The sequence below is a fragment of the Triticum urartu genome, chromosome 4, assembly GCF_003073215.2.
Source record: "Triticum urartu cultivar G1812 chromosome 4, Tu2.1, whole genome shotgun sequence".
Classification (NCBI taxonomy): Eukaryota; Viridiplantae; Streptophyta; class Magnoliopsida; order Poales; family Poaceae; genus Triticum; species Triticum urartu.
Genome location: NC_053025.1, coordinates 335000175 through 335072263, shown reverse-complemented (window position 1 = coordinate 335072263; position 72089 = coordinate 335000175).

The window sequence follows — 72089 nt, the reverse complement described above, 5'->3', positions numbered from 1 at the left end:
CCCTGGTCACGGCTCATCCCCGGCGAAGCCCGAGACGGCGGAGGGGCTCGGAATTTGCCCACGGTTGACCAAATCGGCCGTGGTTTGGTCCTACGCATAGCTGGGGCTCGCGCACATCTGGTAGGGCATGCGGGAGGAGCTGGGGTGGAGTGAACTCGCGGGAGTTGAGCTCGTGGCGGCGGCCGGCGTTCGGCGCTAGCGGGTTAGGCGCTACGGCGCACCTCGGGACGAGCGAGTGTGTGCGTTCGGCTCCTAGGAGCGTGCTGGTCATGAAGACAAGCTCAGACGCGAGCTTTGCTAGCTCTGTCTACGGCGGCGAGCTTCGGAGCTCATAGGGGCGGCAGCTATAGGATGCTAGGGACGACGGGGCAAGGGGGAATCGAGTCAGCGGCTCACCGCGGAGCTGCAGGGATGGTTAGCGGGCTCGGGGGCGTCCGGTAGCTCTCAAATCGACGGCGAGAATCCATGGTGGCTGGCGATGCTGGCGACGTTGTGGCGCGTCCGTACCTCCATGGCTCGGTGGAGAGGATGAGGAAGTCGAGGCGAAGCTCGTGGGCATGTCGGAGAAGCAAGGGGGAGGCGGTGGGTGCGGTAGCAGCGAGCGGCGGCGACTAGCTCTGCTCGGTGGGGGAGAGAGGGAGCTAGAGGAGGGGGAGAAGGCGCAGGAGAGAGTGAGAGGTTCGAGAGGGAGTGCGTGGCATCGCGGAGGGAGTCCAGGGCGACGAGGGGGCAGCCATGCAGGCAGCTGCCGGCATGGCACGCCGCGACGCCGTCGCTGTCTTCTCCTCTGCCTTCTGGCAGGAGGAAGAAGACGCCCCTGCCCTCGGTGGGCCGGCCAGGTGGCTGGGCTGCCAGGTGGGCTGGGCCTGCAGGTAACACAGGTAGTCTCTCTCTCTCTCTCTCTCTCTCTCTTATTTCTGTTTTTTTCTATTTTCTGCTGTTGTTTTTGATTTAGTAAAAATACTAAACCACTTGGTAAAATCCTGGAAATAATTTTAGGCACCTTTGAAATATCTCCCAACGGCCCTCAAGTACTTTCAGGATTATTTGGACAATTAAAAATATTTATAAGATTTAAATGTCCAAATTCAAATACTTATGGATTAATTCAAAAATCCAAAGTCCTAGAAAAATGTGCACAATTTTTGGCAGAGGTTCTAGACCAATCCAAAGATGACGAACATTTTTGGGAAGGCATTTTGGGTTCATTGAAAATATTTTTATTTGAACCTAGTTGAATTCTTTCTGATGCTAGGATTTGGTCAATCCCTATTTCAACTTAAATAGAATTTAAACATGATGCAACAAGATGCAAAACACCAGGCAGTACCATAAGCTAGGGATGTGACAGCTCACCCCCACTAAACAAGAATCTCGTCCCGAGATTCAAGACGTGAGGTAAGAAGACAGAGGGGATACAAAGCTAGCATGATCTTCATGATCCAAGTGCCCTCATCGAAGATGTTCATTCGTTCTACCACATGATCTTGACGTCTTGGCCTTCGAGATCTTTGTCCAACACGACACAAAGGAGAAAGGGAAACTCTAGAAGGATCGATCTTCTCGAAGATCGAACAACCTAGGATCAACTCACAGAATGAGATGTAGGAGTATCTCTTGAGCTAAGACACGAGACACTCATCGAGTTGATAGGAAGTAGAAGGTGGTGACTCGATTTGGTAGGAAACAATTCCACGCTTAAATAGATGGTGAGGGGGTTTCAAGGTAGCGAGGAGTTAAGTTGCCCATGATACCATAACGAGACATCTTAGGGGAGATGACTCATAGAGTTATTCCCTTAAGTGGCAAAAGGAATTACCTTTGATATGGAGATCATTGAAACTCTCTATACCAGCCTAAGGCAATTCACCAACAATCGTTTGGTGAAGTTCAGAGGAATGGCATACCCGAACTAGAATGGATGATGTGGACTACCTTATAGAAGACAACGCAATGGATGATTTTTGCTTATCATCGGAAATGCATGGGACTCATGGTAAGTCCAATTTTGAAGATGATATTGGACAACAACTACCGAGAAGGACAGCTCACGGGGAATTTGCACAATGGCGGTGGAAGCTGGGAACAAAATGCAACTGTTGGGAATGTTCCAACCATCATATCTGCCTAAGATTTAGATCCGATTGGTGATAGGATACTTCAGACTCAGTATGTCTGAAAAGAAAGTTTGCAACACAAGTCGATGAGATGGCATTGCAAGCTCCAAAACATGAGCTGGTTCTGCTACAAACCTATGAACACGCTGTCCAAGACAAGCATGATCACATAGTAGTCTTACAGTAAAACACTACCAGGTTCAGATGGGGAACCATCATTGAAATAACGAGGTCTTGTGCATGTCCGTCTGGGCCCTTCGGGAATAGCATTTAAACTTCTTATCCTTGAACAAATCAATCAGTGGCTTCGTGTGCTAGGGATACATATAGAATGAAGGTTGCAAGTCTCCAAGCCGTAGAATACTTCGCACATGTGCATGACCGACTTGCGATGATTCCAGAGGAGGCAAAACTAACTTTCTCGAATTCACGGCGGCAACTTTCACCAAATGCACGTGAATCAAAGGTAGTCATTTCTTTCATCCAAACATATGCTTCATGAACGAAACATGAAGAAATGCTTACACAAGTTTCCAACACTAGCTTGATGTTTGACATGAGCCATGGAGAAGATAAGATGATGCTGATGGGCTCAACAACAAATCATAAAGATTTCCATGAAGATGGAATTCCACAACTATGTGAACAAAGCAATAGCATTGGTCAGAACAAATGATATAATGGTGTATGCTCGAGGATCAACCACGAGTAAGACAACACTACAACATCATTGGTTCTGATTTGATTTGGTGATAACCCATACTCAAATCAAAGTTTGATACAACAATAGGTCCAACAACTGATCACAGGGACCAATCGATGAAGATATCATCTATCTTCAACACACGCAAATATATCCCTTGAGATGAACTAAGCTGGCAAGCTTTTATCTTCGAACTCTCCAAGTTATTGTTTAGCTGAACCAACTAGCTCAGGGGGTAATCGACACAGATTCTTGGAGAATGGCTGGTTTGCAAGAAACCAACTTGATCACGAACTCCACATAGCGGTCAGGTGACAACCTGGTAATACTTCCGAGAACATATTTGGAAAATCACGAACCACCGACATGATACTAAGCTCGAGATCAATCTTGATTTTCAAGGCAAGACGATATGATCAAATAAGCAAGGATTGACACTATCCTAACTCATTGATCAAAAAGTGCACCGGAAATAAGGACTAGGTAGCACGATAAACCTTAGGGTGATGATCCAGTAATCAGCACACTAAGAATGATATTAATGTCCATTAACTACCAAGCAAAGGTTTGCTAGGAGTATTGATTTCACACATCACAATTCACTTGTCAGTATTCCGGTTGCGACATCACGACACCGAGGAATGAATAATGATGGCGAGAAGTATCACTACGTCCAGATTTCATAAGGGAAGGTGCTATTCTCATGACATTCCTGACATAAAGTGGATAATACTTAAGGGTAGAATAGACAAATAGCTTGATTGCACTTGATCTGCGAAATACAACTGCTTTGACCCAATCCTAGAAATGGATGATGGACTGGAGTTTGTTTCTCCTAGTAATTCTGAAATAGAACGGCTCGACGGACCACAAGAATAATAGGCACCGATGAACGAATGCTCACATACTCTTGACTATCAATTGATAGATGAAGGTCAAAATATAATGGAAGGGGAACAACTCAAAGGAACATATAACTTCCTGAGTTGTGGATGCATAGATTAGTATGTCAAACGAGTTCAACATATTTCTTCCGGATAACCCATGCAGAAAGGTAGGGTTGGCAGAGTCACAACATAGAATGGAGAACTCATCAGGAGCACTCTGTCGTGACCTTTTGGTTCAAAAGAACTCCTGCCAAGAATGGTTCATGATAATTGGAAGAAGGATGTACCACGAACCTCGAGGACTATCGCAAAGGTTACTAATATCCTAAAGGAACTAGCAACACTATCAACATGAGGTAAGTAGGGTGAATCTCGGGTTCAAGAACCCATGAATAGAATACCTACTACTACATGGCATCACGGGATGCTTTCGAGAATAATGGCCAGAATCACACACTGGGGATACAAAACATGGCTAAATTACTAGGTGACTCCCTAAAACACCTAGGGTCATAATAATAGCTCCAACATATATGTCGAGGAGTAGAGTACCTCAACAGACCGTTAGTGTGCTTAATCTGGCCCAAAAGGACATCGGAAACGGAAAGAAGGGATTTGCAAATGCATCAGACTAGTTAGAGACCTGGGATGACTCGGACAACAATACAGCTGTAAATGCTCAAAAGATTTGAGACATCCTTCAAAATGGTGGCATAACCACTCAACAACACAATATCAAGGTTCTGATTCAACTGACAACATACTAAAAGTAGTAGAAACTGTATTGAGGCTTGTAACAACAATCATATAAGCTACTACGGATTAGTAGCATGTGAACCTGATAGAAGGAGAGAGCCTAGTCTTTAACCCACGTAGAATGAGAAGAGGATGACTCAGATCAGAAGGCATAAGGTAAAGGAGTAAAAACAGCCTTATGTTCCCTTCCACAATCAATTCCCTTACATAACTAAAGCATTTCTAGACTCGACTTCGACCAGTTGGCTTGATAATCCTATGGGCAGTCAGGCTCTGATACCAAAGCTGTCAGGACCCCGATTCCAAGTCACATCGATCTAGCCGGTAACACCTCATATCACTTTGCGGCCTCACACACGGTATTCCCACGGGTGTCGCCTTACCATGGCCCGGGACAGTTTGCGCCTTTTGGCTCACGTATATGATAGTGTCGCTAGCATCCATATGATAGTGAACCCGGGTCGGCATGGCTAGTCATGAACCCAAAGCGGCACTAACCTATGGGGACAGGCATACATGAAGCACATTGAGCATGTCGGTCAGCAGCGTGTGAATCCGGGCTGTAGCACAGGGCTAATAGGACTCCGGGAACCCGGGCTGTAGCACGCTAGGCAGGACTATGGATGTCACCGCACGACATTTCCCGAAGGGACAGACACAGGAATGAAGTGAAACACATGCCGGCCAGTCAAGTGTCCTGAGCAGTAGTGCTGGGCTAACAGGACTCTGGTGAACCGGGCTCTAGCGGACTAATATGGCTCATGGAAGCACTAGACTACATTTCCCCATAAGAGAGGCTGCCAAGGATAAACAACTAGATTGTCGGATCCCACACATACCAAGCATTTCAATCATACACACAATATGCTCGATATGTGTAAATACAACATGGCATCACAACATAACTCTACAACTGAAGTATTTATTCATGTAACATCCCAAATTTTCAATTTGGAATGTTATACATTAGACCATCATTGCATATCATAATTTATTTGCTTTTGGTTTTGATCCTAGAAATTGCACGCAACTCAAGGACCCACGGAGAGAGTTGGGGATTTCGTTATTTTCATATTTGAGTTTTCTCAAATTTTGCGAATAGGATCATTTGATTTTAATTATTTTATCATCAATTATTTCTATTACAAAAATATGAGAGAGGGAATAAAATGACTTTCCCAAAATAAAGAAATATTGAGGATTTAATAATAAAATCAAATAAAATTTTATTTCGGAGTTTTTCGGTATTTTATTTTGAATTTAGGAAAAATGTGTGTTTTTCGAAATTGGATTTAGGCCCCACATAAATGTTCATCTTGTGCGGCTTGATTTTAGAAGCCCGGGAAAATTTATTTCGGGATTTTTGGAGTCCGTTTAGTATTTGTTTTATTTGTTTTTCTGTGCGGAATAATTTAAAAAAAACGCGAACCGACTTTGGGCCGTACCCGAGCGGGACTCCGCCCGGGGGCAGCCTTTATAAGCCGCCTGACCCGAGCCGCCAGCCCACCGCGCCCGAAACCCTAATCAGCCGCCACCGCCGCTGCCGCCGGACCCGCCGCCCGAGGTCATCCTCGTTTTCGCCGCCCTTTTTTTTAAAAGGAGAGAAAACAGTCACGGTTTTTATTTTAGTTTTAGTTTTGGTTTTTTAAATAGATCGGTTTTTCCGATTTATTTATTTAGCGAGCGTTCGTCAGTTCGTTCGTTCTAGCGAACGTTCGTCATTTTTCTTTTTCTTGGATTAAATCCGTGATTTTTCCGATCACGATTCCTCATCCGATTTTTGTTTTAGTATAACTTTTCGCTCGTTTATCGCAATCAGGCGATTCAAGCGCCTGGATTTTCGTCTCGAAACCATCTATCTGTTTTACCAACTTAAACAAGTTTTTGCCACTATAAAACTTGCCCTAGATCCAGAATAGTAAACGAAGCTTGTTTCTTTTGCCGTTTGACTTTCGTTGCTTCGTTGGATTTGATTCTTTTTGCAAACCGGAGTTCTTAAGTTGAACCTTCTGGTTAGATCTCTTATTTGAGTTTTACCCGTGCATTAGATGAATACTTATTGTATGCTTGTTTGTTTGTCTGCGATAGAATACCCGGAGTGCACCGCATGTTACTTCGAATCTCTAGGTTTCGCGGATCATCAGCAAGGCAAGTAACACTTTGATCATACCTCCTACTACCCAGTTTTATTGCATTAGATCAATCCTCAAACATTGCATGATTAGGATCTAATTAAATTGTGGGATGGGAAGTAGTTGAGGTAGTACCTATTACCTGTTATATTATCAAACCTTTGGGAGTTACTTCTACGTTTGCTTACTATTGCCATGCTATGCTAGTAGACGTGGAATTGGGTGAGTGATATCCATGACAGATGTGAGTTTGTTAATTAATGGTTTATCTAAGGTGGCAACTTAAACACACATCTGGGTGGATTGAGGTACCTGGGTATTCCAGGATTGCCTGTTTTTCTTTATGGACCGCCACCCAGGCCCAAAGGGATCATGAGATTTTTCATACTAGAAACTTCCGTGTGCAGCCACAAGCTATTATGGGCTCTAGCATAGTTGATTAAGTCGTGCGAAATCTTACAGGGCAGATTAGCAGATGTAGGGGAAAGTAGGTGTAATGGTCTATCCATCGTAAGGTGCTAGCGCTTCTGAAAGACTATGTCTCGGTCATCCGTCTTCTCAAACACCATGTAGTGCGAGAAACCAAACGGAGGCGATCGAGTCTTGTGGGGAAAAGTGCGCAAACCTCTGCAGAGTGTATGAACTAATCATGGTTAGCCGTGTCCCCGGTTATGGACATCTTGAGTATCTAGTACTTGGATTATCATGTGAATCTCAACATGTTACTCTAAATTAATTTTGTTGGGTTTTGTTTAATGATGATGCTTAATTGGGATTGAGGATGCTGTCAACCATTCTCAATGTTTAACAACCACCATGATAGTTAAATAAAATTTATTCCTTTGTAGTAGGGAAAAATTGGATTTACGCAAAACTGTAACCATAGAGCTTTCCACCAGCCAAATATGCATATAGTATAGCTGTTTCATTCCACTTTGCCAGCATATTCCATGTGCTGACCCGTTTCGGGCTGCAACGTTAATGTTGCAGACTTTTCAGACGATGATTAAGGAGGTTTAGGTCGTGGTTCTATACTCAGTGATGCCGTTGGAGTTGATGGACTCACTTATCTTCCAAGCCTTCCGCTGTTATCGTCATTAGATGGCCTTAAGCCATATTTATTGTAATAAGTTCTCTATTGAGACACTCGATGTAATAAGTGTGTGATTGCTACTTTGTTATAAATCCTCCAGGGATGACACCTGAGCACAGAGATCAGACCGTTTGAGGTCTGGTCGCTACAGAGATGGTATCAGAGCACACGCTGACTGTAGGACACGACCACTAAGCTAAAGACCTAGATCACTATTCACTCTCTTCTCTTCTGACCTCTCATCTTTTCTACTCTTTAGGCTAGCAGATGAAAGGAACAAGTTCACGCAACCGGATGAAGATACACCCTTTGGATGTCACTTGAAGGAAGTCACTAGATACCTAAACATAGGAGTACCAAGCTTCACCGGAACCTACAACGCCACTTTACCTGAAAGAGCGTTGGATGATTCAAGTTCAAGTTCCAGGAAGGACGTTCATGCCAGTCACTGAGCTCATAGAGTTTTCTTTTGATGCACCAACTTGGAGTCTAGGAAAGAGCATGGCAGCTCACATCGCCATGGGACGCATTGGAGAAGTCTACCGCAATGATCTCAAGGATACTATGTACCAGATTTGTGGGCGCCGAGATGAGCACTGGGAGATGATCAGCACCAGAAAGGATAGATCAATTGCAGCTTTTATCTAGGAATTAAACCAGCACATTCGACGACAGGAGAACTAGATGTGCGCCGACATGATAGATCTGAAGAAGGCAAGGACAAGAATCAAGGAACTGGAGGAAGAACTCAAGGCTACACGAGAAGATTATGAAGAATAAATTGAAGTATTGGTGGAGAAGAATGATGATCTGATCAAGAAGATCGGAATATTTATGGGAGGCCCTACACCAGTAGATGAAGATGAAGAACTGAAGGAGATTCGCCCGGAAGACTACATCATCATCGACGACACCGACTCGGATCCAGATGACAGCGATGATGACTATGTTGATGAAGCCGGAGCAGATATCATGGAGTTTGCAACCGAGGAATATTTCTAGTAGACCACCTCATCAGTAGTAGTAGTCCACCATGTAAATACAATAGTCTGAGCACTTTTGCGATAGTTAGATCGATTGGATGCCCTTGTTTGATTGAATGAAGTGAATTGTTTGCTTTTGCCTCATGTGCATATGGGTAGTGTTTTCTCTTTAGACCCCCTCTATTCTTAAATCTCATCTTTTCTAAACCCTCAGATGCCTCCAAGACATGACCCCGGATTTACCTTTCCACTGGAGCTCACCCAGTTGATCCAGCAGCAGAACACATTGATGCAGTTGCTAGTCCAGAATCAGAATCAGGGGAACAACAACAACAACCCACCACCACCACCACCTGTTGATCACTTAGCCCGTTTTCTTAGGCTGAATCCGCCGGTGTTTTCCAGTAGCACCGAGCCGATAGTAGCAGATGATTGGCTCCGCAAGACAGCTAGAGAGTTGACCACAGCAGGATGCACAGATGCGAGAAGGTGAAGTTTGCCGCACATCAGCTTGAAGGACCCGCAGCATCATGGTGGGAGAATTTCACAGCCACTTTCCCTGTCGACACTGTCACTTGGGACCAGTTTCAGCAGGCTTTTTGAACTGCCCATGTTTCAGCAGGAGCTATGGCCATGAAGAAGCATGAGTTTCGCAACTTGCGCCAAGGAGGACGAACAGTTGGCCAGTATGTGGAGGACTTTAGTAAATTAGCACGTTATGCCCCAGATGACGTTGCTACGGATGCTGCTAAGCAGGAGAAGTTTCTGGAAGGACTGAATGATGAGTTGAGCATGCAGTTGATGGTAGCAACCTTCAACAACTACCAGGAGTTGGTAGACCATGCTCTTATGATTGAAGGCAAGCAGCAGCAAATTGCAAGAGGAAGTATGGACAACGGAAGTACAATTCTGGAGCTCAGCAGAAGCCACGTTTTACCCCTAGATCGGGAGGACATTTTCAGCATACCCATGGAGGAGGTAGCTCGCACAATCACAACGGCACCAAGAATGGTAATGGAGGAAGCAACGGCCAGAACCGTACCAACCCATCAACCCCATCCAAGAAGGACCTGAGCCAAGTTACTTGCTTTAAGTGCCAGAAGACCGGACATTATGCCAATGAATGTCCTGAAGGCTAGAATGGCAATGGAGGCTCTGGGAAGAAGCCGAACCCTTTCAACAGGGGACAGGTGAACCACGTTAACGTGGAGGAGGTTGAAGAGCAACCGGATGCAGTAATCGGTAAGTTTTTGGTTAAGTCATTTACTGCACTCGTTCTTTTTGATACTGGTGCACCGCATTCATACATATCAAGGGGATTTGTGGATAAGTATAACTTGCCCACTAAGGTTCTTAGAACACCCATGCTAGTAAGCTCACCAGGAGCGGAGTATATGGCCAGTCAAGGATGTTTTCAAGTGCCATTGAGTATAGGTAGGCATGTGTTTCCCTCGGATTTAATCATTTTGGAATCACAAGGATTGGATGTAATTCTGGGTATGGATTGGCTGTCGATGTATGGAGGAAACATCGATTGCGCCAGTAAGACAATTTTTCTTACCACCCCAGAAGGGATAAGGATCAAGTATGTATCCCGACATGTGCCAAAAGGGACTCAAGTAAATTGTTTAACAGGAGTTGTGTAGGAGGAAGTACCAGTGGTAAGGGATTTCCCTGAAGTATTTCCATAAGAGTTGCCAGGCATGCCACCGGATAGAGATATTGAGTTTTTGATTGAGCTATTGCCAGGCACAGGGCCAATATCAAAGAGACCATATAGGATGCCTGCAAAGGATTTGGTGGAGATTAAGAAGAAGATTAGGGAGTTATTGGATAAGGGATATATTCGCCCAAGTTCTTCGCCTTGGGGATCGCCAGTACTTCTAGTGGAGAAGAAGGATGGATCGTTAAGGATGGTTGTTGATTATCGAGGATCGAATGAAGTAACCATCAAGAACAAGTACCCACTACCAATGATCAACGATCCGTTTGATCGATTGCAAGGAGCTAAGGTATTTTCCAAGATCGATCTGCAATCAGGATACCACCAGTTGAAGATTCGAGAACAGGATATACCTAAGACAGCTTTTATCACCAGGTATGGGCTGTACGAGTATACTGTTATGTCATTTGGTCTGACTAACGCACCTGCCTATTTTATGAACATGATGAAAAAAGTGTTTATGGAGTTCTTGGATAAGTTCGTCGTGGTGTTCATTGATGATATTCTGGTTTACTCGAAAAGTGAAGAGGAGCATAAGGAACATTTGCGATTGGTACTTGAGAAGCTCAGAGAACATCAGTTGTATGCCAAGTTCAGCAAATGTGAGGTTTGGTTGAAGGAAGTAGGATTCCTCGGACACGTTATATCCGGAGAAGGTATAGCAGTAGATCCCACTAAGGTTGACACTATGACAAATTGGGAAGCGCCAACAACAGTTGGAGAGATCCAGAGTTTTCTTGGACTCACAGGATACTACCAGAGATTTATTGAGAATTTCTCAAAGATTGCGAAGCCTATGACTGAGTTATTAAAGAAGGACACCAAGTTCAAATGGACTGAGGAATGTGAGGCTAGTTTCCAGGAGTTGAAGAAACACTTGGTTACTTCACCAGTGTTGATTTTGCCAGACCAGACCAAGGACTATGAGGTGTATTGCGACGCTTCACGTCGAGGACTTGGAGCAGTGCTTATGCAGGAAGGGAGAGTTGTTTCATATGCCTCAAGAAAACTGAAGCCTGACGAGTTGAATTATGCTACGCATGATTTGGAGTTAGCAGCCGTAGTGCATGCACTGAAAACATGGAGACATTTCCTCATTGGAAATCATTGTGAGGTGTACACGGATCACAAGAGTTTGAAGTACATTTTCACGCAGAAGGAGTTGAACCTCAGACAAAGGAGATGGTTGGAGCTCATCAAGGATTATGATATGAGATTGCATTACCATCCCGGAAAGGCTAATGTAGTAGCTGACGCATTAAGTCGCAAAAGCCATGTCAATACACTAATGACGGGAGAAATACCAAGGGAGTTAGCCGAAAATCTTCGTGAACTTATGTTTGGAAATAGTTCCGAGAGGCTATGTAGCAGCATTGGAGATTCAGTCAATTTTGATGGATAGAATCAGAGAAGCTCAGAAGACTGACAAGGATATTGCCTCTATAAAGGAGAAAATGAGCGAAGGAAAGGCTAAAGGATTTCGTGAGGATGAGCACAACACCCTATGGTTTGAAGACCGTGTTTATGTGCCCAATGACCCGGAGATCAGGAAGTTGATTCTGCAAGAGGCACACGATTCACCATATTCGATTCACCCAGGAAATACCAAGATGTATTTGGATTTGAAGGATATTTTCTGGTGGACCGGAATGAAGAAAGATATTGCGGAGTATGTAGCAGTTTGTGATGTATGTCAGAGAGTAAAGGCAGAGCATCAGAAGCCAGCAGGATTGCTACAGCCATTGCCGATACCCGAATGGAAGTGGGATAAGTTAGGCATGGATTTTATCACGAGATTACCCAGGACTCGTTCAGGCTATGACTCGATTTGCGTTGTAGTTGATCGGTTGACGAAAGTAGCTCATTTCATCCCAGTAAAGACCACTTACACCAGTGCTAAGTTGGCAAAGATTTACATGACCAGGATTGTATGCTTACATGGAGTTCCGAGGAGTATAGTATCAGATAGAGGAACCCAGTTTACCTCAAAGTTCTGGAATCACTTGCACGAAACCTTGGGTACCAGGCTAGAGTTCAGCACAGCTTTTCATCCACAGACAGATGGATAGACCGAGAGAGTCAGTCAGATTTTGGAGGACATGCTGAGAGCTTGTGCGCTAGATTATGGATCTAGTTGGGACGAGAATTTGCCGTATGCAGAGTTCTCTTACAACAACAGTTATCAATCCAGTTTAAAGATGGCCCCTTTCGAAGCCTTGTACGGAAGGAGGTGCAGGACACCCTTGTCGTGGGATGAAGTTGGAGACCGCCAGTTGTTTGGACCTGATTTGATTAAGGAGTCTGAACAGAAGGTGAAATTGATTCGCGATAGGCTCAAGATAGCCCAGTCCAGACAGAAGAGTTATGCAGATTCTAAACGCAAGGAGACAGTTTACGAAGTTGGAGATAGAGCTTATCTTCGAGTATCTCCACTTCGGGGAACAAAGCGCTTTGGTGTTAAAGGAAAGTTAGCGCCACGATTTGTAGGACCATACCGAGTATTGGAACGTATGGGAGAAGTGGCCTACAAGTTGGAATTGCCTGAAGGATTGTCAGGAGTTCATGATGTGTTCCACGTTTCTCAGTTGAAGAAGTGCCACGCGGAGATGGCTGACATACCTTTGAGAGACACCGTGCCATTGGAAGCAATTCAGTTGGATAACGATTTGACCTATGAGGAGAAACCAGTTAAGATTCTAGAGTATGCTAGTCGAGTCACCCGCAGCAAGGTTATCAAGTTTTGCAAGGTTCAATGGAGCCACCACATGGAGGATGAAGCCACCTAGGAGCGAGAGGAAGATTTGCCCAAGGACCACCCTCACCTATTTTCTAGCCAACCCGAATCTCGAAGGCGAGATTCATCTTAAGGGGGGTAGGTTTGTAACATCCCAAATTTTCAATTTGGAATGTTAGACATTAGACCATCATTGCATATCAGAATTTATTTGCTTTTGGTTTTGATCCTAGAAATTCCACGTAACTCAAGGACCCACGGAGAGAGTTGGGGATTTCGTTATTTTCATATTTGAGTTTTCTCAAATTTTGCAAGTAGGATCATTTGATTTTAATTATTTTATCATCAATTATTTCTATTACAAAAATATGAGAGAGGGAATAAAATGACTTTCCCAAAATAAAGAAATATTGAGGATTTAATAATAAAATCAAATAAGATTTTATTTCGGAGTTTTTCGTTATTTTATTTGAATTTAGGAAAAAATGTGCGTTTTTCAAAATTGCATTTAGGCCCCAAATAAATGTTCACCTTGTGCGGCTTGATTTTAGAAGCCCGGGAAAATTTATTTCGGGATTTTTGGAGTCCGTTTAGTATTTCTTTTATTTGTTTTTCTGCACGGAATAATTTAAAAAAAACGCGAACCGACTTTGGGCCGTACACGAGCGGGACTCCGCGCGGGGGCAGCCTTTATAAGCCGCCCGACCCGAGCCGCCAGCCCACCGCGCCCGAAACCCTAATCAGCCGCCGTCGCCGCAGAAGCCGTTGCCGCCGGACCCGCCGCCCGAGGTCAACCTCGTTTTCGCCGCCCGTTTTTTAAAAGGAGAGAAAAAAAGTCACGGTTTTTATTTTATTTTTAGTTTCAGTTTTTTTAAATAGATCGGTTTTTCTGATTTATTTATTTAGCAATCGTTCATCCGTTCGTTCGTTCTAGCGAACGTTCGTCATTTTTCTTTTTCTCGGATTAAATCCGTGATTTTTCTAATCGTGATTCCTGATCCGATTTTCGTTTTAGTATAACTTTTCGCTCGTTTATCGGAATCAGGCGATTCAAGCGCCTGGAGTTTCATCTCGAAACCCTCTATCCGTTTAACGAACTTAAACAAGTTTTTGACACTGTAAAAATTGCCCTAGATCCAGAATAGTAAACGAAGCTTGTTTCTTTTGCCGTTTGACTCTCGTTGCTTCGTTGGATTTGATTCTTTTTGCAAACCGGTGTTCTTAAGTTGAACCTTCTGGTTAGATCTCTTATTTGAGTTTTACCCATGCATTAGATGAATACTTATTGTATGCTTGTTTGTTTGTCTGCGATAGAATACCCGGAGTGCACCGCATGTTACTTCGAATCTCTAGGTTTCGCGGATCATCAGCAAGGCAAGTAACACTTTGATCATACCTCCTACTACCCAGTTTTATTGCATTAGATCAATCCTCAAACATTGCATGATTAGGATCTAATTAAATTGTGGGATGGGAAGTAGTTGAGGTAGTACCTATTACCTGTTATATTATCAAACCTTTGGGAGTTACTTCTTACGTTTGCTTACTATTGCCATGCTATGCTAGTAGACGTGGATTGGGTGAGTGATATCCATGACAGATGTGAGTTTGTTAATTAATGGTTTATCTAAGGTGGCAACTTAAACACACATCTGGGTGGATTGAGGTACCTGGGTATTCCAGGATTGCCTGTTTTTCTTTATGGACCGCCACCCAGGCCCAAAGGGATCATGAGATTTTTCATACTAGAAACTTCCGTGTGCAGCCACAAGCTATTATGGGCTCTAGCATAGTTGATTAAGTCGTGCGAAATCTTACAGGGCAGATTAGCAGATGTAGGGGAAAGTAGGTGTAACGGTCTATCCATCGTAAGGTGCTAGCGCTTCTGAAAGACTATGTCTCGGTCATCCGTCTTCTCAAACACCATGTAGTGCGAGAAACCAAACGGAGGCGATCGAGTCTTGTTGTGAAAAGTGCGCAAACCTCTGCAGAGTGTATGAACTAATCATGGTTAGCCATGTCCCCGGTTATGGATAGCTTGAGTATCTAGTACTTGGATTATCATGTGAATCTCAACATGTTACTCTAAATTAATTTTGTTGGGTTTTGTTTAATGATGATGCTTAATTGGGATTGATGATGCTGTCAACCATTCTCAATGTTTAACAACCACCATGATAGCTAAATAAAATTTATTCCTTTGTTGTAGGGGGAAATTGGCTTTACGCAAAACTGTAACCATAGAGCTTTCCACCAGCCAAATATGCATATAGTATAGTTGTTTCATTCCATTACTCTCTATGTGTTACTTTGCCAGCATATTCCATGTGCTGACCCGTTTCGGGCTGCAACGTTAATGTTGCAGACTTTTCAGATGACGATTAAGGAGTTTTAGGTCGTGGTTCTATACTCAGTGATGCCGTTGGAGTTGATGGACTCACTTATCTTCCAAGCCTTCCGCTGTTATCGTTATTAGATGGCCTTAAGCCATATTTATTGTAATAAGTTCTCTATTGAGACACTCGATGTAATAAGTGTGTGATTGCTACTCTGTTATAAATCCTCCGAGTACTGTGTGGTGTCAGCATTACTGATCCAGGGATGACACCTGAGCCCAGAGATCAGACCATTTGAGGTCTGGTCGCTACAATTCATTAGGCTCCGAGGAGACAAGTATTACGAACATGGGTCTCATGACCCAACATACAGAGCATACAAGAAACAAGCACATGCGAAAGCTTAACTTGTGTGAGTACAGACAACTACAAATGAAGAAGGCTGAGAAGCCTACCTATCTACAAGACCCTGCCGAGGGCACAAGATCGTAGCTGAGGTAACAAGCTAAACGTCGAAGTCCATGCGAAACTACTAGCGAGACTGACGTCTCTCTGCAAAACATAAATTAAGCAAACGTGAGTACAAATGTACTCAGCAAGAGTTACATCAGAACTAACTACGTATGCATCGGTATCAACAAGGGGGGTGGTGGAGTTTAACTGTAGCAAGCCAGCTTTGACTCAGTGGCTAACCTGAACTACGACTGCAAGCAACTCTTTTGAGGTGGCGCACACGAGTCTGGGCCCTTCGGGAATAGCATTTAAACTTCTTATCCTTGAACAAATCAATCAGTGGCTTCGTGTGCTAGGGATACATATAGAATGAAGGTTGCAAGTCTCCAAGCCATAGAATACTTCACACATGTGCATGACAGACTTGGGATGATTCTAGAGGAAGCAAAACTAACTTTCTCAAATTCACGGCGGCAACTTTCACCAAATGCACGTGAATCAAAGGTAGTCATTTCTTTCATCCAAACATATGCTTCATGAATGAAACACGAAGAAATGCTTACCCAAGTTTCCAACACTAGCTTGATGTTCGACATGAGCCATGGAGAAGATAAGATGATGCTGATGGGCTCAACAACAAATCATAAAGATTTCCATGAAGATGGAATTCCACAACTATGTGAACAAAGCAATAGCATTGGTCAGAACAAATGATATAATGGTGTATGCTCGAGGATCAACCACGAGTAAGACAACACTACGACATCATTGGTTCTGCTTTGATTTGGTGATAACACATACTCAAATCAAAGTTTGATACGACAATAGGTCCAACAACTGATCACAGGGACCAATCGATGAAGATATCATATATCTTCAACACACGCAAATATATCCCTTGAGATGAACTAATCTGGCAAGCTTTTATCTTCCAACTCTCCAAGTTATTGTTTAGCTTAACCAACTAGCTCAGGGGGTAACCGACACAGATTCTTGGAGAATGGCTGGTTTGCAAGAAACCAACTTGATCACGAACTCCACATAGCGGTCAGGTGACAACCTGGTAATACTTCCGAGAAGATATTCGGAAAATCACGAACCACCGACATGATACTAAGCTCGAGATCAATCTTGCTTTTCAAGGCAAGACGATATGATCAAATAAGCAAGGATTGACACTATCCTAACTCATTGATCAAAAAGTGCACCGGAAATAAGGACTAGGTAGCACGATAAACCTTAGGGTGATGATTCAATAATCAGCACACTAAGAATGATATTAATGTCCATTAACTACCAAGCAACGGGTTGCTAGGAGTATTGATTTCACACATCATGATTCACTTGCGGTATTCCGGTTGCGACAGCACGACACCAAGGAATCAATAATGATGGCGAGAAGTATCACTACATCAAGAATTCATAAGGGAAGGTGCAATTCTCATGACATTCCTCACATAAAGTGGATAATACTTCAGGGTAGAACATACCAATAGCTTGATTGCATTTGATCTGCGAAATACAACTGCTTTGACCCAATCCTAGAAATGGATGAGGTACTGGAGTTTGTTTCTCCTAGTCATTCTGAAATAGAACGGCTCGACGGACCACAAGAATAATAGGCACCGATGAACGAATGCTCACATACTCTTGACTATCAATTGATAGATGAAGGTCAGAATATAACAGAAGGGGGACAACTCAAAGGAACATATAACTTCCTGAGTTGTGGATGCATAGATTAGTATGTCGAACGAGTTCAACATATTTCTTCCAGATAACCCATGCAGAAAGGTAGGGTTGGCAGAGTCACAACATAGAATGGAGAACTCATCAGGAGCATTCTGTTGTGACCTTTTGGTTCAAAAGAACTCCTGCCAAGAATGGTTCATGATAATTGGAAGAAGGATGTACCACGAACCTCGAGGACTATCGCAAAGGTTACTAATATCCTAAAGGAACTAGCAACACTATCAACATGAGGTAAGTAGGGTGAATCTCGGGTTCAAGAACCCATGAATAGAATACCTACTACTACATGGCATCACGGGATGCTTTCGAGAATAATGGCCAGAATCACACACTGGGGATACAAAACATGGCTAAATTACTAGGTGACTCCCTAAAACACCTAGGGTCATAATAATAGCTCCAACATATATGTCGAGGAGTAGAGTACCTCAACAGACCGTCAGTGTGCTTAATCTGGCCCAAAAGGACATCAGAAACGGAAAGAAGGGATTTGCAAATGCATCAGACTAGTTAGAGACCTGGGATGACTCGCACAGCATAACGGCTGTGAATGCTCAAAAGATTTGAGACATGCTGCAAAATGGTGGCATAACCACTCAACAACACAATATCAAGGTTCTGATTCAACTGACAACATACTAAAAGTAGTAGAAACTGTACTGAGGTTTGTAACAACAATCCTATAAGCTACTATGGATTAGTAGCACGTGAACCTGAGAGAAGGAGAGACCCTAGTCCTTAACCCACGTAGAATGAGAAGAGGATGACTCAGATTAGAGGGCATAAGGTAAAGGAGTAAAAAGAGCCTTACATTCCCTTCCACAATCAATTCCCTTACATAACTAAAGCATTTCTAGACTCGACTTCGACCAGTTGGCTTGATAATCCTACGGGCAGTCAGGCTCTGATAACAAAGCTGTCAGGACCCCGATTCCAAGTCACATCGATCTAGCCGGTAACACCTCATATCACTTTGCGGCCTCACGCATGGTATTCCCACGGGTGTCGCCTTACCATGGCCCGGGACCGTTTGCACCTTTTGGCTGACGTATATGATAGTGTCGCTAGCATCCATATGACAGAGAACCCGGGCTGACATGGCTAGTCATGAACCCAAAGCGGCACTGACCTATGGGGACAGGCATACATGAATCACATCGAGCATGTCGGTCAGCAGCGTGTGAATCCGGGCTGTAGCACTGGGCTAACAGGACTTCGGGAACCTGGGCTGTAGCAGGCTAGGCAGGACTCCGGATGTCACAGCGCGACATTTCACCGAAGGGAGAGTCACAGGAACAAAGTGAAACACATGCCGGCCAGTCAAGTGTCCTGAGCAATAGTGCTGGGCTAACAGGACTCCGGTGAACCAGGCTGTAGCGGACTACTATGGCTCATGGAAGCACTAGACTACATTTCCCCATAAGAGAGGCTGCCAAGGATAAACAACTAGATTGTCGGATCCCACACATACCAAGCATTTCAATCATACACACAATATGCTCGATATGTGTAAATACAACATGGCATCACAACATAACTCTACAACTCAAGTATTTATTCATTAGGCTCCGAAGAGCCAAGTATTACAAACATGGGTCTCATGACCCAACATATAGAGCAAACAAGCAACAAGCACATGCGAAAGCTTAACTGGTCTGAGTACGGACAACTACAAATGAAGAAGGCTGAGAAGCCTGACTATCTACAAGACCCTGCCGAGGGCACAAGATCGTAGCTGAGGTAACAAGCTAAACGTCGAAGTCCACATGGAACTACTAGCGAGACTGACATCTCTCTGCAAAACATAAATTAAGAAAACGTGAGTATAAATGTACTCAGCAAGACTTACATCAGAACTAACTACATATGCATCGGTATCAACAAGGGGGGTGGTGGAGTTTAACTGCAGCAAGCCAGCTTTGACTCAGTGGCTAACCTGAACTACGACTGCAAGCAACTCTTTTGAGGTGGCGCACACGATTCCACATATTCACCATATCAATACACCACTATGGATCCGCTCTCGTCTCCCTATGAGAACACCATCCATAGCACTCACGCTTATCTTGCGCATTTTAGAGTATCAACTTTCACTTGTCTATGAACTGTATAGGCAACCAAGCAGTCCTTTACCGCGGACACGGCTATTCGAATAGATGATGTTAACCCTGCAGGGGTGTACTTCTTCATACACGCTCTCACCACTTACCGTCGTTTACACGACATGTACTCGGCAACCTTCAAGCGGAAGCCCAACGAGTGTGTCGGCCACGGCCTACCTAAACACTCAAGTCTCTAGTCCAGGTTTATCACCTATCCAGGTTCCATCCGCAGGGAGTTTGGCCGAGGTTTCCACATACGGCCCCAAACGACGTGTACAGGGTTCTGAGACACCAAGCGGGCGCCCGGCATGCCCGGCCACGGTGTATCTACCGCAACATAGCCCACCCCTAGGGTCAGCACTATGCACGGCCGCCAACACAGATCCTATAAACACCAGAAACTAGTTGTAACTCCTGGAAAGAAGCTGAGAGGGTCCATTGGTTTCGGGCCCAATGCATGGTAGTAGCTGGTTCTTAAATCACACATACAGATCTCAGTTCTTAAGGACGGCCTCAAGGAAACAACCCACCGCGTACTCCCACATGGCCGCTCATCGATACCTTTACCAAATCGTGTTCAACACACTTAGCTCACACACAGTAGGACATGCTCATCGCCATTCCAATTCATCCCCGATGAATCACACCTGACTCAACTCTAAGAAGTAGCAGGCACGACAAGCAAGCATGAATGAGTAGGCACATCAGGGCTCAAACAACTCCTACTCATGCTAGTGGGTTTCATCTATTTACTGTGGCAATGACAGGTCATGCAGAGAAAAGGGGTTCAGCTACCGCAGCATGTAACAGTTGAAACGATGTTGTCCTAATGCAGTAAAATAGAACAGGAGCGAGAGAGTGGGATTGTATCGGAATGAACAAGGGGGTTTTTCTTGCCTGGCACTTCTGAAGATAATATAGTTCTTCATCGGTGTCATCGAATTCGTCGCTGGATCAACGTCTACTGAGAGGGGACAAACACCGGCAACTGAGAAAGAACACAATCAACACATGACGATATGCAACAATATGATGCATGCTATGACATGTCAATACGAATGTGTTTTGGGCTAATGCAAGCTAGAACATATTGAAATGATTCCATTTGAACCAAAGATTCAAATGCAAACCCATTTTATGAAGTCATATTAGTGCATTAAGTTGTTTCACCTAAACAGCAATGTTAAAGTGTTCTAACATGCATGAAACTAGTACATATGGAAAGATTGGATTTTTCTGATCATTTTTCATATATAATTTATCTTACTTGGAGTTATAGATAATTTTCTATGATTTTTAGAAGTTTTGGGCATTTTCTGGAATTTCCTGAATAAACTTAAATCCAGAAAATGATTTATAGCGTCAGCATGACGACTGCACGACGTCAGCATGTCAACAACGCCAGTCCAGGTCAAACCTGACGGCTGGGACCCACACGTCAGTGGTTAATTAAACTAACTAAATAAATTAACACTAACCTAGGTTAATTAGCAGGGCTGGCCCCACGCGTTAGTGACCCAGGGTGGTCAAACCCTGGTCAGACGGGGTCAAACCCCCGGGTCAACTCGTCGGAGTTGACCCGCGGCTCGTCGCCGGCGAAGCCCGAGATGGCGGAGGGGCTCGGGATTTGCCCACGGTTGACCAAATCGGCCGTGGTTTGGTCCTACACGTAGCTGGGACTCGCGCGCATCTGGTAGGGCATGCGGGAGGATCTGGGGTGGAGTGAGCTCGCCGGCGTTGAGCTCGTGGAGGCAGCCGGCGTTCGGCGTTAGCAGGTTAGGCGCTACGGCGCACCTCAGGACGAGCGAGTGTGTGCGTTCGGCTCCTGGGAGCGTGCTGATCACGAAGACAAGCTCAGACTTGAGCTTTGCTAGCTCTGTCTACGGCGGCGATGAGGCCTGATGGTGGCGAGCTTTGGAGCTCATGGGGACGGCAGCTACAGGCTGCTAGGGATGACGGGGCAAGGGGGAATCGAGTCAACGGCTCACCGCGGAGCTACAGGGATGGTTAGCGGGCTCGGGGGTGTCCGGTAGCTCTCGAATCGACGGCGAGAATCCACGGTGGCCGGCGATGGAAACGACGATGCTGGCAACGTTGTGGCGCGTCCGTAGCTCCATGGCTTGGAGGAGAGGATGAGGAAGTCGAGGCAAAGCTCGTGGGCATGTTGGAGAAGCAAGGGGGAGGCGGTGGGTGCGGTAGCAGCGAGCGGCGGCGACTAGCTCTGCTCGGTGGGGGAGAGAGGGAGCTAGAGGAGGGGGAGAAGGCGCAGGAGAGAGTGAGAGGTTCGAGAGGGAGTGCGTGGCATCGCGGAGGGAGTCCAGGGCGACGAGGGGGCAGCCATGCAGGCAGCTGCCGGCATGGCACGCCGCGACGCCGTCGCTGTCTTCTCCTCTGCCTTCTGGCAGGAGGAAGAAGACGCCCCTGCCCTCGGTGGGCCGGCCAGGTGGGCTGGGCCTGCAGGTAACACAGGTAGTCTCTCTCTTTTTGACGCCCCAAGACCGGAGCTTCAGATGCCTTCCAGGGTTTCCGGGTTTCGTCGTGTGTTTTGTTTGGTTCTTTGCATTCATCATTGCATCATGTGCATTGCATCATGTCATCATGCCATCATGTCATTTCTTTTCTTAACTCAACTAAATAAATGGCATGGACCTTTGATCCATTTAAACCGAGGGAATTCACCTGGTGACTTCTCTTTATAACATACCCTCCCGATAGTAGGGAGCTATATTAAATATTCCATTTGTTGGAATTCACCGGAACACACTTGCAAATATAACCCCATGCCTTCTCTGCTTCGAGTTGATCTCCAAACCTTGCCCAATATTTCTTTTCCCTTTTACCGGGGCTCCTCCAAAAATCTGAACATTTTTGGACCTTACTTTTACCAAGTCCCAGTTCAAACCCATTTGAATTAAATTCAAATGAGTTTGAATTTATATCTTTCAATCTTGTCATTAGTATTTTTATTGGGTCAAACTCATTTTTGTGAGTCCAGGAAAACTATCCGCATGTCCAACTTCGTCCCCTATCCTCTCTTTCTTTTCTTCCTTATCTCTGTTTTTTCTCTTTTCAGTGGGAGAGAGGGTGCCCAACAGGCCATTTACGCCCAGCTGCACCTCAGGCCAGCCGCAGCCCACTTGGGCCTCCCTAGGCCCACCCCAGCACTGGCCTCTAAGGCCCAGCCGCCCCACCAGCTCCATAACCCTAGCTACCCCGATCCCCTCCACTCGATCCCCATCTCTCCCTCTCGTTCCTGTACGCCGCCGCTCAATGCACGCATCGTGCCAGGAAGACTGGCTCGATCCCCCTCCTCTTTCTTCGATCTCCCAGCACCGCCAACCTCCTCCTTCCGATCTCCTTCCTCCTCTCGTTCGACCCCACACGCAGGAGCCCGCGTCGGCCTCTCCTTCCCCTGCGACCTGCACTGCGCCTCTGCTGTCGATGCCCTTGCCCGGATCCTCGTTGCCTCCCCGCCATGGCGCCCGCGCCGGTGACCTCGCAGGTTGTTGCCTCACACCATGTTCATCTTCCCAGAGTCCCAGCACCCAATGCCCTCCAAGCCGCCGTCATGACGACCTCCACCAGCGGCCTCTCCTTCGCCCCGCTGCATCCTCTGCACGCCGCGCCCGATTCCCTCGTCTTTCTCCTCCGGCCGCCGCAGGTTTCCTCGTTGCCTCCTCCCTCCAGCGCTGCCTTGCTGCTCCCTCCCGTGCACAAGCCCCTCCTCTGCCATGGCCTTCCTCCTCCTGTGTCTGCAGCGATGCTGTGCTGCTGCAGCTACTCTTCCTACGCGCCGCCTCCTTCGCTGAGCCCCGTGGCGTGGCCCTTCTGCGGCAACTAGCGCCCCTCCATGGATGACCTCCACCACAGTTGCAACACCCAGAGCAAGACGACCACAACCCTGCGGCTTTCAGATGTAATTGGTTTGCTTTGGCCTTTGCATATCACTGTTGAACCGAGGAGACTAGGACCGCCAAGTCCAACGACAAACCCCGAAGATTTTTGGACGCGCCAAGTTCCTCTCGAAAGTACATCTACATGATGACCCGCCAAGTACCGTCGACCTCGAAGGCCTTGGACTCACCAAGTTCCCACGACGACAAGTGTGACCCTTCAGATGCGCCAAGTTCGTCTACACAAAAACGCCAAGTACCACTCATGTCGGCAAGACCCGCAAGTCGGACCTCGAACGATAGACGTCTCGTGGACCGTGTACAACTATCGTCGCGCCGAAGATGTTGGAGTCATCAAGTACCTCTCCGAACGAACGTGAACGATTACCGGCGCAAGAACGGGACCGGAAAGTCCGAAGACCCCGAGTACCACGACTACCCTCGAGGACATTGGTTCCATCAAGTTCGACTACAACATGTGTACGACTACCACCGCCAAGATCACGAGTACCTCTACCGTCATCATGTACCCCTACTTCCACTACCGAACGTTCCCGAGAACGTCTACTTCCCCTACACCGCTTTGAACTTGAACCCCTCCGATAACGCACACTTCGAAGGTATAACCCCGAGACGACCGTGCTAGAACGTTTGCATGTGTTGTATGAGATGCACCCGTCGTCTGCACTGTGTCCGAGTTGTCACTTGCTCGGTCCTCCTCTTTTGCCGTCGTCGACCCATGGGAACCCGGAATCCGGGATCACCCCACCATCTTTTGCACGCATCTGCACACTTCTCCTTTGCATCGGTATCTCAATCGAGTTACCGGAACCGGAATGTTGCAGTGGCACCGTTTTCGTTATCGTTGCCGTGGCACCCCTTTTCTTTCCACCACGGTGTCAAATGCTCCTTAATATGATCTTATCAACATTCTCATAAATATGGCTTAAAACTTGAACATGTCATCTGCATCATGTTAACAACATTAAGATGGTTTAAATTGTGTTTGCTTTAATTTGCTAAATGCATATGGGGATTCACCAGATTCGTTATTTGTTATATCTGGCCCCATTTAAATTGTTTAGATGGTGTAGTTTTGTTATGCCTCACCTCTTGCCATGTTAACCAACATTTATATTGGTGGATACATAACCGAGAGAGAACTAAATAATGGATGTTGTGTTCCATCCATATGCAACCCGTTGCATATTGAGCTCCACTTAATTTTAGTTTTGGTTGTTGCCCTTTGCCATGCCATGCATATTTAAAACTGGACATGCATCATACTTGATTGTGCATCATGCCATGATTATGTGTTGGTTGTTTACTATGTTGTGTGCTCCTTTCCGGTGTTGCTTCTTCGGGTTAGTTCCGATAACGTCGTGTTGTGAGGATTCGTTCGACTTCGTCCATTTGTCTCCTTCATGGACTCGTTCTTCTTCCTTGCGGGATCTCAGGCAAGATGACCATACCCTCGAGATCACTTCTATCTTTGCTTGCTAGTTGCTCGCTCTTTTGCTATGCCTATGCTGCGATGCCTACCACTTGCTTATCACGCCTCCCATGTTGTTGAACCTAGCCTCTAACCCACCTTGTCCTAGCAAACCATTGATTGGCTATGTTACCGCTTTGCTCAGCCCCTTTTATAGCGTTGTTAGTTGCAGGTGGAGATTGAAGTTTGTTCCTTGTTGGAACGTGGAGATGTTGTTCCTTGTTGGGATATCACAATATATCGTATTTAATTAATGCATATATATACTTGGTAAAGGGTGGAAGGCTCGGCCTTATGCCTGGTGTTTTGTTCCACTCTTGCCGCCCTAGTTTCCGTCATGTCGGTGTTATGTTCCCGGATTTTGCGTTCCTTACGCGGTTGGGTTATAATGGGAACCCCTTGACAGTTCGCCTTGAATAAAACTCCTCCAGCAAGGCCCAACATTGGTTTTACCATTCGCCTCCTAGCCTTTTCTTTCCCTTGGGTTCTGCAGACTCAAGGGTCATCTTTATTTTAACCCCCCCGGGCCAGTGCTCCTCTGAGTGTTGGTCCAACTAAGCGATGTCCGAGGCTACCAGGGGCAACTCTGGGCTGGCTTACCCGACGTGTTGCTCATCCGGTGTGCCCTGAGAACGAGATATGTGCAGCTCCTATCGGGATTTGTCGGCACATCTGGGTGGCTTTGCTGGACTTGTTTTATGAATGTCGAAATGTCATGTAACCGGGATTCCGAGTTTGATCGGGTCTTCCCGCTAGAAGGAATATGCTTCGTTGACCGCGAGAGCTTGTCATGGGCTAAGTTGGGACTCCCCTGCAGGGATTTGAACTTTCAAAAGCCGTTCCCGCGGTTATGGGCAGATGGGAATTTGTTAATGTCCGTTTGTAGATAACTTGAACCTTAACTTAATTAAAATGAATCAATAGTGTGAGTTACCGTGATGGTCTCTTGTCGGCGGAGTCCGGGAAGTGAACATGGTGTTCGAGTAATGCTTGCGCAGGTTGTCCTCTAGTTTCTCACTCGCGCTTTGCCTCATCTTCTCGCTCTCTTTTGCGAACAGGATAGCCACCATATATGCTAGTCGCTTGCTGCAGCTCCACATATTTTACCTTGCCTTACCTATAAGCTTAAATAGTCTTGATCGCGAGGGTGCGAGATTGCTGAGTCCCTGTGGCTCACAGATTACTTCCAAACCAGATGCAGGGCCTGATGATTCCGTTCCAGGTGACGCGCTTGAGCTCAAGTGGGAGTTCGACGAGGACTCTCAACGATACTATGTTTCTTTCCCTAATGATCAGAAGTGGTGCCCAGTTGGGGTGATCGGGACCGTGTCGCATGTTGGGTTATCTTTTATTTTGGCGCCATAGTCGGGCCATGAGTGTTTGAATGTTGTAATGCTATTTATGTACTTTGTTGATGTGGCGAGTGTAAGCCAACTATGTATCTCCCCTTTTATTATCTATATTACATGGGATGTTGTGATGATTGCCTAACTTGCGACATTGCTTTCAATGCGGTTATGTCTCTAAGTCGTGCCTCGACATGTGGGAGCTATAGCCGCATCGAGGGCGTTACACTCTCTCTTATTTCTGTTTTTTCTATTTTCTGCGTTGTTTTTGATTTAGTAAAAATACTAAACCACTTGGTAAAATCCTGGAAATAATTTTAGGCACCTTTGAAATATCTCCCAACGGCCCTCAAGTTCTTACAGGATTACTTGAACAATTAAAAATATTTATAAGATTTAAATGTCCAAATTCAAATACTTATGGATTAATTCAAAAATCCAAAGTGTCCTAGAAAAATGTGCACCATTTTTGGCAGAGGTTCTAGACCAATCCAAAGATGATGAACATTTTTTGGGAAGGCATTTTGGGTTCATTGAAAATATTTTTATTTGAACCTAGTTGAATTCTTTCTGATGCTAGGGTTTGGTCAAGCCCTGTTTCAACTTAAATAGAATTTATACATGATGCAACAAGATGCAAAACACCAGGTAGTACCATAAGCTAGGGATGTGACATATATACAAATTTCCCATTTATTCCTAATTTTCCAGAATTGTTGGAGTTATGGAAGTATGGAAAAAGTACAGATTACAACAGACTGTTATGTTTTTTGAAAGATTCTGTTGTCATTTCATTGTGTGCTTATTTTGATAAATCTATGGATTGTATCGGGGGGTATAAGCCATGGTAAAGTTAGAATACATTAGTTATAACGCAATAGTAAAATATGAATGGGTTTTCAACTGTACTTAAAGTGGTGATTTCCTTATTTATACAAACGGATCTCACAAAGGTTTTGTTAAGTTTTGTGTGATTGAAGTTCTTAAGTTTTGGGTGCGATCACGATGGATGAGGGAATAAGGAGTGAAAAGAGCCTAATCTTGGGGATGCCCATGGCACACCAAGGTAATATTCAAGGAGTACCAAGCAACTAAGCTTGGGGATGCCCCGGAAGGCATCCCCTCTTTCTTCTAACGACCATTAGTAATTTTACTTCGAGCTATATTTTTATTCATCACATATCATGAGTTTTGCTTGGAGTGTCTTGTATTATATGAATATTTTCTTGGTTTGCTTTTTAGTTTGTTACAATCATGCTTCCTGGACACACCTATTTGAGAGAGCAATAATGATGCTATAATTTGTTAGAATTGCTCTATGTGCTTCACTTAAATTTTTTGAGCTATGGAATTGCTCTAGTACTTCAATTATATCTTTTTGAGCATGGTGGTGGTTTAATTTTTGATGAAATACTCCCATGCTTCACTTAGGTCATTTTGGGAGTTAGTAAATTTTGAATAAATATGATCTCATGCTTCACTTAGATTATTTTGAGAGTTAGTAAAACTTTGAAGAAAAACTCTCATGCTTCACTTAGATTATTTTGAGAGTTAGGAAAATTTTGAATAAATATGCTCTCATGCTTCACCTAAATTATTTTGGGAGATGAAATTTTTTAAGAAATATTTATGCACTCGTGCTTCACTTAAATTTCTTTGAGAGCTTGTTATTAGCAATGGTAATTTGCTTAAAATGTGAAATTGGTCCCAAAGTGATAGATATTCAATAGGGATAATAAAAACTTTCATGAAGATCAATGGATATTATAAACTTGATTCCTTGCAATAGTTTTGTGATATGGAGATAGTAATATGTGAGTCATGTTGGTGAGTAATTATGCTTTAGTAAGAATATTGTTGTCGTGGGAAACCATGACCACCTATGGGACCGGAGGGCCCCATGCTGGTTCGGTAGGGGGACGTCGCGTTGCACAAAGAGCAGATGAGCGTGGGGCTGCACGACAGAGATCACACAGGCAATTTTACCCAGGTTCAGGCAACCGTGAGGCGTAAAACCATACTCCTGCTTTGGTGGATTGATGGTGGAAGAATGGTGGTGGAGCATAGTACACTTGCCTGGCAGGGGCGGTAGTACACTATGCGCATATGGGTGTGTGAGTTATCCAACCTTCTAACCCTTTCTACGGTTGTCATGGGCCTCCTTTTATAGATTAAGGGGTTACCACAATGGAAAAGTAGTCATTATGTGATGATAAGATAGCAAACAGTGCTATCATACCTAACTCTGTAGGATGTTAGGGTGCATTAAATGCACCGCTTAACGTCACGTCATTGGGTGCCCGACAAGCCTTGCCGGGCTATCTCGCGAGCTCCACACCTGCTCACCTGGCACGTCCTAGGACGGGTGTCATCTGTAGGCATATCCTATAGAAAGAGGCCGCCATGTGGCAAATGATTGCCACTTAGTCACCTTGCGGCTTGACACCGCACTGATTGATGACGTGGGTCGTGGCGGAGTGGTTGGGTGAGGTGGTTTTGCCTTCGCGAGTCCCATCAGGCCCTGCCAGGACATCTCGGACATCTTCTTCCGGGGTGGCCTCGTCCTTGTCGAGCTCGCCTGCCCGGCAAGGAAGGCTTTTCTCCTGGTGATACCTTGTCCTTCTGGCTTGATCTTGGTCCTCTTGATCTGCATGTTGGTCCTTCGATGATCTCGATCTCTTGTACTATGACTTGTGTTGGTTTCTCAATCTGGTTCCCGTGCCTGTGCATAGTCACAGCAACAGACCCAGGGTTTGCCCCGAACGCGCTGCCGAGCGTTGGCGGGGTAGGGCCTAATTAGTGCACATGTGGAGGTGCTGGAGAGGCTGGCCTCTTGAGGTCTTCTTTGCTTCTTCATTTATCTTGGGTCCAGGCCAGTTTTTGGTTTCCCCGCGTGTCGTGTAAAGCCAATAGTGGTGGGGGCGCCCTAGTAATGGCCCGTGAATGACTTTAAAACACGAGGTAGAAACTGCCAATTCACTCTTCCCACCATGCCCTTATCCTTAGTCACTTATGCGACATGCATCGCGCGGGGTAGGTAACGGAGGCGCGTGGCGTGGGAGAGCATCAAGGCGAGGGCTTGGTCTTCTTGAATTGACAGAGGAGGATGATGGCCACTTTTTGAGGGAGCGGCTCCCCTCCCCGGCCTACCTATAAAAGGAGGGACGGATAGAAGGCGGAGTCATTCATCCTTGCACCCCCCTCTTATTTCTGCTTCTTGTTGGTTATGTCAAAGGGAAGAGCCTAGGGCCAGCCTCCGGGCTCTTGGTTGAGGCTGGTGTCGTGAAATGTTGGTGTTGTTTCTCAGGGAGTGAGCCTAGTCCTTGCTATGGTGAATCTCTTGGCATCTTCGGGGCTCGCCAAGGAGGCAGAGCTGGAAATCATTAGTAATCCCAGCACCACCCCTCCCGGAGGTCTTGGGCTTGATGGCGACGAGAGGTGCACCTTCCTGCTCGCCAAGGTGGGGAGCGGTGCACCTCGAGCTCCCTGGTCGTCTTTGTCGCTCGCCGTCTTTTTGGAGGGGGTGTCGTACGGGAGTCTTGGCGCTTCCCGGGAGCAGCGGTGGTGAGGAGAAAACGAGGGAAGATAGAGAAGGTGAGTGGCAGGGGGGTAGGTACGATTACGATGGCGTGGATGCCTTCGCCTCTGACCGGCGACCCGCCACCTCGTCTTTCTGCTCTTTCCCTCCCTCATCGGCATCATCATCACCAGCCTCCTAGGGTGATAACCGGGGAGGGATGTTCTCTTGGCGCTTTCGCCTCCCCTCCAGTAGTCCTATGGCTGAGCTTTGGTGGATGACTCCACCGGTGCTCAAGCCAGGGCTTCTTGCTGGCTCTAGAGGTGGCGACCAGAGGGCGCCGCCCTGTCCCCCATGCCCCTCTTTCGCAACCTTGCCACTCCTAGTCTTGTGAGGCCACTCCTAGTGGGTCGTGACAGGACCGATATGGGCTCCTACTTGGGTGCCCTTTTCTCGTCTTTTCCTCCTTCTGCTGCAGTGCCTGGTGGAGGTTAAACGAAAAGAGGAGATTACGGGGCACTTATATTTTTTCGATCTTAAATCTGTAGGCACTTGACAAATTTTATTTCTAATAATGTAATCTCTCTAGTCCATGTTTGTGTTCTGTAATACTTGGTTGCCGCTAAGTATAGCAATAATGGCTCCTGTGGTTTGGGAGTAACCAGGGTAGGCATAGTGGACAAGTAGGACTTCAACTCTTGCAAAGCTGCATCTGCTTCTAGGGTCCACTTCATGGGTCATGCCTTCTTCAAAATTTTGAAGAACGGCAGGGCGCACTCGGCAGACTTGGAAATTAATCTGCTTAGCGCGGCAACGGACCCTGTCAGACGCCTTACATACTTAACTGTCATTGGTGCTTGGATATGCTCTATAGCTTTAATCTCATCGGGGTTGGCTTCAATCCCCCGATGGGACACAAAGAACCCAAGCAGCTCGCCGGAGGGAATGCCGAACACACACTTCTTCGGGCTGATCTTCAAGTTGATCTTACGCAGATTAGCAAATGTCTCCTCCAAATCCTAAATAAGGGTGGCTCTATCCTTGGTCTTGACCACAGTATCATCCATATAAGCTTCAATGTTTCTATGCAACTATGGCTCGAAACCAATCTGGACTGCCCTTGCAAAAGTGGACCCGACACTCTTCAATCCGAACGACATGCAGACAAAACAGTACGTACCACAGGGAGTGATGAACGATGTCTTCTCTTCATCTTCCTTGGACATGAAGATCTGGTGATACCGAATATGCATCCAGGAAGGACAGCAAATCACAGCCTGAAGTGGAATCCACAATCCGATCGATGTGCGGCAAGGGAAATGGGTCCTTCGGGCAAGCTTTGTTGAGATCCATGAAATCTATGCAAAGCCTCCACTTCCCGTTAGCCTTCCGGAGTACCATTAGATTTGCCAACCATGTGGGATGTAGCACTCCTCTGACCAAACCAGTTGCTTCAAGTTTCTTTATCTCTTCCACAATGAACTGCTGTCTCTCCAAGGCCAGCTTCCGGACTATCTACTTGACGGGTCGGGCGTGTGGGCAGACAACAAGGTGGTGCTCGATTACCTCCTTGGGGACACTAGGGTTATCAGATGGTTGCCAGGCAAACACATCGATATTTGGCTGCAGGAAGGCAATGAGCGTGCTTTCCTATTTGTCATCGAGGGTGGCGCTGATCATAAAAGTACCATCAACGCCAGCCAGCCCTGCTGGGACCTGCTTTACTTGGGGTGCAGCAACCTTGGATATCTTACTGTTGGAACTCTCCGACAAGTCATCGATAGGCGCAGCACACTCCAAAGAGGCACGCTTCCCGAATTCCTTGGCAACATCCTTGCTACCCTTCTTCCTTCCTCTGTCCTACTTGGCAGGAACTGCTGCTACCACTGCCTCTCCCGTGACTGCGTCCCGATACATCTTGTCCACGAAAATGAATGCACTCTTCTCATCTGATGGAATGGTAATGACTCCCAAAAGCCCAGGCATCTTCAAGGTGTTGTAGGCATAGTGGGATTCCGCCATGAATTTAGCCCGGACTAGGCGGCCAAGGATCCCATTGTATGGCAGGGGGAGGTAAACCACATCAAACACAATCTTTTCAGTCCGGTAGTTCAGCTCTCCCCCAAGCGTTACGGGCAACGTGATATTTCCCTTAGGATGACTCCTCCCCGGATTAACTCCTTGAAACATGCCGGTAACCTCTAGCTCTTCTTCTGCTACCTGAAGTTTGCTGATAACTGCCGGGGAGATCAGATTCATCCTGGCCGCGCCGTCCACCAACACCTTGAGGATGCGAATTGTTGGGGAGACCAACAATGCCAAACACCCTACCGCTGTGGTGTAGTTAGGATGATCCTCTTCGTCAAAGATGATGGGCGTGCCTGACCATTTGAGCGGCTTCCGGGCCTCTGATGCTGGTTCCACGGCATTGATTTCCCGTGCCCAACGTTTAAGCTGGCGGTGAGAGGTGTGTAAAGATGCACCCCCATCAACGCACAGGGCGTTAGTGGCCTTCTGAAACTCCTACTCACTGGTTTCCTCTTCATCCCCTCCAAAACTCTCATCATCCCAAGCTTCCTTCTCTCGACGGCTGGAGGATTTTCCTTGGTTCCCGAAGGGTTTGCTAGGTGATTTGCTTCACCGCCTCGGCCCTTACCGCCAGCAACATTCTGACCCTTTTCCTTGTCATGCTTCTCATATTATGTCCTTTGTCTCTTGACTAGCTGCTCCACCTGATAGCACTCTTCAAGGTCGTGGCCCTTGGTGTGATGAGTCTTGCAGTATGGCACATCACCTTTCCTAGCCTCCTCGACAGTAGCGGCCTCCCGGCAGTCAGCGCACCCGACAGCTTCCTTACTGGGGACCTCAGCCTTGGCCTTCTTGCCGATACTTGGTGCACCCAATCCTTCAACAGTCATCACTGCCTTATCCTTCCGCTTGTTACTGCGCTTCTTGCTCCTCTGACTAGTTGATTCATCATCATCCTCTGAATTGACATTGATGCAATCTTCCTCTCCGGGAAATTTCCCGCCCTCCTCCATTTGGGCACACTTATCCACCAAACTTTAGAGCTCCTTCACAGTCTTGGGCAACCGCACGTTCATCTTGGAATGAATCCGACGGTTGCGCATATTGGACTGGAAGGCAGCTATCATAGCTGCCGGATGGATATTTGGGATGTTCCTATGAACCTTGCTGAATCTCTGTAAATACTGATGGAGGGTTTCTCCTTCCTTCTGTTGGAGAAGCTGCAAGTCAGTGCGCCCGCCCAGCTCTTGATGGCCGCCGGCGAAGGTGCCAAAGAACTCATAGCACAGGTGTAAGTGCATCTAGTGCCCCTTAGTGATTTTGGTGTATTGAAGACTTATAGGTTAAGGGACTAATGCATTTGTGAGTGTATACAGGTCTATAAGTCTATCAGGAGTTTGATATTTACAGAGAAAGTCGACCCCTAAAAATGAAGTTCTTCGACTGAAGACTTTGGATTTCTGAAGACTTTCTGAAGACTTTGAAAGTGAAGAAATTGGTGTGACCTTAAAGACTTGGTATTCATTCGAGGAACATGAAGCATGAAGACTTTTGTTTTCGTAGTTTCATTTTCTCTCTCTTGAGTCATAGGAAACACCGTACTGTTATAGGGGGTTGAAGAAATATTAAGGAAAAATTTCCATGTGATGCTCAACTCAAAATCCTACACCTACCAATCCCTTCGTGTGAAGCCATTGGAAATCTCATACAGTCTAGTCATATTCTTCAGTGACAGAGATGAAGTTCTTCTGGTCTCTGAGGAATTTGTTCTGACTGAGGAGTTAGGAATTCACGAGTGCGGATTACCTACACAGTGAGGAACATGATAGCCCTGAGGATTTTGCTACTCAAAATTCCGACAGTTGCTGTGCTATGCGCCAGCTGTCCCAAAATATCTATCCACCTAACGGTCATATCATTGAAGGGCATTTATGTCTTATCATGTCGGGTTGCTCTCTAGGCTATAAATAGCTGCCCCCTACAACCACTAGTTGGTTGGCTGCTCCGAGAGAAACTGACACTTGTCATTTGAGAGCAACCCATCCTCCGACAATTTTGAGCGAAAATCATCAAGTGAGGAAAACCCAAACCCAAACACCTACAAACCCCAAGTGATTGAGCATCACTGAAGAGATTGATCCTGCATGGATCCGATGCTTGTTACCTTTGAAGACTGTGCTTCTTCCAGACAGTTAGGTGTCATGGTCAAGAGCATCCAAGAGTAATTGTGGATCACCGAGTGACCAAGTTTGTGAACGTTCAGAAGTCACCTGAAGACTTACCACGAGTGATTGGGCGAGGTGTGTGTGACCTTAGATCAAGGGGAATACGGTGAGGACTGAATGTCCTGAGCTGCGTGTTCAGGACTGGGTGTCCGAGACTGTGTGTCCTCAGGTTTAAATACCTAGCCGCCCTAACCAGACGTACAACTGAGACAGCAGTTGGAACTGGTCTACCAAATCATTGTCTTCACCAAGCTTACTGGTTCTATTTCCTCAACTCTTTCATTTCCTCATAACTGTGTTGTGTGCTTGTTCATATCTGTGTTTGAAGACTTTGACTGAAGATTTTCTCAATTTCCTCAGTTCAATTTCTTCAGTCTGTTTGTCTTCATCCTATGTTATCCTGTGCTTATGCTCTCTGTACTCTGTGCTTGTCTTCATTTCATCTTGATGACTATGCTTGTGCTCTGTTATGTTTACTTTTGAGTACTTATTCCGCTGCTAGTAGTTCTTCGCTAAGGAATTTCCTCACTGATAAATTCCTCAGTGAAGAATTCATAAAAATCGCCTATTCACCCCCCCTCTAGTCGATATAACGCACTTTCAATTGGTATCAGAGCAAGGTACTCCCTTGTTCTGTGTGATTTTGGTTTAACCGCCTGGAGTTTAGTTATGTCGACTGCAGGTATGAAGAAAGTGACATGCCCCATCTTTGACGGTCACGAGTATCCCAAGTGGAAGGCCATGATGAAGAAGCGCCTCATGGCGATGAACAACGAGCTGTGGACCGTCACTGAGATTGGTCTGACCGATCTGTGCAAGATGGCGGAAGCTGATGACATTTTCAAGTACACTCTTCAAAACCTCACGACGAAGGATGTCATCTGCTCCTGTCTGTCTCAAAATAAGTTCAAGAATATCATGAATCTCGATCATGCGAAGCTTATCTAGGACCGTCTCTCTGAGGTCTATGAAGGTCATCGAACCTGTCATGATCCTTGGTTTGAGGACTTCAAGGAATCTCTCAAAGCGATTGTCGGTGTCAAAACCGGCGGATCTCGGTAGGGGGTCCCAAACTGTGCGTCTAGGCTAGATGGTAATAGGAGGCAAGGGACACGAAGTTTTACCCAGGTTCGGGCCCTCTTGATGGAGGTAAAACCCTACGTCCTGCTTGATTAATATTGAAGATATGGGTGTTACAAGAGTAGATCTACCACGAGATCAGAGAGGCTAAACCCTAGAAGCTAGCCTATGGTATGATTGTATGTTGTGATTGTTGTCCTACGGACTAAAACCCTTCGGTTTATATAGACATAGGAGAGGGTTAGGGTTACACAAGGTCGGTTACAAAGGAGCAGATATTCATATACGTATTGCCTAGCTTGCCTTCCACGCCAAGTAGAGTCCCATCCGGACACGAGACGAAGTCTTCAATCTTGTATCTTCATAGTCTAACAGTCCGGCCAATGGAGATAGTTCGGCTATCCGGAGACCCCCTAATCCAGGACTCCCTCAGTAGCCCCTGAACCAGGCTTCAATGACGGTAAGTCCGGCGCGCAGTTGTCTTCGGCATTGCAAGGTGGGTTCCTTCTCCGAATACATCACAGAAGAATTTTAATACGAGGATAGTGTCCGACCCTGCAAAATAAGTTCCACATTGCACCGCAGAGAGAATAATGTTTTCGCAGATCTAATTTGCTAGCTTGTTTAGGCAACATGACGTTACGTCATGGCCCGGTGATTATTCGAACTGTTTCTTTTAACCAGCCCCGCACATAACGCGAGGCAGTTTTTCTACACGTCTTGCCAAAGCAGAGCTCGTGTCCCCTTATATGGGATTCTCATCAATACGGGCGTGGGTAACCCAACCGCGCCATCAATTGCGGTGCTTGGGGGATAAGCGAGTTTTACCAGGCAAGTGGGGACGCTTAATTTTGTCCGCCCATATAAAGGGATAACGATTGACCTTTCTATCCACGCCTTCTTCCTCCTCTGCTCATCCGCTCCCGCACACTCGAGCTCTAGCGCCCAAGCTCTCACTTCCATCTCAACCTTCTCCAACCATGTCCGGAGCGGGAGGCAAGTGGATGGTCTCCTCCGTCACGGAGGGAGACGTCAAGAAACTGAGGAGAGCCGGATACCTGTCCGACGACATCGCGCACCGGCTCCCAGATGAGGGACAGCTCATCCCCACCCCCAAGCCCCATGAGAGGGTGGTATTCCTCACCCATTTCCTCTGCGGACTGGGATTCCCTCTCCATCCCTTCGTCCGGGGGCTCATGTTTTATTACGGCCTGGATTTCCACGATCTGGCCCCAAACTTCATCCTCAACATCTCAGCGTTTATCGTCGTGTGAGGCCTTCCTCCGCATCAAGCCCCACTTCGGCTTATGGCTGAAGACCTTCAATGTCAAGCCGAAGGTAGTGAGCGGCCGCCAGGCGGAGTGCAAAGGCGCCATGGTGGGCAAGATGCCCAACATCACATGGCTCGAGGGCTCCTTCGTGGATACCATAAAGGGGTGGCAATCGGGGTGGTTCTATATCACCGAGCCGCGCGACCCCGCATGCGTAGCGGCCCCCGAGTTCCGATCTGGCATCCCCATGCAGCTCACTTCATGGAAAGAGAAGGGCCTGTCCTGGGGTAATTCAAAAGAGCTGATCGGACTCCAGACATGTATTCAAAACATGGTGGACAAGAAGCTCAAGCTCGTCAACATAGTCCAGGTTATGCTCATCCGCCGGATACTCCCATGCCAACAACGGGAGTTCACCTTGTGGGAGTTCAACCCGGCGCAGCACCGAACTCTGAACAGGCTCTTCAACACGACTCATGAAGATGCCTGGAGGGTGCTATTCAAGGGCGCCGCGGTCCCTCCCCCCATTCCTGAGGATCGGGGATTCAACGCAAAGCGCCAAGCCAGTGCGGTAAGCTGTTTTGCCTTTTACAGGATACTTGTTTTCTATATAGATTGATTCTATGCGGGATCTAAACTCCCGTGCCGTTAACAGGACTGGCAGAAGATGGCTGGACAAATCGACTGTCCGGCTCCCTTGCCCGAAGGCCCTGCAGACGCACTTCTGGCGAAGATGTTGACTCCGGCCCCTTATAAGGTGCCGGAGAAGACCAAGAAGGCCAAGGGAGCTAGAAAGAGTTCCCGACGCCAAGCGTCGTCAGACTCACCGTCCGATGACTCTGCAGCGCACTCTTCCCCTGAAGACGAGGAGGAGGAAGAAGAGGCTCCCCCATCGACTGGGGGAGACAAGAAAAGGAAGGCCGCCCCAACTGGGGAGGCCGGAGGGTCCAAGAAGGGAAGGACTCTCCTTCCAGACAGCTCCACCGCCGCCAATGAAAGTGAAGACGAGTGGTTGCCCAGGGCCAAGCCCCAGGGGAGATCGTAAGTATTCGGATACCAAAGTAACCCATAGGATTCCTTTGTCGCACTGCTTTCCCTAATTGCCGAACATAATTACGCAGGCCGCCATGAGTCAACATCGAGGTATCATCGGACGACTCCCTGGGTTCGTCGGACATGGATAGCGATCCAGTCCCGATTGCCACCTCCCCTCATCCTGCCGATGACGCCGAGGTGTTGTCTCAAGAGGCACCGGATCGAGGGGAGACAGTCCCGGATGCGCCTCAAGGCGACCTTCCGGACTCCGGGAGCAGAGGGGACGGGTCCAATGAGAGCTCCAAGTTCGGCCCTCAGCCGAACACCGCGCCGGAACCTCCAGCGGTTCCGGGCTCGGGCAGGCTGTCTCCTTCTAAGAGGGGTGAGACGCCTGTGCCGGTGACCTCTGTCTATCCAGAGGCGCCGGACAATATGTTGGAAGCACTTCGCAGCACTTCCATCGAGGAGGAGCACCGCACTATCATGAGTGCGGTGATCCAGAAGGTTCAGTCCATCATGAGTGGATTGACTGAAGCTTGTACTAGCCTTCTAACAGGCTTCGAGGTAGGTGTTTTAAAATGTAGTAGAAGTATTACCGCATAGACAGTAGCCCCTGATGCTTTGTTCGGTGTTCGCAAAGAAAAGCCAGACATAGGATCAAATAATATAGCAGGAGTCTAATATAAGTATGTCAATATGCATATGCAGGCTTCTTTGCTGGCGTCCGCCGCACTAACTGCGGAGGTCACCGTACTGAAGCAGGACCTCGATGGGTCCAAGAAAGAGCTCGGCCTTATCAAGAGGCAGCTCGAGGAGAACGAAGGTAAGTAATACCCCGTCTATAGATATATGTATATAAAAAAGGACGCGATTGCAAAATGACAGGATCATTGTATGTTTTGTCAGGGGCCACGACCGAGGTGGCGACCCTAAAGCAAGCGCTAACCAAGGCCGAAGATACAGCGGCCAAGGAGTGCACCGAGCGAGAGAGGCACGAGGCTCGGGTGGGCAAGGTGTAGTAAGAGCTCCAGGCTCTCGTGACGAAGCATGAGGCGTTGGAGCTTGACTTGAAGACGTGAGAGTTTGAGCTTGCCGCGGCCCGTGAGAGCACGAAGAGTGCCAAGGCCGAGGCCCAGAAGGCCCTTCAGGAGATCGACGCGATGAAGAAGATAGCGGCGGGTAAGGCTTTCTATATGCAAAGCAAGCATGTAAAGGTGAATTACCGATTACTTACCCGAATCCGGAGCTCTTCAGGAGCATTCGCAGATTTGCCCCGCAGTGTGTCCGATGCCGCACTATTCTACCAGGCCGAGGACGGAAGCTCGATGGAGAAGCTGTTCTGGTCTCAGTATGCTGAGGCCAAACATCCGGTGCCAATGAGCGACCAGCTGAAGTAGATGGCCGAGCTACATAAGGCGGCCGATCAGGCCATGAAGGGCTTCATAGTCCGGTTGTGGCCTGGCGACACCCTTCCGAACAGGTTCTTCGGCCTGGTGAGGCGGCTTGTGGATGCAGTGGGTCAAGCTAGACGCCATGAAGCTGATCAAGGAGGGGCCACCGGAGGGCAAGGAGCACCGCCACCCTGAGATGTACTACGAGGGTGTTCTGCCGGGTGCCCGTCTTATCGCGGATGAGTGTTCGCAAAATGTAATATTTGAATGAGACTTGCTCGTGTTGTCCTGTATGTATGAAAACTTGTATTATGTTCGCTATGCAACGCTTCTTAGAATTTAAAATATTACCTTCTGTTTGGCTGTTTATCCAATCTGAGAGATGGCTAGTCCTCGGCTTCTGCCCCCATGCCACTAGTGCTGGGGTGTTCGGGATAAACCTGGGCACTCTTGTTCCCATATTTGGGTCCTTGGAGGGAGGTGCTCAGCACAACGAACAAGGCGACCAGACTAATAATGCTTTATCATTCTCACTTAGCCATAGAATTCTATAATTTCAAATTTTGGCGAAGCTCCTGGTATTCGGAAGGCCGAATTTGGTGCACGATACACACCTGTTAGCCGGACGGAGCCGGCCCCTCGCCCTAAGCGGCATAAGTCTTTACAGACTCGAAAAACCTCGCCGAACAGCGACCAGTCTCCCGCCTTATCATGACAGTCAGTTTTGGCTTTCTCTACTGAGGTGCTCGGCCCGGCAGAACCGGGGCACAATCGTAGTAGTTCTCCTAGCGCTACCTTAGCCGATAGAGAGCAGAACATAAGGTACCAAAACATAGGAGCCGGGCAAACCCAACATTTGACTAAAGACATGATTCGGAGCTGATGCATATAATGCTATAAGTTCAGGGTGCCGCACTTGTGAAAGTGTTCGGACTTTTCACACCATATTGTGGGTACGTGAGCCCCTGGTGCATTGGCCGTACCAGAGTGTACGGTTGCAAGGCGTCATTAATGAACACGTAGATATATATATATATATAAATGCAATAATAGTCGTAATGTCATGCATTGTATATTAAAAAACTGCATTAAAGCAGAGTGATACAGATAGTGCAATAAGCAAAAGAGTAGGACTATGTCCCTTCCAAGGGCGAGCTGAGGAATGATATGAAATCTGTAATCAACCTGGGAATTCCGTTGTATAACGTAGTTGTTTGCCTCCTTGGTTGTTGTATCATGTGTTCGACAATAGAGCTGCCGAACAGTGTTTCTAGAGATTAAAGTCCTGAAGGAAAAAGAAAAATAACCAAACGGGAAGCCCCTAGTGCGGTTTAGGCCGCGTTTTGGGGTGTGCCGCAGTTGTGCCCCCCTCCCCACCTGTGCCCATGGTATTTTTAATGCGTAATTATGTATGTGCGGCACGAATAATGCTATTGGGCTGGGATTCGGGTGGCCGCCGTATTGCTACGCGAGCGCAGATCGCGCTAGGCGGTCTGTCTGCCGATTGCCCCAAGCGCGCTTGAAGGTGTCCGGGCTTTGAAACGCCGAACTGGTAGATTGCCTTGAGAGGCTGCTTTGCGCTTCTGCTGCAAGGGCCGCGGTGTGCTCCTCTGTTCAGAGAGAGCGCTCTGTGTTTCCATTGACTGTAATAACTCCGCGAGGTCCTGGTATCTTGAGCTTGAGGTATGCATAATGTGGTACCGCATTGAATCTAGCGAATGCGGTTCGTGCGATCAGCGCGTGATAACCACTGCAGAATGGGACTATATCGAAGATTAACTCTTCGCTTCGGAAGTTATCCGGGGATCCGAAGACCACTTCCAGTGTAATTGAGCTTGTGCAGTGGGCCTCTATGCCTGGAATGACGCCTTTAAAGGTCGTTTTTGTGGGTTTGATCCTTGAGGGGTCTATACCCATTTTGCGCAGTGTGTCCAGATAAAGCAGGTTCAGGCTACTGCCGCCATCCATGAGGACTCAAGTGAGGTGAAATCCGTTGATGATTGGGTCTAGGACCAGTGTGGCGAATCCGCCATGACGGATACTAGTGGGGTGGTCCCTGCGATCGAAGGTGATCGGACAGGAGGACCAAGGGTTGAACTTTGGGGCGACTGGCTCCAACGCATATACGTCCCTGAGTGCACGCTTCCGCTCCCTCTTGGGGATGTGGGTTGCGTATATCATGTTCACCATCCGCACTTGCGGGGGAAACCTCTTCTGTCCTCCAGTGTGCGGCTGCCGGGTTTCTTCCTCGTCATCGCTATGCGGCCCCTTGTCCTTGTTTTCGGCAATTAACTTGCCGGCCCGCTTGAACACCCAACAATCCTTGTTGGTGTGATTGGCTGGCTTGTCTGGGGTGCCGTGTATTTGACACGAGCGATCGAGTATACGGTCCAAGCTGGACGGACCCGACGTACTTTGTTTGAATGGCTTTTTCCGCTGACCGGGTTTAGAGCCTTTGAATCCAGCATTGACTGTCGTATCCTCAGTACTTTCGCTGTTAATGCGGCGCTTATGCTTGTTGCGACATGACCTGCTATTGCCGTCCTTGGTATCTGAGCTACCATGGTTCTTTGATATGTTATTACTGCAAGCCAACCAGCTGTCTTCTCCCGCACAAAAGCGGGTCATGAGCGTCATGAGAGCTGCCATAGAATTTGGCTTTTCCTGACCAAGGTGCCGAGCTAGCCACTCGTCTCAGATGTTGTGCTTGAAATCCGCTAAGGCCTCCGCATCCGGACAGTTGACAATTTGATTTTTCTTTGTGAGGAACCGAGTCCATAATTGCCTGGCCGACTCTTCTGGCTGCTGAATTATGTGGCTCAAGTCATCGGCATCTGGTGGTCGCACATAAGTGCCCTGAAAGTTGTCGAGGAATGCGGCTTCCAGATCTTCCCAACAGCTAATGGAGTCCGCTGGCAAGCTATTAAGCCAATGACGCGTTGGTCCTTTGATTTTTAGTGGGAGGTACTTGATGGCATGTAAGTCATCACCGCGGGCCATGTGGATGTGGAGGAGGAAGTCCTCAATCCATACCGCGGGATCTGTTGTGCCGTCGTATGATTCAATATTTACAGGTTTGAAACCTTCTGAGAATTGATGTTCCATTACTTCGTCTGTGAAGTATAAGGGGTGTGCGGCGCCTCTGTATTGGGCTATATCGCGACGCAGCTCGTATGGGTCCTACCCGCTGTGTTCGGCCTGGCCGGATTTGCTTTTACTGTATCCGGCGTGATGTTTACCGTCTCGTAGAGTGGTGCGCCCTCGTGATTCATAGATCGATCTTGAATGCTTTGCTTTGTCCTCCAATATGTCTCGCAAGTCTGGCGTATCTCCCCATGCCTTTTTATTTGGATGGCGTTGGGGTGGAGGCTAAGCTTTTGGCTGGAATGCCTCTCTATCGCGGCCACGAGGTGGCCGATCAGCCGTATCATACGCTTCTTCCTCCAGTCGGGGTAGTAACCTGTGCCTTGGGTAACTCTTGGAGGGATGCTCGAGTTTATATTCCTCGGCCGCGAGGACTTCAGTCCATTTGTCAGCTAGCAGATCTTGATCAGCTTGAAGTTGCTGCTGCTTTTTCTTCAGGCTATTTGCCATGGCCATAAGCCTGCGCTTGAAGCGCTCTTGTTCGACGGGATCCTCTGGTACGGCGAATTCATCGTCGCCGAGGCTTGCCTCGTCTTCGGAGGGGGGCATGTAATTGTCATCCTCCTCCACTCCGCCAGCCGCTCCCTCAGGAGAGCTAGCTCCTTCATCCTCCTGCTCTAAATCTTGCTGGAGGGGATTGTTCTTGTCTTCGACGCTATCCGGAGTGTTATTATCTCCTATGCCGGTATCACCACTTTTGCATTGGTGGGACTTAGAGCGGCGCCGCTGACGTCGGCGCTTGGGTTGCTTCTTGGAGTGGTCATCCTCCGCTATCTCGTCGCCGTTGCCTTCATTGGGTGTATCCACCATGTATATGTCATATGACGAGGTGGCTTTCCAGTGCCCTATAGGTGCTAGTTCATGTTCGTCTCCTACATCGTCGTCCTTACCGTCGATGTCTTAGGAGTCGAAGTCGAGCATGTCGGTTAAATCATCGACAGTGGCTACAAAGTGGGTGGTGGGTGGGCGTCAAATTTCTTCGTCGTCCGCATCCCAATCCTGTTGGCCATAATCCGGCTAGGGCTCTCCTGACAAACAGAGAGACTTTAGTGAACTCGGGATGTCGCCAAAGGGTGAGTGCTGAAAGATATCCGCAGCGGTGAATTCCATGATTGGCGCCCAATCGGATTACATTGGCAGGGGCGCGGATGGTTCGGGGTCCGGAAGAGAGTCCGGCACCTTGGAGTCACGGGTTGCGCAGAGGATTATGCTGGTGTTTGGCTCGATCGCCGTCGAGACTGCAGCCCCTGAGGCGGTGTCTAGCCACCCGTCCTCGATTGGCGCAGCTGGCTCCGAGCTAAGGGTCGGAGCTGATGCGGGCGCGGCCTCTGGGGTACCGTCCAGTGGCAGAGCTAGGTCATACCCATCGCGACAGTGCGGCGCGCCTGGCTGTGGCTCAAATCTGTCGAAGATCAAGTCCCCATGGATGTTGGCCGTGTAATTCAAACTTCCAAATCTGACCTGATGGCCAGGGGCGTAGCTTTCAATCTGCTCCAGATGGCCAAGCGAATTAGCCCGCAGTGTAAAGCCACCGAATATGAAGATCTGTCCGGGGAGAAAAGTCTCACCCTGGACCGCATCGCTATCGATGATAGTAGGAGCCATCAAGCCTGACGGTGAAGACATAGAGGAACTCTCAATGAAAGCACCAATGTCAGTGTCAAAACCGGCGGATCTCGGGTAGGGGGTCCCGAACTGTGCGTCTAGGCCGGATGGTAACAGGAGGCAAGGGACACGATGTTTTACCCAGGTTTGGGCCCTCTTGATGGAGGTAAAACCCTACGTCCTGCTTGATTAATATTGAAGATATGGGTGTCACAAGAGTAGATCTACCACGAGATCAGAGAGGCTAAACCCTAGAAGCTAGCCTATGGTATGATTGTATGTTGTGATTGTTGTCCTACGGACTAAAACCCTTCGGTTTATATAGACACAAGAGAGGGTTAGGGTTACACAAGGTCAGTTACAAAGGAGGAGATATCCATATACATATTGCCTAGCTTGCCTTCCACGCCAAGTAGAGTCCCATCCGGACACGAGACGAAGTCTTCAATCTTGTATCTTCATAGTCTAACAGTCCGGCCAATGGAGATAGTCCGGCTGTCTGGAGACCCCCTAATCCAGGACTCCCTCAGTGATGACATTCGAACCAGAATCATCATCTTCTGCATCATGCCTTATGGTAAAAGATGCTAAGGTAGCTGAATGCTACTTATCCGAGTCTAGTGATGATGAATCTGGTGATGAATTTGTACCCAGCTATGTCAAACTTGCTTCCCTTGCCACTAAACAACAAAGAGCTTTGGAAAAAGTTCAATACCTGCTAAATAAGAGCGATGATATGTTGGGTGAAGAAATGGATTAGTCAAAAGCTTTGGCCGAAAGTCTCGAGAGACTTCATACTAAGTATGAAACCCTTCAAGATCAACATGACACTCTTTTATCTGATCATGAGGAAGCTTTCTTATGAATTTCTTCAAATAAAGCAGGATCTTGAAAAGCTAAGAGTGAGTTATGAAGATCTTCAGAAGGAGCGCTATTCATTAATTGCTCAACAAATCAGCGCTTCTCAAGAAGAATTTGTTCCTCCATGCTTAAAGTGCATTGAACGTGAATCTGCTAATTCTTCACCATAATGTTCAAATGTTGCTAATGTTTAAAATTCTTCACATGCCTCTGCTATCACTAATTCCTCATCTAAGGACACTGCTAGTATCACGGACGATGCAGGGCTGAATGAATTGTACATGACAGGCATGTACAAAATCCTCAAAGGGCATCAGACTCTTTGTGATGTGCTTAAAAAGCAGATCCTCAACAGGAACCCTAGGAAAGAGGGTATTGCCTTTGAGAGGAAACTAAATGCTGATGGTACATATTGGAAGCCTAAGCAGTACCCCAAAACTACATGGGTTGCTGCAAAAGGACCTCCAGTTGATCCATCTAACTTATCTGGATTTGCATGTGAATCTCCTCGTTCTGATGATGAGTCATTTGACTCCAACTATAAACTGTTCAAAACTCAAAATGGTGAAGTATTTGCTAGATATGTTGGCACTAACTGCAGGAACGGTTCCCCTATGAAGAAAATATGGGTTCCCAAAAAGTGCCTTGAAAGTTTTCAGGTGAATGTCCTCAGGACACCACCTGTGAAGAATAGGAACCCCAGAGCAAATTCTTCATATGGACCAAATTCTTCATATGGATCCAAGTCCTCATACGGACCAAACTCCACACGTGGATCAAATTCCTCAAAAGGATCGAAGTCCTCATATGAATATCATCGTGCTAACAACTCTGTTTCGCAGGGAAGAGCTAAGGGCTATGAATATGAGCATTATTCTTCTAATCATCATGTTCATAAGTCCTCGAAGAATTTCTCTGCTTATTCATATGCTTATCCTAACTCCTCTTATGTGAAACGAAATGGACTGGCTTCTATGCCACCTTTCTCGTATGGAGCTCGCAGAGTGATGAACTCTTTGCCACCCCTTCAGATGTGGGTGGTGAAGAAAAAGAACTAATCTCTTCTGCAGGGTCAGGTCTCCAGACGTATGTAATCGTCTGAAGAATTTGCTGGAGACCTGAGTATGCCTAAAAGGACGCAGACTAATCATGAAGAAATGAACTTTCATTTCTCACATCCTCATACTGCTTTGTCTGTTCTATTGCTTGATGATGATCAACCCAAAGCCACTGAGTGGGTCCTCGATAGTGGATGTACAAATCACATGACTGGTGACAAGAATCTATCGATGGATGCTCCATTATCTCCATCGCATCTGAAGCATATCATCTTTGCCGACAAAGGCCAAAGTCAGGTATTGGATCTAGGTAAGGTTGCGATCACAAAGGATCGACACATGGACAAAGTCATGCTTGTCGAGTCCTTAGGATACAACCTCTTTCTGTCTCAATGCTTTGAGATCTCGATATGGTTGTTGTCTTTGGCAAGTACCGCTGTGTTGTGGTTATGGAAGCTGACAATTCCAAAGTCTTCGAAGGCTTTAGGAGAGGATACTTGTATATTGTTGATTTCTCTACAAGACCACAACCAGTCGTGTGCCTACTTGCAAAAGTTTCAGAAGGCTGGCTATGGCATCGACGACTTGGTCATGCAGGCATGAGGAATCCGCACACGCTTGCGAAGAAGAAGCATGTCATCGGCATCGAGAATGTCAAATTCCTCAAGGATCACCTATGCGGAGCCTGTGAAGCTGGGAAGATGACAGATTCTAAGCATCTAGTGAAGACTATCATGACCACTACTCATCCATTTGAATTGCTTCACATGGATCTCTTCGGTCCTAATCATTATTCTGCTGTTACAAATGATGCATCTCTATACGTCTTTGTTATTATTGATGATTACTCTCGATACACATGGGTACACATTGTTACTTACAAACATGAAGTGCAGGAAGTCTTCAAACAATTTTCCTCGAGGGCTTCAACCAACTTTGGTGTGAAGATCAAGCACATCAGAAGTGACAATGGATTTGAGTTCAAGAATTCTGTTCTAGATGACTATCTTGATGAACTTGGTATTACTCATGAGTTATCTGCTCCTTATACTCCTCAGCAGAACGGTGTCGTGGAGCGCAAGAACATGACTCTTGCTGAGATGGCTCGCACTATGCTTGATGAATAAAAAATGCCTCATCGTTTCTGGATTGAGGCAATTGATACTGCGTGCCACATCATCAGTAGAGTATATCTTCACAAATTATTCAAGAAGACTGCCTATGAACTTCTCACTGATAAGAAACCCAATAGAGCACCTACCTACTGTGATAGATGAACCAGCACCTGAGGAAACTATCAAGTTCAAGGCTACTGAGGATGTCATTCCTACTGAAGAACCTGCTAAAGAATTCATTCCAAAACATGAAGAACGTCGAGCTAATGCACTTGAAGAAAATACTGAAGAAAATGGTGCTGAAGAGAATGCTGATCAAATTCCTCAACGACAACCAGCTCATCCTCGCATTGCAAAAGAAGTGCAAGTTGAAAAGATCATCAATGACATGAAAGCGCCAGGTCCTCTCACACTCTCAAAAGCTTCACATTTATCTAACTTTTGTGGGCACTATGCTTTTGTCTCTATCACAGAGCCCACTAAGGTAGATGAAGCATTTCTGGAGCCTGAGTGGATTCAGGCCATGCAAGAAGAGTTACATCAGTTCAAGCTCAACAATGTCTGGGAACTGGTCAAACGTCCAAATCCTCGCAAGCACAATATCATTGGCACAAAGTGGATCTACCGCAACAAGCAAGATGAAAATGGCCTTGTGGTGAGGAATAAGGCACGACTCGTAGCTCAAGGCTACACACAGGTTGAAGGAATTGATTTCGATGAGACTTTTGCACCTGTTGCTAGACTTGAGGCTATTCGCATATTACCTGCTTATGCTAACCATCATGATATCACTTTATATCAAATGGATGTGAAAAGTGCATTCCTTAATGGTAAGCTTGAGGAAGAAGTATATGTTGCTCAACCCCCAGGTTTTGAAGATCCAAAGAATCCTGACAAAGTCTTTAGACTCAACAAGGCCCTCTATGGCCTCAAGTAGGCCCCACGGGCGTGGTATGATACCTTGAAGGAATTCTTCATGAAGAAAGGCTTCAAACCCGGTTCACTCGACCCTACTCTTTTCACTAAATCTTATGATGGTGAATTGTTTGTGTGCCAAGTATATGTTGATGATATTATCTTTGGTTGTACTGACCAACATTATAGTGATGAATTTGCCTACATGATGAGTGAAGAATATCAAATGTCTATGATGGGAGAATTGAAATTCTTCTTAGGTCTTCAAATTCGTCAACAACGCAATGGCATATTCATATCTTAGGAGAAATACCTCAAGGATGTACTGAGGAAATTCGGCATGCAAGATTGCAAAGGCGTCAAAATTCCGATGCCCACAAATGGCCATCTGTGCACTGATGAAAATGGTATTGACTTAGATCATAAGGTATACCGCTCCATGATTGGTTCTTTATTGTACTTATGTGCATCTAGGCCAGATATAATTCTTAGTGTTTGCATGTGTGCCCGATTTCAAGCTACACTGAAGGAATCACACCATAAGGCTGTGAAGCATATTCTTCGATATCTAGCTCACACACCAACACTTGGATTATGGTACCCCAAGGGCTCGGCTTTTGATCTCATTGGATATTCTGACTCTGACTATGCTGGTGATCGTGTGGACCGCAAGTCAACATCTGGTACATGTCATTTCCTCGGACGATCTTTGGTCTGTTGGTCCTCGAAGAAACAGAACTGCGTATCACTATCTATTGCTGAAGCTGAGTATATTGCCGTTGGTTCTTGCTGTGCTCAATTGCTATGGATGAAGCAAACTATCAAGGACTACGGCGTCAACATGAAGAATGTGCCTCTCTTCTGTGACAATGAGAGTGCTATCAAGATTGCTCACAACCCAGTTCAGCACTCGAAGATTAAGCACATTCAGATTCGTCATCATTTTCTTCGTGATCATGTGTTGAAGGGCAACATTTCTATTGAGCATGTGAAGACTGAAGAACAGCTAGCCGATATCTTCACAAAGCCCTTGGATGAGAAGAGATTTAGCAAGTTGCAGTGTGAGCTAAATATCCTGGAATCTTTGAATGTTCTTTGAAAAGGACACTCATCCTAACACTTATGCAAAATTGATGACTTAGATGTGCAACACATGACGAAACGTTTTTCTTCAATCAATGAAGAATTACACTCTATGTGTGATGAAATTAATGAAGAATTTGATTCTCAGAACCCTACGACAATTGTATGCGGTGTCTGAAATCATCATTCTTATACGGTGGGTCACGCCACCACCAAAAGTTGAAATTCCTCAGTTGTTTATATTCTTCAACTTTGCATTGTCTTCATTGTTTCCGTCGTTTTTCTTCATTGGCTATATATATATGAGTTTATGTCCTCTACAACATTCACTTATGGCTTATTCTTCAAGTTGGTTTTTTTCGCTAAGTGAATGTGATCGGACCCTTCCCATCTATGCTATACTCAACCCAATCTATTCACAAATTCTTCATGTGCGTTCTATTTGAAACTTGTTCAAAATCTTCACTGTGTCCTTGTCAGCTGAAGAATTTGCGAACGGAACTTTTAACTTATCTTATCCAAATTTTTGGCTTTGCTGCTCAAACCGTTCCACATCCCACGACATACTTATCCATTCACCCACGATCTAACACGATCTCTACTTCTCAGTACGTGGGTGGCACGTGTCATCCGAAGGAGAAGGGTCAGGGGCACATTCGTCCAAATTCTTCGGGCGAATAGTTTTTCACTGTGGCTATAAATACCCCCTCTCCCCTTCCTCACTTCTTTTACTCCGCTCGACCTCTCTCCAACTCGAGCTTCTCAAACCCTAGCGCTGCTGCTACTTCATCGTCGCCGGTGAGGAAGAGCTTCACTGCCTCGACCTTGTCACCGCCGTACTCGCACCGGTCGCGGAAATCTTCACTCCGCCACCGCCGTAGCCATCTTCCTCTGCCAAGTTAGGGCATGGAGATGAACTTCACATCGCCACATTCCAGTTCGTCGTGTTCTTCATCCAGGGTAATTAAAAGTTACTTTTACTGCCCTAGTTAATTCAAATGATTATCTACAAAATCTTCAAAGGTGTTTTTCTTCATATCTTCACACACTAAAACACCTCACATATCATCTGTTCTTGATTCATTTCTCTAAGCTGCAAATTTCTCTTCAAGATTCCTCAATTGTGCGGATTTCTGATCTGTACAACTCTGGAACCTAAGACTAAGAACGCTCAGTGAAATTCTTCAAGACTTATCTGGTCAAATTCCTCAAATTTTTTCTTTATAAAAACCTTCTGAGAACGCATATGACCTCTCCAAATTCCTCGCAACTATACTCTGTTCACAGGTACTCATGTCAGCTGCTGAATCAGTATGTTCTCATCAACTTAACTCATTTGCAGCGTTCCTCGAAGAAAAGTTGCATACTTCTTCAGAGAATTCGATTGTTCAAATTCCTCAACTAAAGAAAATGGCTGACGATAAGAAGCCACAGAAAGGAGGAAAGAGGCCTGAGATCAACAACGCGTTTGAGATCCCTGATGATATATATGTTGGGTACTGCACACCTCCTGAGGAAGACAAAAATCAGCGCAAGGTGCGCATTCAGAAGATAGAGAGGACATGGGCTAGAGAGTGGAGGGAGTACAGATATGTCACTCCCAAATATACATGAAGAAATTCACACTCAATCCTCCATGCCCAAGACCTCCATTGGCACCTGGCCAAATAACTGATCCCACCAGCCTCAAGAGTGGTGAGGATTATCCTGATGAATGGGCCAAGCGCCAAGCCAAGTTGGCTAAACAAGCCAAAGAAGCTATGAGGAAATTCGACGAAGACTCTGCTGCTGCTGCTGCCCCTGAGGCCTCTGTCAAGCCTAAGAAGGCCATGTCAAAGAAGCCTGCGCACAAGCCAAGTGCTTCGCCTTCAGTGCCCTCAAGGCCAAGTTCCTCAGCAATGCCCTCACGGCCAGAATCTTCAAAGCCATCAAGGCCAATTCCTCATGCTGCTCCTGCTCCTCCCAAATCCTCAGCTGCTCCGACGAAGTCCTCTGCACCTGTGCATCTCTCCACGTGTCAAAGGACCACATGTGTCTCAATTGCCTCAGGAGGTTCAGCTAGTTCCTCAGCTGCACCAAATTCTTCAACGGGACCCTCTCTGCTGAAGACAAAGGCCACTGCTGGACGAGGTCCTCGCACTACTCCTCAGAAGAAGCAGGTTGCCTTCCAAGTGCCATCTGAAGAAGATGAAGCTGATGATGATGAACTTGCTGAAATCATCAGAGATAGGCATGTCAGGGCCGCTAGAGCCAAGGGAACATATGTGCCACTACTTTTGGATCCAAAGTTGATCGTCGAATACATTGATGTTTGGCACAAGGACCCCAACACTCCCATGCCTGACTTCAAGCTGACTCCTGGCCAAAGTCACATGTTGACCCACTTCATACAAGAAGAAAAATGGAAATATGAGAAGGCCAGGCAGATCAAGAAAGCGCGATACAAGAAGGAGCGCTATCTGAAGAAAAATATTGTCTCTATGACAACTGAAGAACTTGTCATTGTTCAAACTGAGATCAAGAAACTTAGTGATGAATTTTACGCATACCGCGCTGATTGGCTTGGAGCCAAGGTTCGCTTTGTGAAACTTGCTGATAACTTCACCTCAAATGTTGCAGCCCCAACGCAACAGGAAATTCCTCAGGCTGAAGCATCTGCTCAGCCAACTGAAGAACATGCCAGCACCACTGATAACTTTCAGGCTGCTGAAGAAAATGTGAGTTCTAGGGCTGATGACTGCATTCCAGCTGCTGAAGAAATTGCCAGGGCATCCACTAGTGGTGCGCCTGAAGAAAATGAAGAAGTCAGGGCAACTGCATCAGTTTTGCCTGAAGAAAATCAACCAGATTCCTCTCCTCCTGCGCCAACACCAACCCCGATCCTTCCATCTGCATCAGATGTGAAGAAAACCAAGGCTGCAGAGCGTGCAGCAGTGAACAAAAGGAAAGCATCAGCTACTTCAGATTCTTCAGCTCCAAAGAAGATGAAGCCTTTGACCAGCTCGTTTGAAAATCCCATTGATGTTGTTCCTCTCTCTACCATGCCATCAAAGGACCTTGTTCCTTTCGATGAAGAATATGTGATCCCCAGCGGATCTGATGAAGAAAATCCTTCTGCTGCTTCGTCAGAGCAGTTGGATGAAGAAATTGAAGTGGATGAGATCCCTTCAACACCTGTCATTTCCTCGCCTCAGTTCACTGCTGAAGAGGCTGGCGTTGAAGACATGGAAGATGAAGATGTGGACGTTGGCTGCTCCACACCAGTGATGAGTGATGAATTCTGGGAAAGTCAGCATCCAAACTCTCCAATGTTCACACCATTGCAGCAAATACCTCAGTCCCCTGCGCAAACTGTTCAAATGGGCTCTGAAGAAACTCACCCCACTTCATCTGTACGTGAAGAAATTCCAGCAACTAGTGCTGAAGAAACTGCTGCTGCTGAACATCTGAAGACGCAAACTGCCACTAAAGAGGAACCAGAAATTCCTCAGCCTGAAGAACATGTGATTGAGATTCCTGAGGTCGTGATGCAACTCACTGACACTCCTCTACCCAAGACAAAGGATCCATTCTCCAGGAAGCAAACATTCAAGGCTGATGATTTCTAATCCTTAGTGTCGTTCAACAAAAACAAAATCTTCTACCATGAGCACATTCCTCACGTGGATATGGAATCTCTGTCGTGCTTCATGCCAGTCCTCAGTGTTCTTCACGATGCTGGACTGTTAAATTTCTGCTCTGACATCTGCGATTGGAATGAAGAACTAATTCTTCAATTTTATGCGATGGTGCACATCACAGGAGACTCTAAAGATGTGAATTCATGGGTGCTGGACTTGATGTCTGAGAACACTCACTACACAACACCAGCTACTGAATTGCTTTGTGCCTTACCACTCAGTCCTCCTCTTGAAGAAGCTCGTTGCATTTACAGTGAACCTGAGCTAACAAATCACTACATGCAAGTTCTGATGAAACCTTTGAAGCCAGGTCAGGCCCCAGGAACCAAATTCCTCATGAAGGAATTACTATATGTGCCCAGAACTGTCTATCGCATTCTAACGAGGACAATGAGTCCCATAAAAGGCCACGACTCATCTGATGAGGAAATTGTTGGCATCATGAAGAATCTGGTATTCAATATCGTTCACCGCATTCCTGTCAATTATCACGATTTCTTCATGAGGACTCTGGCAAATGTTGCACTTTCTCCATTTGAGTTGAAGCCTTATGCACCCTGGATCATGAAATTCCTTAGGACAAGGACTTCACTCAACTACAAAGCTGATTTTCAGAATCACCTCAGCTACTTGCCCCCAATTGAAGTCCTCAAGCGGACCTATTCCTCAGTTGATGAAAAGGGAAAGGAACCGGCTGTTATAGATGAAGGCATTCGTCCATTGGATGGTCAGTTTCGCAAAGCTGCATCTTATTCCACCAATGATGACTCTGCCACACATGACTCTGCAAATGAACCCAAGTCTACTCCTCAAGCCACTGCTCCTCATGTGATGACTGGCCATGAGCTTCTGCTTAGTGTTCACCAGAAGGTGGATCGAAACCATAAATGGGTTAAGCGTCAGTTTGGTTCATTTCTTCACAACATGACTGCTACGCACAATGGAGTGAAGAAAAACCATTACTACCTCCATGAAGTTTTCGGTCGCACCTGGGTAATACTTTCACATCTGTATGGTGAAGAAGATCTCAAGAAATGGGTCTCAAGGAAGATTTTGACTCGTCTGCACCTCCACCGAAGAAATTCAAGAAGGTCAAGGTTCCTTCCTTGGTGGCCAGCTCATATTCCTCATCGCGTGACACCGATGAGAATGAAGACTTGGACGACACTGCAGTAGGCCCTTCCACGACAAACGACCCCAACAACGCTGGCGCTCCTTTGTCAACTTGATATTCTTCAGGGGTGTTAGTCCTCATATTCGATCCTTTTGGTCATTTGATGACAAAGGGGGAGAATTTTGAGTTAGTCTTCAAGCGTGTCTTTCTATATGGGCTTTTTTTGTTAAGTTATAACTCTCGTTCTTCTGAGACTTTATTGGATCGAGTTGTAAATTTAAACCCGATGGTGCTCTGATTCTTTTGATATGTTTTTCTGCATGCTTATTCCTCATATATGCTACTGCACGCATGCTGAATTACATCAGTCACCATATTTCATCATGCATTTCAAATTCTTCATTGTGATATGTCAAATGCGTGTATGAATTACAATTTATAGGGGGAGATCTCCATGATTCTACTCTTCAAGTGTGCATTGCTTCAAAAGCAAAATATCTCACCATGCACATATTCAGGGGGAGTTCTTCTATATCTTGCAATCAAATTCCTCAATATCTGTATTTACACTTCATATGTTTATCCCCGTTGAAAACTTAACCCATATTGTCATCAATCACCAAAAAGGGGGAGATTGTAAGTGCATCTAGTGCCCGTTAGTGATTTTGGTGTATTGAAGACTTATAGGTTAAGGGACTAATGCATTTGTGAGTGTACACAGGTCTATAAGTCTATGAGGAGTTTGATATTTACAGACAAAGTCGAACCCTAAAAATGAAGTTCTTCGACTGAAGAATTTGGATTTCTGAAGACTTTCTGAAGACTTTGAAAGTGAAGAAATTGGTGTGACCTTGAAGACTCAGTATTCATTCGAGGAACATGAAGCGTCAAGACTTTTGTTTTCATAGTTTCATTTTCTCTCTCTTGAGTCATAGGAAACACTGTACTATTAAAGGGGTCGAGGAAATACTAAGGAAAAATTTCCATGTGATGCTCAACTCAAAATCCTACACCTACCAATCCCTTCGAGTGAAGCCATTGGAAATCTCATACAGTCCACTCATATTCTTCAGTGACAGAGACGAAGTTCTTCTGGTATCAGAGGAATTTGTTCTGACTGAGGAGTTAGGAATTCGCTAGTGCGGATTACCTACATGGTGAGGAACATGATAGCCCTGAGGATTTTGCTACTCAATATTCCGACCGTTGCTGTGCTATGCGCCAGTTGTGCCAAAATATCTATCCACCTAACGGTCATATCATTGAAGGGCATTTATGTCTTATCATGTCGGGTTGCTCCCTAGGCTATAAATAACCGCCCCCTACAACCACTAGCTGGTTGGCTGCTCTGAGACAAACTGACACTTGTCATTTGAGAGCAACCCATCCTCCGAGAACTTTGAGCAAAAATCATCAAGTGAGGAAAACCCAAACCCAAACACCTACAAACCCCAAGTGATTGAGCATCACTGAAGAGATTGATCCTACGTGGATCCGACGCTTGTAACCTTTGAAGACTGTGCTTCTTCCAGACGGTTAGGCGTCATGGTCTAGAGCATCCAAGAGGAATTGTGGATCGCCGAGTGACCAAGTTTGTGAAGGTTCGGAAGTCACCTGAAGACTTACCACGAGTGATTGGGCGAGGTCTGTGTGACCTTATCTCGAGGGGAATACGGTAAGGACTGAGTGTCCTGAGCTACGTGTTCAGGACTGGGTGTCCTCTGGTTTAAATACCTAGCCGCCCTAACCAGACGTACAACTAAGACAGCAGTTGGAACTGATCTACCAAATCATTGTCTTCACCAAGCATATTGGTTCTATTTCCTCAACTCTTTCATTTCCTCATAACTGTGTTGTGTGCTTGTTCATATCTATGTTTGAAGACTTTGACTGAAGATTTTCTCAATTTCCTCAGTTCAATTTCTTCAGTCTTTTTGTCTTCATCCTGTGTTATCCTATGCTTACGCTCTCTATACTCTGTGCTTGTCTTCATTTCATCATGATGACTATGCTTGTGCTCTGTTATGTTTACTTTTGAGTACTTATTCCGCTGATAGTAGTTCTTTGCTAAGGAATTTCCTCACCGGTAAATTCCTCAGTGAAGAATTCATAAAAATCGCCTATTCACCTCCCTATAGTCGATATAACGCACTTTCAACAGGTCAGCCACGACGAAATGGAGTTCTCCGGCAGGTGCATCAGCCAAAACCTCACATTGGACTTGAGAGCCTAAGATAAGTAGTTGGCAAACACCTTATCATCTCTTCCCCTGGTAGGCTGAACAGTGATGGTGTAGATGCTCAGAAACTCTGCCGGGTTCAGCCTCCCGTCGTACTTCTCGGGTATATTTGGCTTGAACGTGCGAATGGACAGCCAATGGACTTGCCACAGCTCTCGAGTAAAGGCGGGGCACCCAACCTCAAAAGGTAGGCACCCGCCAATACCGAGCACGGGCTCGTCGAAGTCGGGGCCGTCGCACCCATCGGTCCGGTGCTGGCCGTTGCGGCGTTGCTCAACAACGACGCGCGTGTCTTGCCTCTGCCTATCCTTTCGGGCTTGCTACCGGCTTGGACGTGCTCGAGGGTCAGAAGAGGCCATCGAGACGTCATGAGGGTCTTGGTTCTACTATGCTCACGCGGGCTACCGTGGCAGGGACTGCACTGTGGGGGTGGCCCTTTTCGTACAGCCAGCAGCACGAGTCGTCATAGTAACTTGGGTGGCCGTGGCAGGCTAGCTCGCTGCGAGCCTCCAGCTTTGGTGAAACCGAATAGACTTTGGTTGGTGGCACGCCATTTGTCCATCTGCTCAGCCATCGGTGGAAACCTCAGTAGCATCTGAGCCCGCACCTTGGCCTCCGTGGGTGTACTTGGAATGGGTGATGAGGAAGTAGATCGCACAGTCGCTCGGCTCCTGAAAGTGCCAGCGGTGGCAGCACAGCGCCCCCGCAGTTAGCGAGCGGCCACCTGGGTGGCAGGGTGGTGTGGTGAGGGCACTCGAGGGCCAGCGGCTCCGTTGGGCACAGCGACTTGGTCGACCCGCCCCGAGGGAGGCACACGCACTACGGTTGCTCCCGTGATGCGGGCAACCGAAGGGCTGCGATTTGCCCCGGAGAGAGCGTCGTTGCTGCCGCTGTGCCCGTCGGCAGGAGGAGGGGGCATGGACGGAATAAACCCCTCACACGTACCTTGTGGAGCATGGCCATCGATGCATCGCTGATGATGTTCTCCTCTGATGTCTCCCGCTCCTGTGTCGGCCGTGGGGGAAATGGTGACGGTGCCGCCTACTCTGACCATGTCCCTAGCAGCGTCCACGTCCTCGCGCGCCTTCGCACCCCCCGCAATATTAGAGGCCTCGAGCGGTGGAGCCTTCGAGGTGGATGGATGAGCCAAAGCACTGGATTTCTTCTTGGGCGCCATGGTCGATGGCGCCGTCAATGATGATGAAGAAGATGCACTGCACACGCTTGCAGGTTCATGCAAGCGATCCCCCTACCTAGTGCGCCAAAGATGTCGTGGGAAACCACAACCACGTATGGGACCGGTGGGCCCCTTGCTGGTTCGGCAGGGGGATGTCGCGTTGCACAATGAGTAGATGAGCGTGGGGCAGCATGGCAGAGATCACACAGACCATTTTACCTAGATTCGGGCCGCCCTGATGCGTAAAACCCTACTCCTGCTTTGGTGGATTGATTGTGGAAGAATGGTGGTGGAGCTTAGTACACTTGCCTGGCAAGGGCGACAGTGGCTACGTGCGTATGCGTGTGTGAGTTATCCAACCTTCTAACCCTTTCTAAGGTTACCATGGGCCTCCTTTTATAGATTAAGGGGTTACCACAATGGCAAAATAGTCATTATGCACTGATAAGATAGCAAACAACGCTATCATACCTAACTTTACAGGCTGACAGGGTGCATTAAATGCACCGCTTAACGTCACGTCATTGGATGCCCGACGAGCCTTGCCGGGCTATCTCGCCAGCTCCACGCCTGCTCACCTGACACGTGCAGAACGGGTGTCATCTGTAGGCATATCCTGAAGAAAGAGGCTGCCACTTAGTCACTTGGCGGCTTGACACCGCACTGATTGACGACGTGGGTCGTGGCGGAGTGGTTGGGTGAGGTGGTTTTGCCTTCGCAAGTCCCGGCAGGCCCTGCCAGGACGTCTTGGACGTCTTCTTCTGGGGGTGACCACGTCCTTGTCGAGCTCACCTGCCCGGTAAGGGAGGCTTCTCTCCTGGTGACACCTTGTCCTTATGGCTTGATCTTGGTCACCTTGATCTGCATGTTGGTCCTTCGATGATCTAGGTCTCTTGTACTATGACTTGGGTTGGTGTCTTAATCCTGTTCCCGCGGCTGTGCGCAGTCTGGGCAACAGACCCATGGTTTGTTGCACCGACAATTAGTGTTAAGTTTTGTGATTCCCTATGCAAGCACAAAAGTCCATAGCTATGCGATGAAGTTACATCCTACTTGTGGTGCATTATTCAATGTTAGTTATGTTCAATGCTCGTTTATGATCATTTTTGTTTTTTGGTTGATAGCTTCTCAATCTATTTGTTAGCTGATAGATCTCCATCATGTCAACTATTCCTAATGCTTTTGCTCTTGTTTTGGACTCTAATCTACATGATTTGAATGAAACTAACCCGGACTGACGCTGTTTTTAGCAGAACTACCATGGTGTTTGTTTTCTGCAAAAATAAAAGTTCTCGGAATTGGACGAAACTTTTTGGAGAATTATTTTGGAATAAATAAAAATACTTGAACCAAGACGCGCTTGAGGGGGGGGGGCAGCTACCCACTAGGCACCAGGGCGCGCCACCCCCCTCTGGTGCGCCCTGGTGGGTAGTGGGGCCCATGAGGTTCCGTTGACCCTAATCCCAACTCTATAAAATCCTATTTTTGGAGGGAAAAATAGGAGAGGAAGTTTCATCACGTTTTACGATATGGAGCCGCAGCCACCTCCTGTGCTTCATCGGGAGGCCAGATATGGAGCCCGTTCGTAGATCCAGAGAGGGGGGTCTTTCGTCCTCGTCATCATCCACTATGTTCTGAGATTGATGTTGCTATGACTTTGCTATGCTTAATGCTTGTCTCTATAGCCCGAGTGCCATGATTTCAGATCTGAACCGTTTATGTTTTGACCATTATATCTATGTTATTGTTGCGATCTTGCAAGTTATATGCACCTATTATGTGTTATGATCCGCAAACCCCAAGGGGACAACAATTGGGATACTTTTCGGTGATGACCGTAGTTTGAGGAGTGCATGTATTCACTTTGTGTTAATGCTTTGTTCTGGTTCTCCATTAAAAGGAGGCCTTAGTATCCCTTTGTTTCCTTATGGACCCTGCTGCCACGGGAGGGTAGGACAAAAGATGTCATGCAAGTTCTTTTCCATAAGCACATATAAATAGTTACGAAATACATGCCTACATTATATTGATGAACGGGAGCTTGTTCTGTGTCGCCCTAGGGTATGACTGTTATATGATGAATATTATCCAACGTTATCACCAATCCAATGCCTATGAGATTTTCAAATATTGATCATTGCTAAGTTATTACTTTTGCTGCTGCTGTTATAACTACTACAAAATTACTGCTATTGCTGTTACTTTTAATATTGCCATTGCTACTTGATGGCCCACAAGTATAGGAGATCGCAATAGTTTTCGAGGGTAGAGTGTTCAACCCAAATTTATCGATTCGACACAAGCGGAGCCAAAGAATATTTGCAAGTAATAGCAGCTGAGTTGTCAATTCAACCACACCTTGAGATTTGTTATGTGTAGGAAAGTGATCAGTAGCAAAGTAGTATGATGGTTTTGATAGTAGTAGCAACAGTAATAGTAACGGTAACAGTGATAGAAATTGTTTGGTAGCAAGTGTAACGGTAACTACATCAGTAGTAACTTAGCAAGAACAATATAAGAGAAATTTGTAGGCATTGGATCGGTGAATTCGTTTGATGATATTCATCATATAACAGTCATAACCTAGGGCGATACGGCGCTAGCTCCAGTTCATAAATGTAATGTAGGCATGTATTCCGTAAATAGTCATACATGCTTATGGAAAGAACTTTTTTTGACTATAAATAGTAGGGTAAAACCCCGCTGCAACTTTTATTAAAATGAAGAAAGGGTACCAAAGTCAGAAAGAAACAAATAGGCTTGAGGTAAGCCCAGAACATAAAGAAGAAAGAAGAAGAAAAGAAGAAAGAAAGATAAAGGAAGAAAAAGAAACAAGAAACAAGAAAATAGACTAAGCTACACTAAACTAGGCTAAAGAACAAAAAGAGTTACAATTGGCTATCCAGCCAGGCTAAGAAAGAGGCTTCATGTTTCTTCTTGATTCTGTACTTCAGCCACTTAAATTCTTCAAAGTAGATAGCTTTCCAGCCTTGCAATGAGGGTTGAATGTGTTCAGAAATCTTGTTGTTGCGTGAGATCCAGATAGCCCAAGAGCCAAAAAAATAATATCCATGAAGAAAGGTACATGCATGTGACACCCTGAGACCAATGCTCTAGAAGCCTTTCATTTACATACATTGTCGTCATGTATTTCAACTGTTTGTTGCCATGATCGCGATGAGTGCCATTGTCATATTTTGCTTCTTGCATCATGTTCATCATTTGGTTATATTACATTGTCATGCCCATCTTTGTCATGTTGCATTTTTGCCTCTTGTCATTTTGCATTCTCATAATCATCATGTGCATTGTCAAATTCATGCATGTTACATTGTTGCATTCTCCATGCACTACTAGGGGAAACCTTATACACAGAACTTTAGCTGTAGCACGTGTTAAAAAAGCACGCTGGTGCTAAGTAGCAGTAGTGCGCTGGTGTAAACGGTGCTACAGATACAATTGTAGTAGTAGCGTGCCTGAAGATAAAAGCGCTACTACCAAAATTCCCATGGCTTAGCCGATAGGCTACACATAGTAGTACCGATCTACGTAGAACCGTGCTACCGCTACTTGTTTTGTAGCAGCGCGTTTACGAACAAAGGTGCTACTGCTAACGAAAATAAAATTAAATGGAAAGCAAATAAAAAAGAGAAAGGAATAGCAGTAGCGCTTGTTAAAAAACGCGCTATAACTATCATAGTAGCAGCGCACTTCATGGAGCGCGCTACTGCTACTCTTGACTTAACCGCGCGGTTCATTCTTCTCCCACGGCCACTTCCCCCAAATCCCTACTCCTCCGCTGTCACCGCCCTGCATCACCGTCGGCCGCCGCCGCGACCCGTCGCTCTCCACACACCCTCGACGCTGCCCCCGACCTCGACGCTGCCCCGACCCCGACCTCGACGCCCCCCTACATCGCCGCCCTCCGCCGTGTGCCCGCCGCCCCGACCCCATCCCCAACCTCGACGCCACGTGCCCCTCTCCCTAACTCCGCCGGCGCCCGAGGTGAGCACGCCCTCCTCCTCCTCCCCTACCTCTGCCTAGCTAGGTTTCTTAGGGTTAAATTTCAGAGTTCATCTTATTAGTTAGGGTTCATCAAATTAGATGCTAATTATGGCAGTAGTTGTTAAATAGAATTAGTTTTAGAGTTCATCGAATTAGTTAGGGTTAAATTTTAGAGTTCATCAAATTAGTTAGGATTAAATTTTAGAGCTCATCAAATTTGTTAGGGTTCATTAAATTTTAGAGTTCATCAAATTAGTTAGGGTTAAATTTTAGAGTTCATCAAATTAGTTTGGGTTCATTAAATTTTAGAGTTCATCAGTTAGGGTTAAATTTTAGAGTTCATCTAACTAGTTTTTTACTGTTTTTAGTAAGTGTTTAATAGAATTAGTAAGAAAATTAATATAACTAGTTGAACTAGTTTATTTTTAGTAAAAACTAGTTTATTTTTATTTATAGTAAGTGCTTAATTAAACTAGTTGAGGTAATACAACTATTTTATTTTTAGTACGAAAATTAATAGAACTAGTTTACTTTTTTAGTAAAATTTGAATACTTATTTATTTTACGATTTGGTTTTGCTTATTGAATGCTCATGTCAATATGAGTCCTATAAGATATTTTGAAGTGTATATCTTGTGTTTCTCAAATAGGATATGTGCTTGCCCAAGTGGCCAGTCATGTTTGCAGGTTACACCTCCGAGTGGCCTATGTTTTGCCAGAGTGTTGATTCATTTCCGTTCTGGCAAATTTCAGACGCTCGATATGTCCTATTTTAGCAAAGGTCATGCCGGATTTTTCCGTGAATTTTGGCATGACTTGTTCCAGAATATGTAGGAAATATCAAGTGCCCCGTATTTGTGTGTTGATTATCCTGGTAGTTGTCTTTGATCGATTTTCAATTTTTGTTTCAAGTATGAACATAGGAAATGTCTAACGACGAAAACGATTTCGGTATTTGCAAATACTGCGAAGACGAACGCTGCCTGTGCGATGGAATCTTCCTAAATGATGATAGGCGCTTCAGCATCAAGCTGGACGAGAACTTTGAAGTGGATACAGTAAGTCACAACGGCAAGTCTTTTTTCATAATTAAGCATGACATCTGCTTCATTTGCTTCAACTTATAATTTAACTTTTTTTTACTATTCTACTAGCGTATACCCTGCCATGCATGAGTTTTTGTCTTGGATAAGATAGGTTTCAGTTGTACTATGGAGGTAAAGAGAGTTTACTTGAAGACCAAGCATGGTCGTATTTTCCATGCAAAATTATACAATGCGGACGACTACACCTATTTTGGATGCAAAACTTGGCAAGCACTATGCAAGACTTATGCATTTGAGCCTGATATGGTTATCACCTTTGATATTCATCCAGAAGATAATATTGAAGGTAATATCGACATCTGGGTCGATGTGCAGACTCCTCCAGTTATACCATTATGTGAGTTTCTCAACCATATTTATGTCTTTGATATTGTTTATTCAAAAATAGTTGACAACTAATTTCTATTGTCAGCTTATTTCCGTTCAAACAAACATGTCCAGAGCTTGGTAGACAGGACCTACTACTGTCCCGGGGCTGAACTAAACTGCGAGGAGATAAGTCATTATGTTTCATGGCTTGAGGATATTCATACTGGCAAGACATTTTCTTCCTGCACTTAGAAATGTTAGTACTCAAAACGTGCGACCAATAGTGTTCGTATTGAACTACGGTCACATCTATTTAGGAAAGATGGTAAGATTTTTACTATTTGTCCTCAGTTCATCTTTTACATAGATTATTTTTTAAGCTAAACTTCATTGCTAAGTATGTTACTATACGATGTTCTTCAACAGGGAATCCTGATGAATGTTGTGCCTGATTGGATCAAGACTAAAGGTACCATGAATATTGTTAGCTTACGGCCAAGATATCCGACAATGAACTTTAGTGCATTCAGGATTTCTAATAGCGAGGAATACTTAATAATGAAAGATTGGAGCCAAATTGTGAATGATCGCAGAGAAATACTAGGGGGCAGCAATCAGAAGCGCAGCCCATGATTAGGAGACAGGTTCATTTGCATGCTCCAACTTGATGAAGGAGGAGTGCTATACATGTTTTATGTTATTTTACCTGAGAGAGAGTAGAAGGAGTGATTAGCTAGCTAGAAATGAGTTTGAAGATGATGATGTGCTACAGTATGACTATGATGATTAAATATCTAGTGTTGGTAGTAATGACTATGATGATTATTATTAGCTAGTGTTGGTGGTGATTAGCTAGCTAGAATGAGTTTGAAGATGATGATGTGCTACACTATGACTATGGTGATTAAATAAATATTGTTGGTGGTAATGACTATGATGATGATTAAATGGCTTGTGCTGGCGGATTAGATTCAAGTGGAGGCAACATGTGGTGCACATCGAAAGTACTACTAGTCCAAACTAGATCAAGTTTGGATTAGTAGTATACTTTTGACATGCACCACATATTGTCTCCACTTGAACCTAATCCAGCTTCATTTGACACACTGTTATGGACATAATGGTATAAACCTCATAATTGACATTGTACCAAAATTTGTATAACGGCGTATAAATACACTAAAAAATGAAAAAAAGAATACTAGTAGCGAAGGATAGTAAACACGCTGCTACTAGCTAGATTAGCAGCAGCGCGGGAGGGAACAAGCGTTGCGGCTATGTGTCTTAGCACTGGCGCGTGTCGGACACATTACTGCTAAGTAATAGCTCTAGCGCCTTATTAGTAGCGTGGCAGCCCATGCTACTAGTGGGCATTAAACCCGCGCTACTACAAGGGTCTTCCCTAGTAGTGATGTATGATCATGCATCATCACCTGCTCCTTCCTTCTTCTTTCTTTCGTTTTGGCAAGTGACCTTTTCCCCTCCTCCATGAATGTTCATTCTTTTCCAGATGCTAGTTCACCATGCCTAAACCCTCTCTGCCAGTTTTCAGCTCATTTGAAGATGTGTTGGTTGGGTTCAAAAATGGCTCAAGTTTGAATTTAATTCAAACTTGTATTATTTTTATATCCTTAAAAATTTCCAAACCAGTTTATTCAAATTGTGCATATTTCCAGGGATCCATAAATATCTTCATCCCTTCCAAATTCCATATCTTCCCTTGCCTTTCTTTTCTTCCAAGTTTTTTGTCTGAAGAAAAAGGGAATAAAAGAAATGAGGAGAGAAAGGAAGAGGAGCCCAGCAGCAGACAACGCAGCGCACCAGTTTCTCTTCTCGACCGGCCCAGGCCCTCTCCCTGATGGCCACCTACCCCCCACCAGACGCCGTCATCCTCCTCCAGAGACAGAGTGCTCATGTCGTTGCCGTGAGCTTCACAGATGGTGAGGTCGTGCCGTCTGCCCCCTCCCCTATATAATACCCTCAATGCTCGCACCTACCCCTAGGGTTTCCACATGGACGCCGCCACCTAGGGGCCTCTCCCCTGCTCCCCTTCTCCTTCCCTGTGAGCACCCAAAGAAAACAGAGAGTGCCATCTTGTCGCCATCGTGCTCCGGTCAAGTCCTGCCGCAACCAAGGTGCCTAGGAGTTTCGCCAAGTTCCTCTTCATCCCCGACGTCCTCTGCATCGCGGCGGAACGCCAAGGCCGCGACGCCCACATCCTCATCTTCCTATGATTCGTCTTCTTCAGGGACCGAGCACCGTCACCTCGATCAGCACCTCCGTCGTGTCCCTGTGGTCGCATCCCTTAGTCCCCGTCCAAGTCATTGTTTCCTACGAGACCGTGGTGAGCCTCTTCTCCTTCCCATCCTCTTCCCCGTCATATTCTGTCGCCGTTGTTGCCATTTTCCATGCGGCCCCTGTCTGCTTACCTCGCCCCGCCGCACGCCTGCACGCCCCGCCGAGGCCGTGGCCAAATGCCTCGACCAGCAAGGCCAATCCTTGTTTGGTTTGTCTTGTTTCAGTTTTCTCTGATCTTTTGGTCACCTAGCACAACCACCCATCCAACCTGCTACTCCCCGCAAGCCCGCGCGTTCCATGCACGTCCTGCTCCTGCACATCCAAACGCATGTCGCCTCTGTTCTGTTCATGTCGTCGGGCATGGCCGAAGCCATGAGCAGTGAGGGTTGGCCTCACGCATGCCCAGCCTCTCCACACACCATGCGCACGTCCACAGTAGTTGCAACATGCACAACAGCATGCCCACCTCGTCTGCGCGCCTTGCATAACTCTGCTGTATCTCCTGACTCACCGTGCTTCACCGCCATGGCCGCAGGATCATGCCTGCACACAACCACACATGCGCGCATGCATGCGCTCGTCCCTTAGCGGCTCCCTCATCTTATTCCGCACCTCTGTCGGAGCTCGTCATCCACTTTTGTCGCCGCGTTGCTTGCTGGCCTCCACACCGAGTATAGACAGATAATTTGCAATATGATATATTGATCGGGGTGCTGGTGCACGCATATATAATACAAGGGAAGGCCTGTACCTCAACTATACAAGACTAGGAGGTGGGCCACAGGTCCAATACACGTGCAATACAAAATATATACTCAACACCCGCCCGCAGTTGAAGCATCGCTGGAGACACAGAGACTGGACCGAAACTCCTCGAAGATGGGAGTAGGCAATACCTTAGTCATCACATCAGCAAACTGTTGCGTCGTCGGCAGGTGGAGAACCCAAACACGACCAAGGGCAACTTGCTCGCGCACGAAGTGAATATCGAGCTCAATATGCTTCGTCCGTCGATGGTGCACCGGGTTGGCGGAGAGGTAGACCATGCTGACTTTATCGCAATATACAAGAGTGGCCTTGTGAACATCACAAAGTAACTCCTGAAGCAGCTGATGTATCCAAGAGCTCTCGGCCACGGCATTAGCCACGACATGATACTCTACCTCGGCGCTGGAGTGGGAGACCGTGGGCTGCCACTTCGATGACGAAGAGATCAACGAGGGCCCAAGGTAGACGCAGTAGCCTGACGTAGAGTGTCGCATGTCGGGGCAGCCAACCCAGTCAGCATCCGAGTAGGCCATGAGGTCGGTGGAGGCGAAGGCCATCAGGGTGAGTCCCAAGGACATGGTGCCGCGTATGTAACAAAGAATATGCTTCACCAAAGTCCAGTGAGAGTCACACGGGGCGTGCATATGGAGGCACACCTGCTGAACAACATACTACATGTCGGGGCGAGTCAGCATCAAGTACTGTAAAAGCACCGACGCTAGAGCGATAAAACGCTCCATCAGACGCGAGACACCCCTCCAGAGTAGAGACCTTCGCCTTCGTGTCGACGAGGGTGGGTGCCGGCTTGCAGTTAAGCATACCGGCACGCTCAAGGAGATTGTGGGCGTACTTCTGCTGATGTAGAAAGAAACCGTCAGCCCGGTGGATCACCTCGATGCCGAGAAAGTAGTGCAGGGGCCTCAAGTCCTTGAGGGCGAACTCATCACAAAGACGAGCAGTCAGCCGCTGAAGGAGATCGGGGGTGGACGCCGTGAGGATGATGTCATCGACATAGAGCAGCAGATATGTAGTGTCAGCTCCCTGATGATACACAAAGAGTGAGGCATCGGAGCGAGTGGACCGAAAGCCCAGAGACTACAGGAAGGCTGCGATACGCTGGTACCAAGCCCGAGGCGCCTGCTTCAACCCATAAAGAGAGTGGGAGAGCAAGCACACGAAGTCGGGGTGCTCGGCAGCAACGAAACCAGTAGGCTGCTCACAAAACACCTGCTCGGTGAGATGACCGTGCAAGAAGGCGTTGGAAACGTCGAACTGATGCACAGGCGAGGCACGCGAGACGGCCAGCTGAAGGACAGCGCGGATCGTGCCCGGTTTCACAACCGGGGCGAAGGTGTCGGTGAAGTCCACGCCCGCGCGTTGCCGAAAGCCACGAACCACACATCGAGCCTTGTAGCGCTCGAGAGAACCGTCCGGGCGAGTCTTGTGGCGAAACACCCACTTGCCAGAGATGATGTTGGCACGAGGGGGTCGCGAAACAAGCTGCCACGTGCGGTTGCGCTGCAGGGCATCGAACTCCTCCTGCATCGCAGCCAGCCAATGGGGATCCCGAAGGGCGGCATGAGAGGAGGTGGGGATGGGTGATAACGTCGATGTTGAGGCAGCGCACGCATACTCGTTGGAGGAGTAGCGCGTGCTCGGCCGATGCACTCCTGCATAGGCATGGGTGACCGGGCCGGCGAGGGCGGCGGGTGCCGCGGCAGCAGGGGCCACAGCGGCATCGGGGGCCACGGCCACCATGGGGGCCGCGGCCACAACGGGTGCACCCGCGGCGGCGGGGGCCGCGGCGTCAGAGGCCACAGCGGCGTCGGGGGCCACGGCCACCGTGGGTGCCGCCGCCACAACGGGTGCACCCGCGGCGGCGGGGGCCGCGGCGTCAGAGGCCGCGACGATGCCTGCCGAGCCAGCCGCGGAGGAGGCGACGTGCGAGGTCCAGGTCAAGCCTGTCGTAGGAGTAGCGGCGCCGGCCGGGGTGGCGGGTGGGGTGCCAGCGGGCTCGACCTCGGGCGAGGGAGCCGGGGACCCGGGGGCCCGGTCGGACTCAACCTCGGGTGAGGGAGTCGAGAACCCGGGAGGGGCAGCAGAAGGCGCCGGGCCGGGGGGGTGCTGCCGCGCATCACACCAGGTAGGGGGCGCAAGTGCTGGAGCTGAAGGAGCCGTGGCTAGAGGAACCTGAAAAAAGGGAACACCATCTCGATGAAGTACACGTGCCTCGAGGTTTACACACGATGAGTGACAGGATCATAGCACAAGTAACCTTTGGTGTTGGGAGGGTAGCCAAGGAAGATGCATGGGACGGAGCGGGGTGCAAGCTTGTGTGGCGTGGTGGACGCAGTGCTAGGATAACAGAGACACCCAAAGATGCGAAGACCATCATAGGATGGTGGTGTACCAAAAAGAAGGTGGTGAGGGGCATAGTTCCATCGGGGACGACACAGACAAATGTTGACTAAGAGAGAGGCGGTGGCGAGGGCATCAGGCCAGAACCGAGCGGGCACGTTAGCGTGAAAGAGCAACGTGCGAACACAGTCATTAAGAGTGTAGAGAATGCGCTCGGCGCGGCCGTTCTACTGTGAAGTGTAGGGGCAATCAGACGGAAGGTGGTGCCGTGAGAGGCGAGAAGTGAGCGAAGAATGACGTTGTCAAACTCTTTTCCGTTATCAGTTTGGAGTGCAAGTATGGGGCGACCGAACTGAGTGGTGATGTAGGAATAAAAGGTGGTGAGTGCGGCTAAATCATCGGATTTACAACGAAGGGGAAAATTCCACACATAATGAGAATAATCATCTAAAATCACCAAATAGTATAGATAGCCTGTGTTGCTCCCAACGGGAGATGTCCAAACATCACTATGAATCAACTGAAAAGGAAAAGTGGAAACTGAAGTAGATGCACTAAAAGGAAGACGCACGTGCTTGCCCAAACGACAAGCCTCACAAGTATGCTCGTCGAGCTTATTACATGAGAAAGAAAAACTCCTAAGAATTTGACGCAAAACGGCGGGGTTGGGGTGGCCCAAGCGAGCATGCCAAAGGTCGACGCCGAAGGAGAGAGCGACGGGTGTGGAACTGGAGATGCCGACGTGCATCGGATAAAGCTCATCGGGGCTATCACATCGGTGAAGCACCATCCGGGTACGGGCGTCCTTCACAAAAAACTAACACCGTCAAATTCAACAGTAAGAGGATTCTCACAAGTAAGACGATGAACGGAGACTAAGCTAGTGACTAAGTCAGGTGAAACAAGAATGTTAGACATAGTGATAGGTGTGGAACTAGAAGGAAAACTAGTGCTACCGACATGGGTGATGGGTAAAGAGGAACCGTTGCCAATGGTGATGCGAGTGGGAGTGTGAACGGGAGTGGAGGAGGAAAGGTTACCGAGATGAGCTGTCATGTGCGCAGTAGCACCCGAGTCCATGGAATAGTCACCACCACCGCCATAGTTTCTCGGCGACGGCGCCGAGTGTAGGGCGGACAGGAGGGCAGGGTCCCACAGTGCAGGTGCCGGCGGCGGCAGCGGGCCTCCATAGGGCGGCGCCTGGGCAGGCGCGCCGTAACCACCGAGGGGTGGCGGCGCGAGCGGGGCACCGTAGGGCTGGTAGGGGGCGGCGACGAACGCCTGGTGGCCCATTTGATGGGGGCCAAAGAGACCCGGTGCAGGAGCCCGCGGGATAGGCATGTGATAGGCGTGGATGACGCCCGTTCACGGGTTCTGCCCGGCGGCCCACGGAGGAGGCGGCTGCTGGAAGTGGGGCGCCCCCCCCCTGTGCCCTACGCCTGCTGCTACTATGGCTACTGCTGGCGGCGGCCCTCGCCACCTTGCGGCTGCTGGGGAGGCGCTGGGGGCGGGGGCGGAGTGGGCAGCAGCGGTTAGTAGCCGGAGGGTGCTAGCGGCGCGGACTGGCGGGGGGCGGCCGAAGGAGCAGGGCCGTGGCGAGTGGTACCAATGGCGAGAGCGGTGTGCTGGAGCCGCTACTTTAGCTTGGTCATCCGGCGCTCCTCAAGTTTGAGGTACGCGACGACACGCTGGAAGGTGGGTTGCGGCAGCAGGGTGAGGTTGGATACCGCGTTGCCGAAGTCCTCATTAAGCCTGGTGGTGAGGGTGCTTAGCATGAGGTCATGAGAGACCTTAATGCCGATGTCGCGAAGCTCGTCGGTGAGCATCTTGAGCCTCATGCACTACTCGTCGATGGTGGAGTTGTCCTGGTAACAGCTGAAGAACTCCTGCTGCAAGAAAACAAGGCGCTGGAGTTTGTTGTTGGTGAAGAGCGCGTTGATCTTGGCCCACATGTTGCAGGCGTCATCATCCTTTAAGACCGTCTGGTAGAACTAACGGATGATCGTGGCCTCGATGGCGGACCATTCCGGGTCGCCGTGCATGTACGCGCTGTCCACGGAACCATCGATATGCTCGTTGAGATAGTACTCACAGAAAACGAGGTTCAAGTAGGTCTTCCACGCGTAGTACGATGTGCTAGAGCTGTCAAGACGGATGGAGACCCGGGCCTCAATATTGAGGTCACGGTTGGCGGCGGCGGAAGGCTCGGGACCAGCGAACGGGTTGGACGAGTGGGTGGTGGAGGAGCCGGGGGAGGAGGGGCATGACATGACGGCGGCGTGCGGGGTAGCGTCTAGGGTTAGGGTTGGGAGAGGACGTAGCAGCAGCGACGAGGCGCGGCTGCAGTGGGAGATGGCGCGATGGCTGACGAAGCAGCGACGCGGGATGGAAAAAGCAGCGGCAGCGTGGGCGCGGCTACCGCGTGAAGCAAGGTAGCGCGAGCGTGGTTGACGAGCGGAGAGGGAGAAGCGGCTGCATGGGCTCGGTTGACGAGCGAAGAAGCAGCAGCGGGCGTGGCTAGCAATTGAAGCTTGCTAGCTATCGGGTAACGAAGTCAAGGCATGGTGCAAAAGCAAGGTATTGGCGGCGGCGGAGTGGAGCAATAGGTGGAGAGGCGCGGCGGCGGCTACCCTAGGTTTAGACCGAAAAAGATGATACCATATAGAAAGATGATTTGCAATACGATATATTGATCGAGGTGCTGGTGCACGCATATATAATGCAAGGGAAGGTCTCTACCTCAACTATACAAGACTAGAAAGTGGGCCACAACTCCAATACACATGCAATACAAAATATATACTCAACACTGAGCATCTCCGATCATCCGTGGCCAAAAGCTCGTCTTGTTCATTCTCTGTTTAAGTATGCCAGGTCACTTATAGTTTCATGAGCACACTTCTAGGTGAGCTTGTTATCTCAGCGCTCCAACACCTAGAGGTAGAGGGATCGAATTACAAAGAGCCTCAATTCTTTCCTCCTCTGTTATTGTTTTCCAATCGTGCACACCCGGTCAGTTGGGCCTCTTTCACTCCCAGGCCGCTGCACTGTGTTGCTCTGGCCCGTATATGTATTTTTTCTCTCCTCAGTGTTTTTAGCATTTCCAGTGCATGCATATTTACAGGAAATAACATTGTTTTGAAATGTTAATAATTAAATATCCATGCATCCAAGTAAAACATGTCCTATATGTAAAATGCATAGAATTCCATGTACTTTCATTTTATCCAACTTTCATCCATGTTAAAAATGTTTAAATTATTGTTTGCATTAATTTGCATAATTATCATGTTAAAATGATTTATTTGATAACTAAATAACCGTAGCTTCGAATTGAATAAACTTTATATGTAATTGGGATTGAAAAGGGCATAGATTAACTTGGTGCACTTTATTTTGATGTTTAACAACTTTAAAACATGATTTAGGGCAAAACAGTACCGAATTCAAAATATGCATATGGGGATTTCCCGGAATTGTTGTTTGTTGTTCCGGCCTCAGTTAAACTTGCCTAAATAGTTAGCTTACTTATGCCTTACCTCTTGCCATGTTTAACAAAATTTAATATTGTTGGGTACATAAACGAGAGAGAACTAAATAATTGAATGTGGTGTTTCGTCAATATGCAACTCGTTGCATATTGACCTACACTTAATTTGTAGTATTGTTTGTTTCACTTTGCCATCCATGCCTCATTAAACTGGACATGCATCATACTTGATTGTGCATCATGCCATATTTATGTGATGGTTGTTTACCGTGATGTTTGCTTCTTTCAGGTTGTGCTTCTTCTCGATAGTTTCGGTTTCGTTGCGGTTGTCAGGATCTCTTCGACTAAATTGCTTCATCTACTTCATGGTCTCGTTCTTCTTCCTAGCGGGATTTCAGGCAAGATGACCGTCACCTTGGATCTCACTACTATCTTTGCTATGCTAGTTGTCTCGATGCTATCGCTATGTCGCGCTCCTTACCACTTGTTTATCAAGCCTCCCAAATTGACATGATAGCCTCTAACCTTTTTACCCCTCCTAGCAAACCATTGTTTGGCTATGTTACTGCTTTGCTCAGCCCCTCTTATAGCATTGCTAGTTGCAGGTGCACTTGCAGGTTGTTCCATGTCGGGATATGGATATCATGGGATATCACAATATCTCTTATTTAAATAATGCATCTATATACTTGGTAAAGGGTGGAAGGCTCGACCT